At 44.8% G+C, this 60948-nt stretch overlaps 1 protein-coding gene across 1 annotated transcript; it reads right to left on the minus strand.

Annotated features, from left to right (window-relative positions):
* Positions 1-12692: 12692 nt before the first annotated feature.
* On the minus strand, positions 12693-60665 carry BMP7 (bone morphogenetic protein 7). Its single transcript, XM_055722766.1, has 7 exons — positions 59844-60665; positions 35492-35684; positions 24443-24591; positions 17327-17524; positions 15356-15432; positions 14597-14707; positions 12693-13282 (listed from the first exon to the last, which is right to left on the minus strand). Exons 1-7 carry the CDS (start codon positions 60358-60360, stop codon positions 13133-13135), a joined length of 1395 nt encoding a protein of 464 aa, XP_055578741.1. The 5' UTR covers positions 60361-60665; the 3' UTR covers positions 12693-13132.
* Positions 60666-60948: the final 283 nt, after the last annotated feature.

Here is a 60948-nt window from a genome sequence, read left to right on the forward strand (position 1 = left end):
GTGGCCAGAAGCGGGGTCTGGAGGAGCTCAGTCTTGGGCAGGGCTGCTGCTGTGTGGGACGCAGCAGAGGAACAGCATCTTCCATCACTATCTGTTGGTCTTCTGCCAGCCTGTTTATGAGTCTGGTAGCAGAGTTTTGGGATGTTGGGGCTGATCACTGAACAGATTGCAGCTTAAAATACAGCATGAGCCCTGTGAGAGGAGTTTCTGTGTAGTGTTTTGAGAGTAATGTTATTTGAATTATGATTTAAGTGCTTGATTTGCTCTAGCTTCACCTTCTTCTTGGCCACGGCCAGCCCTGTGCAAAAGCAAGTCAGGCAGTTGCCTTACTTGTTGTGGCAAGCAAAATCTGTCTGCTGGCTGTTTGATTTGTGCCTTGTTCTGCTGCTACCCTCTCTGCTCTACTCACCACCAGGGTTGAGTGCAATGCAGAGTAGGGAGAGGGTTCCTACAAGCTCTTCCCACCCTGCAGGCAAAATAATCCTGAATTTTGAATTATTTTTTTTTTTTAAATTTTGCTGCTGTAGAATGAGCTTATAATTCTGAGGAAGAACAAGTGTTGCTTTATCCATGTAGGGGACCAAAAGCATTGCTTGGAACACAGGGTGCAGAAACAAGAGTAGGAAGTGATGCTCTGTCTTTGAAAGCTGATTTGCTTTTGTCCTTGGGACAGCAGAGCTCAGCCTGTCTGGCTGCAGTGACACTGCTGGTTTGTGCCCCAGCCCTGGGCGGGATGTGGTGAGCTTTATCTCAGAGCAAGCTGATTCCAGCTTTCTGAGTAATGCTGGCTTATTGGAATAAGCTTTCCTTTGATCTTGCAGACAGAACTCCACAACAGCTGCTCTACAATAGATAAAGACAGCCCCTCTCCAGGCTGATCGCACTTGGAGATTAATTCTTGGGATGCACAACAAAGGCGGCAGCCCAGAAAGGCGAGACAGTCCTCTCGGTGTGCACACCTGCAACTGGGACAGCGGTGCTGGGGAAGGAAGTCGTCTGCTTGTGTATCAGGCCTGTAGCATACTAGGTGTGATATACGTGGATGAACTTCTGCTTTGTCTCTCTCTGCTATATACTCACAACTGTTTCCTCTTACGGAGACTGGAGAGAAATGCTGTTCTTGCCTGTTAAGCCTGGGACACGTACGGTGAATCTGGAAGCTGCTGTAAAGATTTCCCCACCCCGGCCCATTTTAATGGAAATTGCTTGATTACAAACTCTTAAAGTTTTTTACTAAAAAGTTCTTAAAATTTGTTATTCCCAAAGGACTCACTGAAATGCCTCTTTGTGCATTACTTAAATATTGCTTTGGTCTTGCAATAGAGAACGACAATGTTCACTTGAGATGGGTGTTTTCTGGCAATGTTGATTTTGGGCTTCCTGCAGGGATCACAAAAACCTGTTGGATGTATGTATTTTCAGTAGGAAAACAGCTCTGCGTTCTCCTCAGAGCTTTTGGAAAGGATGAAAAATATTCTGTATGGATGATGACTGTTGAGTGTGGGTCACCATGAGTCCAAGCACTGGTCCTTACCAGGAATCCACTATCTCTGAATGGGCTATCCAACAGCAAAGGGCGCCTATTTAATGCCTGGAGCAGGGCTGGTGTGACTCGTGTTGCTCCTTGGCCTTTGTATGTCACACCTTTCTTGGCACTCGGGGATGTTGTGAGCTGGGATTCCCCTAACAGCGACACCATCTCTCCCTGTGAGGAGCAGGAATTGGATTTGGAGGCTGCCAGAAGTGTGGGTGAGACTGTGGAAATAACCTTTGCCTGTAGCTGAAGGTAGTCAGGAGCAGTGGTGGACATGACTTCACTGTGCCCACTGCTCAGCATGAGTAACCCGTTCCATGCATTTCCATGCCAACCATTAATTTCCAGATGCAATGACTAGCACGGTATTTTCCATTTCCAGATCTTGTTTGTACTGGCATGATTTAAAATACTTTGTAATTACAGTGGTTCCTATAGTCAAACTGCTAGAGCGATGCACGGTGCTTAGAAGTTTCTTCTTTAACTAGCAATTTCAATAATGACAGTAATTCAGATAATCTATCTTTGTGGCCTTGTGGCTTTCAGAAGTATAGGGATTTTTTTTTACTTTTTTAGAGATGTAGCCTTATCTCTATATATAGCTCAGTGGATATCTGGTATTCTAGATGTGTTAAAATAAACTCGACTGAGAATTTCCAGTCCCATTGCCACAAACTTTCTGGTGTTGCTCTTCACATTAATGCAACCAAGTAAACGTGGGAGGAAATGGATGGGGAGAGGGGCAAGCTTGGCAGGCTGCTGTGGGCACTGGCTGCTTATATTGCCAGGCAGCTCTGGGGGGCGGGTGCACGCCAGCAGCATCCACTCTTTAAATTGTTAGGTGATTGTGAACGGGCTGGACTTCTCCCCTGAGCGAAGCAGGCTAGCTAGAGGTGAAAGAGGCCAGGGCACAGTGAGAAACCCAGGGTGTTGGCACTGAGGTGCACATCTCTGGGTGTGAGGGGTGGGCTGTCCCCAGAGGGACATGCTGGTGATGCCTGACCAAGCCCTGAGCTTGCTTGTGCCTGCTACCCACAAGTTAACAGTTGAGATGGGATGTGGCAGTGTCCTCTCAAAGATGAGGTGGCCTCGATGGGTACAACTTCAGGAGCAGTTGAGCTTCATTTTGGCCACAGCTCACAGCACAGTAGAGTGGGCAGCCAGATGTGACAACATCCTATTGAACAGGGGAAATCCTTCAGTTTTGGGAAGATGGCCGAATCCCAAAGCTGCTCTCATTTGCTGGTTATGTCTACTGCCAGCGAAGATGCTCCTAAATTACTTCTGGGAGAAACTGGTCAGGCAGATCAGAGGCAGACATCTCCCTCGGTGTGCAATTATGTGTGCTGCTTGCTTTGAGAAGAGGCCAAAGCAAATGGGAAGTAGCGATTAAGGTAGGCACCAGCAACAAAGACCTAAAGTATAGGGCATGGTGTTTATCGGTTGTCAGTGTACAGAAAAGGCCTCTCCTTAATTTGACTGAAGATAGAAGAGCTGTAGCCCAATATTTTTGTGTATTGATCGAGTAACTGTTATTTTTCTCAGAAGATCTTCATGTGTAGAGGAGGGTGGGAGGGGCAGGTGTTGATTAAATGTAAACTCTTCTGCAAATGTGTGTGTGACCTCTGGCAAGTTGCTCATTCTTGCCCTCCCTTCAGAGACAGGGAACAGAGGTGGAAAGGTTTGCCATGCTTCTGTCCAGTTAACCCATATATTTTCAGCTAAAGGCTTGACAGAACTGGGAGATCCCAAGCCTAGACCAAGCCTTAGGGTCGCTACTGTCATACTGACAATAAATCAACCAAATTCACTTTTTCAAAGTCTTCAGCAGTAGAAGCAGTAGGTGCAGTCTGTGATATTCTGTGACCACGTAGCACACTGAAGGTTGCAGGAAAGAGCTGTTGAACACGCAGCATGTGACATCCAGGATGTGCTTGTGTCCATAGTGTCTGTGGGAAGTCATGTGTTTCCTTTTAAAGCAATAAAACCTCACTGAAATCTAGCTGAATTAAAAATCCATATGTAAACAGGTATCAACAGTTTTCTTTGTGGTAACTTATGTATAGGGTTGTTTCTGCCACTTTCCAGAGATCTGAAAGCTAAAGCTAAATCAAATTAAATACTGTTATCGTCTGGCTCTGGAACCAGGGAGCCTTAACAGATGCATCAAAGCGCAGGTGGCAGCGGGACCAGTGAGGACCTAATTGCTTGTTTGTGGCACCTGTACATGCATGCAGGGAAGTGCTATGGAAGGTGTTTTGGAGATGTAACAAACGAGTTGTTGGGTATGTTCCACTTTTCTCCATGAGTGTGTAACTTGAGGTTAGCCCCATCAGCAGAAATAGTCTGATGAACAGAAATCTGTTGTCTGGCAAAAGGACAGTGTGCTTATATTTGGGGCGGGGGGGAGAGGGGAGAGGGAGGGGTGTTTTGGGTGTGTTTTCCCCTCCCCTCTGCTACTTTCTAGTCTTTGCTTGAAGCTGTTGTAGGTTTTGAAGCCTTCTTCCAACCCTAGGTGGGGGTTCAACTCAGTTCTTAGGGTAGTAATCGAGTTGGCTTGCTGTAATTAATTATATGTACATACGTGTTTGTATTAGAAACATGTAAACACATACGTATATGGCTGCAAGGGTACCCAAAGCACAGCAGTGGTGAAGACTTGCCAAAGCAGGCTAAGAGCTGGAAAAAAATCAGGCAGTTTGGGAAGATGGGTTGAAATTGGTACTGGAAAATAAACATCAGAAGGGTTGGAGCCAGCTTATTTGCAAGTGCTGAAAGAACTGCCTCTGCTTGCCTCTCCAGTGTTTGGTCCTCCTCCCTGCAACCATCAAGTACAGTCACTGGCTCCCCATCAACCTGTCTTGGATGTCTCCTTCCTTGCTTATGTCCAGTGGACCTCCATGCTGTCCGAAATCCCTTCTCTCCTAAACAACGTTGCAAGACTCATTCTCTAACAGTGTGATCCTTGATGCCATCAGTTTTATTAAGGGCCTTAGAGGCTTGGTAGCCTGTAGCCAAGTTTACTGTTTTCCCCACCAGTGAGAGCACTATACCTTGCTACAATCAAGAAGCAGTGGGAACAGCAAAGTTCATTAATGCTTGCTTTGTCAATGAGAAATAGGAAGTATTGCCTTCAGCCTCAGAGCCCTATTCAAAAAAATGTTGCCTTTGTAGTAAAGGGGGGCCACTCTGCCACTAGATGGGGGGCTCTATGCCTCTGTCTTTGTCTAGTAAGTGCTTCTGCTGTACGGACATCAGCATCCCAGATCTCTTCTTGAAAGCCTGTAGTTTAAACTGTTCTTTGGTAGTTTGCACTAAAGGTTTTTAATTTTCCCCAGTGTATCTGCAGAATAGGGATGTCATGTCTTGCTTGTGGTACGGTGAGGGGCCGTGGAATATCTGTGCTGTGCTCTTACAAACCTAATATTGATCCTGTGTTTGACTGATCAGCCAGGGACCGACCTAGATGATGACAATCCTTATGATCTGTTCCAGCTCTCCATTTGCTGAGTATCTTTCAAGAGGAGGTAGGTGAATCATGGACTTGATACTTTCCTAGTCTTCTATCCCTTTTTGTAAAGGGAAGGAGGACACATCTGAGGAGTTATCAGAGTATGTTTAATATATAGTCTGGAAATTAAGCAAAAGCAACTCCAGTATCTTGCAGTGTCAGTGGAGATGTTTTTCTTTTCATTTTCTGAGAGGTGCTGCAGTAGAAAACCAGATCTGCTTCCTCAAAGACTGTCACTCCCATCTGGAGAACATAATATTTGACCTGTGGGCTTAATTTGCTGTCAGTCTCCTACAAATCCCAGGAAGGAATCTCCATCTCTTAACTTGAGGCTGTTACCTCTTGCCCAAACAACAGGTTTCCCAAGGCTTATTCTTGAGCCAGATGAGAAATGTGAAATAAATGAATGCAAAATACAATCTTCTTCATTTTTAACTAATACCAATAAAAATGCTTTGGAGAGAGAGTGCTTTTCAAGTGCTGATTAATAGGATTGTCATTGCCACTCTGCATCGCCACTGTAGAGGAGGAATCAGGCTGCAAAGTGCAGTGTGCTGCTGAAGACATGTCTGTCTCTGGTTGTGATATTTTTTTAATCTAGCATCTTGTTTTCAGCTGCTAGTAGAAACAGGAAATCTCTGAAAGCTGGGAAGAGCTGATACAGTTTGTGCCTTGAATCGGTTATGCTTTTCCACCTACTCCTGTGAAGCTGGAGCTATTGCTTCTGAGCAAAAATCCCTCCAGCAGCTCTCAAGAGGGAGCTGGCTGCCATTCCTGACTAGACTGAAATGGTTGCAAGATCATGACTGAGTGACTGAGGTGGTGGGGGATATCTCAGCCTAGAGTTTAGACTTCATTCCCAGGCACACCAGCCTCATGGAAGTCCTATACTGCCTTGTCTCATCCTTTTCTGTGGACCCAGTTGCAGGACTCTGGGACCCCACTGTACTGTCTCTGTCGAGTGTGGTCTAAGAACATCCCCACTAGCATGGACTTTGTTTTTTTCCTGCAAACCAAAGATACCAACTTTTCAAAAATATCTGGAAATAAACAGTTACATGATCCACTGAAATTCTTAACAAAGGACAAATTGAATCCTTCATGCTGTGTAACAGCCATAAATAAAGGCTTTATGGCTGAGAAGTCGTAGGCAATGTGCCAGCAAAATCGGATTTATTCCCTCCCCACTGCCTGCAATATAAGTGTCTGAAAATGGGGGTTCCGAGGGCTGTTCTGACACAACGTTAACTGCAGCTTCTTAAACCAGACTCCCTGCCAGTATTTATAGTTCACATTCTGTGCGTGGTATGTGTGTATATAACTGCACCAGCTTTTACAGTTGATTTCTCAGTAGTCATGTGAAACCAAAACAACTGATGGGCTGAACTTGGAATCACTTGTGCACTTTTCTAATTTAAAAAAGAAAGGAAAAAAAAAAAAAAGTCTGCCTTGCTGTTAGGAAAGAGATTTCTTGATTAAAGTTGCTCCAAGTCGATGTTGGCCCAACCTCTGTAGAGTGTCATGTTCCTTCACCCCAAAACCACTGGCTGGGTTTCCAGGGGAACCCTGCAAGATGGATTTCAACACCTGGTTGTCAGTTGCAAAGTGTGTAGCTGCATGCTTTCTTTTCACAAATGGTTGGCCCTACCTCCACTTGCTGTCCACTCCTCAGGAGTGGTTTAGCCCTGAGGTTTCATGAAATATGTCCTTGGAGTAATTAACAAAGTCCTAAAACTGCAGTCCAGCCAGGTCATTCCCTGTTAAGGAAGAACAACTGAATTCAGTGGGTTTAAGAGGTAGATTCTAGCTACAGGAGCCAAGTATAGGTCAGTAGTGGCAGTAGATCACTAGAGAAATTAATAAACAAATTGAAAGCAAAACTCTTCATGTGTCAGTTTTGGATCAGCTGACTATGTTGGTTTGTGCTCCTTTCTTTTATGTGTACATATAGTCAAAGATAAAAGCTAAAGTGAGGAATTTTTCCTTATTAAACTATTGCCCAATTTTTTTTTTGTTTTTTGTTTTTTTTAAGAGGCTGACTAGTACTTCTGCCTGAGGCAGACAGATGTAGAGCCATCAACTTCTCTGCTCTTGTCTACAGCTTGTTATAAACGCTGAACAAAATGGCTTAAATTGTTGGGACCTGAGAAATGATATCTTTGAGCTCTGACCCTTTGTAACCAAATCCAGACACTGAATGTCTCTGCTTCCACATATTTTATATGAAGCACCTGACACAGCAGCAACAAATAACACAGGAATAAATCCAGCAGCCTGCAACAGTTTGCCTTCATTAGCCAAGCCAAAGGTCACCTCACTGGTGTCACCATTAGTGTCTGGTCATTGCCTGCTCTAGACCTTAGCAGAGAGATGATGCAAAGGAGGGGAAGGTAGGGACCCAGGTTGAAAGGGCTTCCAAAGCCTCTGCAAGACTTTTTGCACCCCACAGCCATGGTGACATCCCAAACCTCTATGTGCTGCTTCAGAAATATAGCATAAACCTGCAGTCCTGGGCTTCAGCTGCAGGTGCTGACATGCTAAAGCAAAACAGATCTGCTGAGTTGTTTTTTTTTCTTAAGAGCTGCTTAAAATAAGAATGTTCGGCCAAAGATACCCGCAGCTTGGAGCTGCTAACTCAGGAGTCACTTCAGTTTCCATTCAGGAAGGGAAGTTCATGTTTTTAATTACAGGCAAGCACATGGATATTGCAGTGAATACAGGCACTTGCCCCCTTCCAGTTCCAGACACAAATGCTCCATTCCCCACATTACGGCTGACTGGCCTGGGACTGGGTTTTATTGCAGACAAGCAAGCCAATTCTTTGAGAGTGAGGTTAATTCAAGCAGCCCCATGTAGAGCCTTATACTGCAAATGGTTAAAGGCTTAACCATGCCTGCAAACATTCGTCAAGTGCAAAGCTACCTTTCTAAGGGTTTGTGGGTCTGAGGCTGTAGCCTCCTCTTCTCCCCTAGTTTCCCAAGTACTTTTTCCTGATTGGAAAAAAAAAAAAAAAAAGTGAAGTTGATGAATGCGACTATAACTTGTCCTGTTTTCCTTTTAAATATAAACCCATACTCAAGCTGTCTAAAGATTGTGCTGTCTTCATTTATGGAATTAATTCAAACATCAGGATTCTATTAATTGGAGAAAACAGCAGATTTGTTCCAAAGTGGCAAACCTCACAATACCAAGTAACTCTCAAAACATTAAAAAGTCGGCTTCTACTGCCTGGTCAGCAAACAGACCCTCGGAAAACTAGCATGCATGCTAGGAAACAAATCGGTGCACTAAACGTGTGTTATTCAAAACTTTGGCTCTTTCCTAGCTGCTGGCTTAGGAATACAAATTCTACTGCATTAAGCAGAAAAAAGGAATAGATATTTTTCTTTAAAACAGAGTAACTCAAAGTGGCCATAATAACCCATTTGTGTTGCTTTTGTACTTGGGTAATGAATGACTGTAGTATAAAGTGTTCCTAGTTTTTGCCTCGAGGTCTTGTCAATCACTACCTGATAAATAAAACTTCAAACAGGCTCCTTTTAGCTTAATTGGGCAGAATTTCTCTCCAAATGAACAGCTGAATACAGAGAATAATGTGTGGCAGCAATGGAAGTCAGCAAGCAGGGTATTTGGATGGAAACCTACAGAGGATGCAAATTCTAAACTCAAAAGATGAGTCTCTTTGATTTTACTTACCCAGAAAATGCCTGTTGCCATTGCAGGCCGAGCTGGAAGGATGGAACAGAGCAGCAGAGGGAATCCCGTGGTCCTTGGCAATGCCGCTGAGCTGCGCTTGTGCGAGCTCTGCTCTCCCTCTCTGGTTTTAGGCTTTCCAGCTGACACTCCCATAAAAATCAGAAATCTTAAAATTACACTAAGGCTTATTTAAATCATTATCTTTTATTATATGAACGTTGGCAGCAACAGGCGCAGTTTCCTGCATAGGGACAAAAGGATCCTACTGTCAGTACTGGAACAGATCTGAAACGGCTCAATTAAGCAAACATAACATCCTCAAAGTTTGGCCTGAAAGGAAGTTAAAATAACTGTTCTATAAAATGTTTTAAATGTGCTTTAAAATGTCATTACTCGGATAAATCTAGCCATTTTGAAGTTGGTTCGCTAGACTTTTACGGCCCTGCCAGTTTATGGCAGCGTATGTATTCGCGTCAAGAATTCCTCTTCCAGAACAGTAGATGAGGAGACAAAGCCACAGTAGCGCTGCAGACTGAGGGGAGGCTGCAACCAGCTCGGGAGCGGAGTTTTGGCTCCCAGGCTGGGAAAGCTGCTCCCAAGCACATCCAGCAAGTTGTGTGTGTTTGTGGCAGAGCTGGGAACCGACCGATATTTCATGATATAAGGCTGTATGTGTTGAAGTTAGCGGTAAAGCTGCTGTTGGCTGCAGGACTGGCACTGTAAAGCAGGATGGGGGGAGGGTTGTTGTGGCTGTTGTTTTGTGTGCATATTTTAATATTATTTTTTTAAAAAATTCCTTCCTCCCCTTGCTGGAACCATCTCTGGCTTACACTGGGTCTAAATGCAGAGAATTAGGACCATACCGAGAAATACCAGAGGATTCTCCTAGATCTAGTCTAGGCATACAAAAGCCACGAGGGCATCAGTTTAGGTCAATAAAGGTCTTCCCACCGATGCATTGCTGGACTTCTGATCAGTGCAGAAAGCAAATTTACCTATGAATTTGTAATCACTCGTGAAGTAGTTTAACTCCAAAATGCTCATGATTTAAGCCTCTGGATCAGTAAATACTTCTACATAACCTGGAACAACTCTGTTCGCAGTTCAAAGTAAACGAGAACCCCAAAATTGCTGTTATGCCCTGAAGATATAATGTTTAGTTAATACAAGGATTTAGACCATTATTTTTTTCAGCTGCCTCCATAGCAATGCGGTGTGGTATCCACAGTAGGCAACCTCATGCCAGCAGCATCTCTGAAATATGCTAAAACAACCTAAATTAGAAAATGTCAGCTTCTTGGCTGATGTTCTTTTGGAGTTTCTTTCTTCCTTTCTTGTGCCTCTATAATTTTATTGGGATGACTAAATCTCTGAACTATGTTAGCAGTAAACAGAACTAATTTACCCCCTGCTTCTTTGAAACAGCTGCTGACAGCTGCACTATAATTCAATCATGGATCTTTGCAGTGCAGGCTGCAAAACATATTCATATTTTTTGTATTCTTCCCTCTGTTGTATTTGGACTGAAGGAGTCGCACCAAACAGCGACATGTGCTGCGTTTTCCTGTACAAAGAGATTGATCTACATGAAAACAGAGGCTTAAGATGAAATACTGCCCAGCCAAAAAGGTTTTTGAAAACGGAGAATAACCACACAGATACACAATCTTGTTGGGGTATCTTTTGTAAAGTTGCAATGATTTATTTTACTACTTTGTACAAAAGGCTTCTGACAACTGCTCTATGAAAAGAATCAGAAATGTGTATGCATTTTTGCCAACTGTTAATAAATATCTTCTTAAATAAGGAAACAAATGTGTTTAGGAACCGAGAATCATTTTTCTTGGATGTGATTGAAAAGGAATTCAAAGATGGAAATAAATAATTCTTCTTCCACTTGTGACAACTATTTACATAAAAATGTACAAACAGTGAAGCTGATCTTGAGCCTAGCATCAGAAATTCTGTTATTGTGGTTAAAAAAACCCAACAAACCACACACCAAAATAAACAAAAAAAAAAAAACCAAACAGAAACAATCCCCCACAGAATATTTAATATATGAATCCTATACAGCAAGATACTGTGGTCCAAGTTAAAAATGCAATACACCAACGCAGTGACCACCAACACTGAAACACCCGCAAGAAAAATTAATCCTTGACTACTAAATAGTGGAAGTTTAGGCATGATTGGCTTTTAACTTTCGAGGCAGCACCTTAACTTCCTTTAGGAGGTTTACAGAAGCACTGGTGTATATATGTATACAATGTCAAAAGACACTTGCCAACTGTGTGATTTCAATACCTCACTCTAAATGAGAGATGCGCTGAGGGCAGTTTTGGCTGTTTATTGCAGGTGGTCTTGTCTGCAGGCTCCAGGGAGAGAAGGTCTTTTGGCTTCAGCTGTCGTCCTGCCGTTTGTAACTACTGGCCAAGTCTCACCTTGGAGCAGTTAGGAAGTTTGCTGGAGTTGTGCCTGCAGAGCGTGCGTGCCATGGCCAGGCTGGTCCTGCAGGTGTTTGAATTGCCTGGGCTGGAAGCTGGGCACATCTGGCAACTGCTTCCCAAAGCCCTGGTCCAAAAACCTACTGATGTCAAGGGGAGATTTCCACCTTCCTATGAGTCTAATCCTGCTACCGAGAAAAATGCTGGGAAAACCCAAATTACTTAAATGAGATTAGAATTAGACCATCAGAAACAAGTTTCCAGTTTATTTCATAGATGGTAAATTTTTTCTTCCTTTGCTTATTCTTTGTAAAGTGAGGCATCTGGTCTGGATTTGATCTGTGACTTAAAGGAAGAAGAGCAGTAAGCAATTTCCAGAACTGGGCGGTTGCATTCATTTATCTTCTTTCTCTAACTCTCCTCTAAGGCAAGATATGGAGCCAAGTTCCCACTGCGGCTCATGGCTCTGTCCACTCACTGAGAAAAGAGAACCATCTCCAGGGATTTATTAAGTTCTGGACCCATCTGTTGGAGGTTTAGGTTTTTGAAGTTGGGAGATTTAGAGCTGGGTGTGCTGTGGACCCGGTGTTTTATTGGACAGAATTTTCTTTTTTATCTCTCTGGTGAAATTTATGCCAATCCTACTTTGTAATTGCAACGTATGCCAAAGTGTTGAATTAGTTTGTGATTGGTTACTGCTAGTTTGTATTCTTCTTCACAACTTTAATTGTATTTTAATTACAGAAGTGTGATGTTTGTATAACCTGTGACTTTAAAAGAAGGCAAAAGAAAAGCCTTGAGGGGACATTTTCTTGCTCCTGATTCCAGCTTGTTGGTGTGGCTCTTGAAAGGTTTTTTTTTTTTTTAAAAAAAAAAAAAAAGGTGAAACCAATTATAGAGCAGGGGGTTTACTGTAAACACTGACCACGGGAAGCAAGGTTTCCTAGCTTGTTTCTAGCTGAGTCTGTGTGGTGCTGGGTGTACATCCCAGCTTACAGCACCTTCTGCACTTCAGCCTCCACATTTTTGAAAAAGCATTGGAATTTGTTCTGTCAGTGAAGTCAATGGAAATTTTCCAAACAGGAGCAGGATCTTCAGCTGACTTGCACAACTTCGTAACTGCTTAGGATACCCCAGCTAAACCTTAAGTTTAATCCCACTTTCTTAACGTTTTGCTGCTTTCCTGTTTCAAGTTCACAGCAAATTCAAATTCCTTCCGGTTGCTAGAAGAAATTTCCTACCACTTTTGACAGAAAAAAGTATACCCAAAAAATCTTACTCTTTATTTTCTTCAGTTCTTTTGCTTGCCAATTAGAAAATTCTTCTTTTTCTTACACTGATCTGTCCTTTGAATTTGCATCAATCCAGACATAGCTTTTGCTACTATAGTTTAAAACTGGAAGTTGCATGTAATTAATCTTTTGGTTTTGCTTATGAAATTGAAGCAAAGAAGAGGAATGGAAGTAATAATTCTCTAACAAAATACCTGTTCACTCCAGGTATATTTTGTTCACTTATTTTATTGCAAACTGTATTACAGGAACTACACATGCTTATTAGTCACAGCACATTCTCACCTTGGATAGTTTTGGGTTTTTTTTAACTCACAATCACCACTGGTGAGTTTGCGATCTTCAGAAAGACTCATTTGCAAAAGTATGTTTTGTAGGAGCCAATTTTGTAGGCAGATTTGGTTTTGAATGGTTTCTCTGGCTTGTTTCAGTTTACAAGCTCATTGTCTGTAATAAACTAAAACAAAATGTGTTCAAATGCCACTTAGATCCAGAAACTGTTCCATTGTCTGAACTTTCAGAAGCCTGGTCCTAAAAACTGTTTGGGATTTTTTTAAGCCCATCTCTGGAGTGCTAACCTTTTTCCCCTCCCCCACATAGCCATACAAAACCACTCTTTACAAATAACTTTTTTTTCTTCTTTCCTACAAATCTAATGACAGCCACATGCTCGTACCACCATGTTCCTGTATTTTTTTAAGATAACATTGGAGCTGTCATCAAAATACAGCACTGAGATGGCATTGAGTTGTGTAGGAGCGCAGCAGGGTTTCGGCACAGTCTCTGGGTTTATAAAGTGAACCTGGGGGGGAATGAAAGTAGAGGCATGTTAAGATTTACTTTTCCCCCTCTCCCCCCTCATATTTTTCTTTCTCAGGCAACCTTCTGTCTGTCCCATGCACTCACTCAGACATGTTTTGAACACCTGGCTTTGTGTACAAATGTCTTTAGATGTCCCCTGCATGTAACGGAGGCTGACGCACACATCCAAGTCAGATCTAGTTGGAAATCTTTCAGTGAGGCAGGTTTTCATTAGAAAATTCCCATTTGTCAGAGCAGTCAGCGTTCTGCAGAAGTGTACCAGTTACGATAAACTCCGCAGGACGCACGGGTGAGGTCTTGTGCGAAATCCCCTCAGCCCTGGGCGGGGGCCCCTGTCCCTGCAGCTGGCAGCACCGAGACTCAGCTGGGGCCAAGGGCTCCGGGTCCCCTGTGCTCCCTGCTGTGGGACCTCCAGGGAGAGGAGGAAAAAGCAAATAAAAAGCAATCTACCAGGAGAAAAACATGCAAATATTTCTTCCCTTGGAAACGTAGATGCTTCTGCTTTCCCTAATACTTTTTGCAGTGTTGTTCTTGGATGCACACACGACATGGGGTGTAGAAAAGGTGCAGTGAGCCCCTTTGTGTGCAGGGGGCCTGGGCTGTTAAACTGGACCTGAGCTAGGTAGGAAACGACATCCTGGCACGTCAGCTCGGTGTGCTGTACAGCTAGGGTACTCGGGACCAGCACGTCCTCTGGCCCATGCCGAGAGCTGTGGTGCATTGGCTTTGGTGATGCAGGGGGGGCTGGGTGCCCAGCCAATGGTCCCCCTGAACACAGATGCCGTGTCATGAGGACATGCTAGCTCAGGGCTCCCATGTGGGCATCCTTGCACAATTTCATAAACCAAATACATCTACAGAGCAGCTGGGCTGTGTAATTTTGGGATTCGCTGACCGCATCCCCAGTCTCCCCCCAAAGCCACTTTTGGCAGCAGCATACAGTGGATTCTTACAGTTTTTCCAAGATGTGCTGATAGCGAGTCTCGTGTCCTGCTCTCTCCTTCCCATGCAGTGGGACTACTCCACTATTAATACATCTATCATTGGGCCCTTTTAAACTAGAAAGAGCATGTCAATGCTTGCAGCAAAGACAGGGTACTTCCCAGGAATTATTAATTCAGGCCACTTGGCTAGACATGTTGAGCCAGACGCTGCAGGCATCTTAATGAGCCAATGCAGACCTTCTTTCTCTTATTAGCTTAGAGATTTCTTTTTTTTTGGTTTTGTATATAAACTTATTTCTGAGTAGCATCTATCAGATGCAACTCTGTACTCGCAGCTACAGTGCACCTACCAGTGTCTGTACAATGGCATGATTTGTAGCATTCATGTATGAATTCAACGGGAAAGCACATTCTCCTTCACAGTAATAAGCAGCATAGCCCTCTGGAGCGATGATCCAGTCCTTGATTAAATTGAAAATGTTGGATTACAGAAAAAGACAGAAATATTGTGTAGTGAAACAAAAAGTAAGACAGCACATAAATCTACCAGTTCATACACCCACATACAATTACAGTGGCCTGCAAAATAAAAATTTGGTACGCTGGCCGTTCTAATGCTATCTTATACACCCCTAAAGCTGCTGCTTTTCCTGGAGGGATGTATCCCATTTTGCAAACGTGCCTACAGAGTAGCTGAATTTCAGGGTTTTAGTTGTTTATCGATTCAGCAGTGTCCTCCCAGCTGTCCACAAGGATCACTTCACCCATGACTGAAATGCAGGAACAAGCTTTCAGAAACAAAATGTCTTTGACCAGGTCTAAAAGAATTGGTAGATGAAGATGACGAGCTGTATATGCATTCAGCACTGCCAGAGGAAACTCAGGGCCACAGTTTCTCAAAAGGACTTAAGCGTGTGGCGTTTCTAGTCAGTCTCACGCTAAATATTTGCATACCCTAATTTTGCAGAAGCAGTTCTTAAGCATGCTGAGGGCAATATACGCTTTTTTTCTCTCGGATTAAAAAAAAAAAATCCAGCTATTGGCTTGACCTCACTACTGCAGCTTGCTAAGTGATGTGCAAAGGCACCCCGGTCGCGCACAGCCCTTACCTGCCACCCTAGGTCCCTGAAGCTGACGTAGAGCTCATGCTTCTTGCAGGCTTGTCGCTGGTCGCTGCTGCTGTTCTCTGCATGGGGAGAATGGGTGGCCATAAAGCTGGGCTGCCCCCATGCCTGCTGTACCCCTCAGCACCCACAGCCCTCGGCAACACCCCGATAGGGAGTGAGGTATCGCTGCTCATCTGTTGCACTTGTGATGGTTTTTTTTTTTTTTTCCTTAACATTTTCAAGCTTAGTCATAAATAATGGCTGGGTTCAATATATATGAAATGCCCCTCTGGCTTTTTGTGCAAAGCCATAACAGGCCTGGGAAAATAGCTGCTTCGGCCCCCCCCCCCCCCAAGATATTTTTTTTTGGCCTTCCTTTGAACTCATAGTAGCAAAAAGCAAGTTTCTCTGATTATCAAATAATATATGAAAGAAGACGCTATAAAAGGAGTGATCGGGAAAGGCACCTTTTATGTATTTTCTAAATTCCTGTCTTTGAATCACCTGCATTACTGGTGATAGTTGCACCTTCAGGCCTACAAAAGCAATGGATGACATTAAGGTAATGTGGAATCTGTCCATCTGTCCAGTGCAGCTGGATGCAGATTACCGACTTCTTGCAAGGGGTGACAAAGTTTGCTGAAGCCAAAGAAGAAAGCACAGGTCTGCATCGTGGATCGGAACAACCATGACTATCAGTGCAGTTTTAAAGTTGTGCCCACCCTGGACATACAGCCTGAGCTGGAGACCCAAGCAGAAGTACCAGAAAATAATTATTTCAGCTCTTGTTGTTGGAAGCTAACTCATTGTGGGGTCACCAAGCTGGAGGCAGGACACTGGTTACAGGGAGTTTTCCAGCCTACTCACAGAAGTATGAAATTCTTTTGTCCACTACCCATTCTTTAAAAAACGAATTGATATAGTAAATAGATGACAAAAAAGCACACGGACGCTGCAGACCATCTATGCTTGGGGAGCTGCATAACCCAGAGCTTGCACATACAAGCCACAGAAAACTATTTTAAGAGACTCTTTTGGGGTTTGGGTGAGAGGTACAGAATTACATCTCTGTGGGGAGATCAGAGAAGCCACACCTAGCACCAGGGTTGCAGAAAAACGCTGTTAATTCTAGGACAGGAATAACCTGATTAAATATAAGGAAGCTGCACCAAGGCCAATAGGAGAGAGTTCTCCTATAGCCTTGCAGGTAACCCCAAGCAACCCAAGGCAAAGATGAGTCGCATAAGATGATATTGTGCCCTTCGTTGTCCTTTTCCTTCTTCTTTTGCAACCTCTCCTTCCGTTCAGTGAAGCGCTCGCAGAAAGAGAGCTGGAAGTTGCCACTGCCCTCAGCAGAGCAAGCCCTGTGCTGTGGTTCCTGCTGGGAAGGTCACCAAGGGCCCATTATTCTGAGGTATCTCGTAATTAAGCCACGTTTCTATTTCAACTGCCTGACAGAGTTTTCTTCCATATTAGGAAGCACTGCTCCCCCAGAATAGCTGTGGTTATCCAAGCAACGAAGGGGCTTTCTTCTCCTGTGCAAAACTTTTGGGACTACTAGGCATTTTGGGAGCCAAACTTAAAATCACAAAACTCTGAAATTCAATCTACAGCATTTTGATTCAGATTCACTGAAATATATTGCCATTTTGATCACTTTCTCATTGTGAAATGTAAGACAATTACATTAAAGCAGTAAGTATTTATTTCATGTGGGAGAAAAGGAGATTTTCTGGTTAGGTGCTTTTTTTTGTTTGTTTGTTTAAATACATTGGATAAAGAAGTCCCTCAGTTTAATATTGTTTCAAAGAAACATTTTTCTTTTTTTGAATAATCCCTAATTCCAAGTAGTTTCAAACCAGCAACTGAACATTAGTGGTAGACCAAAGAGACAACAGACAGACTGAATGCGGGAGAAACCTTTCCCACATTATCCCATGCCCAGAAACAGGGACCCAGCAACCCGCACTGTACCTGCGATGTTCGACACCCGGAAAGCTTCCTGGTTCTTTGGTGTTTTTGATCGATTCTGGCTCCTTTGCTTCCCTCCTGTGGAGCGAATACTGCGGAGATGCACCTCGGTGGCTTTGAAGAAGGCTACCGTGAACGGCTGCTTGTTCTGTGGGCCGTGCCTTCCAATAAGACCCGCCAGTTTGGGATTGATGCTTTGCCCTTGATAACAGAATGGACCGGTAAGAGGGCCTGCAGTAGCAATAACTTTTCATTTTCAGCAGTCATAGTAAGGATAACAAGGAGGAGAGATGCTGCCTGGCTAGTAAGGGTGATTCCTAGGCACGTCTGTATGCGTTGATCCACCCAGGGCCTGGACTTAATCGGCAAAGCTGCTTCTGACAAGAGCAGCTCAGCACAGCTAACTTCATTTTATATCTGTGTGTAAAAGTTACATAAAATAGTCCTACATATAATTATTTTACCCTAAATCCGCTTAGTGTTAACTTTTCCTGCATTCTTTAGAGGGGTTTCTTTAAGTTCACCAACCTATAATTTGAAGTGATCCTATAAAAGGAACCATAAAACTCAGCCCATAGGAACACTAAATTCCCACTGGAAGGTTATTAACTTAAAATAAAAATGCCTTGTATGAAAAGTTGACAGAGTTCCAGATATACTGTAGCTGAGAGAAACAAATAGTTCAGATGTTTGGAGGCATTTTGCTTATTGCTGTATCTCAGCACTGCTGTACCTGACCTCTTCGTTGCAGAACGGCTGATTACCATTCATGCTTCCTTCATTCTCGCTTTTAACATAAATTGAGTTTTGGTAAAAGAAGAGTAGGTGGTTTCCCTGTAGAATTAAATCAATTACTTACAAAAAACACAAGGGAGGGGGTGGCAGTGGGAAATTCAGTATTTCTCCCTGTTGCCTCCAAAGGACGTCTGGGTGCTGTTGTGAAACGCAGGGGTGATACCCTGAATTACTTTGTTCCAAGTTACTGAGTTACTGCTGCTAAGTCACATTAATGGCTTTTGTGGTCCTTTTTGCTATGGACAGAGCTGGCCCTTGTCAGCCACAAAAAAAATATGCCAAAGGGGGGGAAGACCAGCCTGGCTGGACAGAGAGAGCTTTGGCTGGAACTGAGGGATAAAAGGACAGTTTACTACCTTTGGAAGAAGGGGCAGACACCTCTGGAGGACTATAAGGATGTCGTGAGGTTATGCTGTGTGAAGATTAGAGAGGTAAAAGCCCAGCTAGAACTCAGGCTGGCCGCTGCCATAAAAGATAACAAAAAATGATTTTATAAATACAATAGAAATAGAAGGAGGGCCAAGGAGCATCTCCATCCTTTACTGGATGTGGCAGGGAACATTGCCACAAAGGATGAGGAAAAGGCTGAGGTACCCAATGCTTTCTTCGCCTCTGTCTTTAATAGCAAGACCGGTTACCCCCAGGGTACCCAGCCCCCTGAGCTGGAAGACAGGGACAAGGAGCAGAATGAAATCCCCACGGTCCAGGAGGAAACGGTCAGTGACCTGCTGCTCCAGTTAGACACACACAAATCTACAGAGCCAGATGGGATCCACCCCAGGGTCCCGAGCGAGCTGGTGGAGGAGCTCGCCAAGCTGCTCTCCATCATTTACCAGCAGTCCTGGCTAACTGGGGAGGTCCCAGCAGACTGGAGGTTAGCCAGTGTGAGGCCCATCCACAAGAAGGGCGGGAAGGAGGATCCAGGGAATTACAGCCCTGTCAACCTGGCCTCGGTGCTGGGAAGGCCACGGAGCCGGGAAGGCCACGGAGCCGATCATCTGAGTGCCATCATGTGGCAGGTGCAGGGCAACCGGGGGGTCAGGCCCAGCCAGCGTGGGGTTATGACAGGCAGGTCCTGCCTGACGAACCTCATCTCCTTCTATGACAAGCTGCCCTGCCTAGTGGATGTTGTGGCTGGTGTCTGCCTGGACCTCAGTAAAGCCTTCGACACCGTCTCCCACAGCATCTCCTGGAGAACCCGGCTGCCCATGGCTGGGACTGGGGTCTCTGCGCTGGGTAAAGCCCTGGCTGGCGGCCGAGCCCAAAGAGCGGTGGGCAATGGAGTCACATCCCGCTGGCGCTGGGCACAGGGGTGTCCCCAGGGCTCTGCTGGGGCCGGTGCTGTTTCATGTCTTTACCAGCGACCCGGACGAGGGGATCGAGTGCACCCCCAGTCAGTGTGCAGGTGACACCGAGCTGGGCAGCAGTGTTGATGTGCTGGGGGGCAGGAGGCTCCGCGGGGGTCTGGGCAGGCCGGGCCCATGGGCCAAGGCCAACTGTACGGGGGCCAGCAGGGCCGCGTGCCGGGCCCTGCCCGTGGGCACCGCAGCCCCGCAGCGCCCAGGCCGGGGGCACAGCGGGGGGAACTGCCCGGCGGGACAGGGCCGGGGGGGGCTGGTCGCCGGCCGGCTGGGCAGGAGCCCCCAGTGTGCCCAGGTGGCCAAGGCGGCCAGCAGCAGCCCGGCTCGTGTCCCAGACGGTGTGGCCAGCAGGGCCAGGGCAGGGACTGTCCCCCAGCACTTGGCACTGGTGCGGCCGCACCATGAATCCTGTGTTCAGTGCCGGGCCCCTCACTGCCAGAGGGACACGGAGGGGCTGGAGCGTGTCCAGGGCCGGGAACGGGGCTGGGGAAGGGGCCGGGGCACAAGGCGGCTGGGGGAGCTGGGGGCTCAGCCTGGAGAGGAGGGGGCTAAGGAGAAACATTATCGCTCCCTACAGCTGCCCAGCAGGGGCTGTAGGCAGGGGGGGTCAGTCTCTGCTCCCAGATAACAACTGACGGGACAAGAGGAAACAGCCTCAAGTTGCACCAGGGAGGTTTAGGTTGGATATTGGGAAAAATGTCTTCACTGAAAGGGCTGTCAAGCGCTGGAACAGGCTGCCCAGGGAGGTGGTGGGGTCACCATCCCTGGAGGCGTTTAAAAAATGCATAGATGCGGCGCTCCGGGAAGTGGTTTAAGTGGTGGACTTGGCAGTGCTGGGTTAACGGTTGGGCTTCATGATCTCAAAAGTATTTTTGAACATAAATGATTCCGTGATTCTATGTCATGGTCCTGAGGAACCAATGCTAGGTAGATCTATTTAGCAGGGGGATTGGACCAGATGACTTCCAGCGGTCCCTTCCAACCCCAGCCATTCTGTGATTCTGTGACAGCTGACACTTTGCTAGAGAAGGCCTGAAGGCAGCCTGGCCAGGAGAGCAGATGACAGGTTACGTAGTCCGCTGACAAAAATGTCCTTATAAATGTCCTTATTTTACTAGTTTCTGACTACCGTGTGAAAAGAAGCTGGTAACCTGAAATACTTCTAGATAATATTCTGTAACTGCTGGTTTTAAGGTGAGCAAAACAAATGCCAAGGCTTATAAATTCTTGTCTTTATGGAATTGTTTCCACCTTTGCTCTTGCACATGGCCAACAGATTGGTAAAGGTGACAGACCCAGAAAAAGCGGGCTGTGGTCAAAGCTCGAGGCCAGGAAATGGACTGGCCTTGGCTGGAGGCAATTTCCTGTTTTTCTAACAGCGTGCATCCCTGCAAGCAAGTCCCAAGCTGCAATATAGAGGATCTGTGGAGAGGACTGGCTCAAGAGGTGTTTTAATGGGAGCCTGGCAGCAGGGCAACTGTCTAGCATGGCCAGGCCTTGCAAACTAGATAAAGCAAAACTAATTGTGCGACAGGGCACCAGGAGAGAGTGGGCAAAAATAGCAAATGCGAAAATTCACGTATGTAATTTATATGTGGACACACATAAACAACTTCTTCACCTCCTGTTTAAGCTACTTTCCAGATACTTGTCCAAACAGTTTTCATCTTAAGCATTTGAGGCTGAGCCCACAAAGTGCTTAAGCAAGTAGCTATGCTAAATATATAAGTAGTTCCATTTGTGCTCAGGCTTTGCCGGATCGAAGCCTTATTTCCTGAAAACAAGTGCAGCTGCAGAAGTTAGAGCTCACTGAATACTGCTCCTATGGCTTCTCCTGCCCCTTCAAAGAAGCCTTTCTGCTTCCCAAAGCTGTTTAAACTACCAAGTACATCTATGCCTGTGGTTTTTCCAGTGTAAATTATTTTACCTTTAACATGTCTCTAGAGTATGTAATGTGCAGTATGCAGTGAGGGCACACAACTTCACAGGGATATGTTTAATGGATTTGCATTAGTGCAGCAATAAGTAGCATCTGACCAATGAATTCCTCATGTAACACCATGTCACGTTCAAGACCAGTATGGTGGCAGTGTTGCCTTGGCGGGGGAAAAAGGCATGTAATGCTCTGTATGCAAAGTAACATATTTCTTTTTAGTAAAGAGGGAAAAATCCACTTTCTAACTTTACTATACATCCAGAAAGCAAGGTTAAACACAAGGACACGTGTAGTCACCATTAGACAATGATAAACTTCTCCCCAAAAGAACTAAAGCTGTGCTCTTGAACCAGAGGGCACGGCTTTATCTGCTTTTACTATGCTGCTTTTTGAATACTGTCAAAACCAGGATCTTAAGTAAACCTAAGTGGGCAGCTGCTGTTCCCATGTGCTGCTGCTGAGCAAGGCGTATCGGGTGCTGGGCTCAGAGCTTGCTGAAGGCTACTGAGTCACTCAAACATTTTTTTATTTTTTTTTTGCTTGCTGCTTGAGCTGATCCCCATTTTCTAAGAATAAACACCCTTTGATTCCACCCTAGTTATACATGTTGATAGACTTACTTGGCAAGATTATAAAGAAATACAAAGATCGGTTAAATTAATTTCTTTTGTATAATTTCATCTGGTCAGTGCTCATGATGTCAGATTTTTTTTTAATATAGATTGTATTGGCTTCATGATTACAGATCTCTAATGACAGATACAAAGAAAAGTTGGGGGAGGGGGATGTGGAGGGGCAGTTCTAATTCACTTAAAGCTTTGGGGATTGCCCAAGCATATAGTGTTGCATCAAAATCCTGCTGCGTTTGCAGCATATGATTTTCATATGAAGTCCAGGTGTAAAAGCAGCTTTCTTGCTAGCACACACAGTTGGTCTAAATCCAAAATGAAACCTGGGAAGCAAGGAAGGACATGTCCTTGCCATTCAAAATAGAAAGAAAAATTCACATGTATGGTGGAGAAATGTGAGTGCAAAGGTGTGCTGCCAGGGGACTTAGTTACAGAAGACAAGCAGACAATTGGGCCCTGTATCTCTGAATGTACTTTTTAAACACTGCAGTTGGCTTTTCTAACTTTAATGACAGGCTGATTGAAGTATTTTGTTAATCTATTTTGAGAAAGCCGCAAGTTACTTTGCAAAGGGTTGAAATCATATACAAACTCAACTAGATTTCTCAGGACTGGAAAAAGAAATCAGATTCTTAATTTTCATTGAGTCAACAGACGAGAAAGTACTTATCACTGAACCTGGGAATTTGTCTTTGAAAGCTCTCTCTGTGATAGATCTGGCTGTATGCTTTTAAGGGTCCACTTCTGATTGCTCCAGCAGAGCAGACAGAATTACTGTGTACGCAAAGTTGCAGCATTCCCTTGGATGCAGGATCCTGAAAAGTCTCTACTGAAATCTGTAACATACTCAGAAATCAGCTGCCTTCATCCTTAATGCTGAAAACCAGGACTGACTTTTGCTGTAAAATCACTAGGTGAGGATGGGGAAGACAGAGCGATAAGGAGACTATCAGTAGAAGAGTGTGAGTGTGATACTGTAGTATCTTTGGAGCTTAAAGGTATTAAGCTTACTTCCAGCTTTTCTGTGGACTCTGGGCTGGGTCTTGATGGTTTTCCTATGAACTACAATTGAACACACGTGCCATGATTATGGACACAACATCTCTACTTCCAAATATTTCATTTAGGAGGCAAACTGGAAACTAAAAACCAAGGACAAGTGTTTGAAAACAGGTTAAGCTTATCTTGGCTGATAATTTCCCTTACCATTTTAACTTTAAGAGTTAAGATTAACTTGCAAGTCAGGCTGAATTTGAATTTGTACAAAAAGATTTGCAAAAGGCATCTGTCATTGAGGTGGGGACTAGCAATTTCCATGGTGAAGCTCCTGCTTTGTATCTGTGTTTGGGTTTCTGTATTCACTGATGATTCAGAAACACAGGCTAAAACAAACCCTGTGCACCTCTCTGTGCGCAGGTCTCACGTGACTAAAATCACCCTTTCGTGTAAATGACTCTCCGTAGGTTGCCTGTTTCAAAAGAGCTTTGCGCAGTCTTTATGCAAAATACTACTTACCAGAAACATTCAGAGTGTTGCATAAAGCCCAATAGCAAGTGATATCATAGATGCAGATCTGGAGAATGAAAGTGTGTCCTTAGATAACTACATTCAGAGTATTTATAATAGTTTGGAGCTGGGTTTTGCTTAACCTCTCCTGTGGGGCCGCCAGGCACTTCCAGATACTCCCAGGTCCTGGGAACCCCCCAGAAGATCCAGGATACTTTGGTTTCCTTGCACAAGTCTCCAAGCAAGCATCAGGATTCTTAACATTAAGACAAAGCAGCATAACTTTTTAGTTAAGACCTGGTTAGGAAAATTCCCCACCTGATTCTAAATACATCCTTTCTGGAGGTGTTTCAGAACTAGGTCTTCCCACTCATTCCCAAACCTCACAGGTTTATACCATAAGCAGGCTGCAGACCTTGGAGTCCAGATTAGGCTTTAGTAGTAATTTCTACTGCCACAAAGGAAAATGGTTCCTAGCTGTCTTCTGAATTTGAAAGGACTTTTGTGCCAATTAACACCAGCCTTCTACATCACTCTGTTGTGTCTTTTCGCACTTCGTTGTGTTTTTCCTTCTTCTCTCCTTGAGTGGACAGCACTACCTGCAAATTAGCCAGCAGCATACACACACCTTGACAGGAATGTGTACACAGCTAATACTGAAATGCAGACAAGTTACCAATCTGTTCAAACATTTGAGTACATCCTTAACCTGAAATATGTCTACAGATAATTTTATTATTATTATTATTTACATCTTGGGCAACTTCAGGAAAAACATGCTTAAGAAATCCTATTCTAAGGAGGGAGTACTGAATGCTTAAGGCTTCCCCTGGCTGGGAATCATGTACCTGAAACAGAGACTCTCACAGATTGCTGTTTGTCTCACACTCACCATCGATGCCTTCCACGGATAGCTGCAGGCCAAGGTTGTGTTGAGGATTCACCACCCAGTGATTACTGGTTGCGGTAATGTCAAACACCAGCCACCCTTCTTCTGCAGCCCAGATTGTTCGAGAGTCGAGCAGGAACAAATCTGAATCCCTGAAAATAAGCAGCGTAATTCCCAGTTACCCAGGCTTTCCACTGGAGTCTCCATAGGCTTAAAGCATTTGAAGCAGCACGGTCAGCCTTTCAGCAATAGGCAGATTATGCCGGCGCTGGGCTGGCGTGCTTTCCTGTCTAATCACCTTCAGCTGAAGTGCTTTTCTTCCCTTCAAAAAAGGGAGGATGGGTTGAAGCAGAGTTGAGGTGGTTTTGGGTTACTTTGCTGTTACAGTTAACCTTAGAGCTGCTGATGCAACTTCAGAAAAAACCACTTGCCAGGCACAGAGTTGCAAAATTATTGTTTGCATATGCAAACTTGGTAATTGGGCAGACAATGCTGCTCATTATCCTTTCCACACATAATTTCCTGACTTTTATGCATAATTGTAGCATTGGTGTAAGCCAGCTGGAACACTGGTGTGCATATATTAACATATGTAATGTTTTTTTAAATTTGTTCATCTGAGGTTACAGATAATTGATCGACACAATAACCCTCTGCACAGTCACAGGTCTGCGTTACTTTGGGTGGCAATTTTCTTTCAATTCATTGCTTAATTTTTTTAAAGGCCACTACTGAATTATTCTAGTTGAAGAACTGATACCAGTGAATAAGAAAGATCCAAAATAGAGAGGATTTCATGCATTTGAAAAGGGTGACATCATTCTGGATTTACAAAACATTTCCCGGCAAATTTCTGTAAAATGAAAATTTGAGAAAACACAGGTTCTGTAAAGGAAAGAATCTTCACTTATCAGAAATTAAGAAAGAGATAAAACTTGGATGAAAAAATTGCATAGTGGTGCAGTTCCTTTATAAAAAAATAACTTTACAAGAAGAACAAAGAAACACAGTGGAAGTGTCTAGACAAGTCCCGTAAGAGCTGCTTTTGTACTTACAGTGCACAAACACGATAACTTGTTTAAGTGTAATTATATCCTTTTGAATGAAGAAATATCCTTGCAAAAACCCTTTAATCATGTCCTCAAAGCTTGAAGAAGGCCTTATTAATTTTGTCACTATTGATCTGTCAGTGCAAATACATACATTTAACTTAGTTTACACAGTGCTTCTTGTTCGCATGAAATATCAAGAGATCAAAAATGAATCTGAGAAGTGCTGTCAGCATAGAGCCTTTTGCCTCACAGATTTTAGTGATTCTTTTCCCTGTGAGATACCAAGAAATTAAAAGCTTTTGTCCCACACAGCTGACTCAAAACAGAAATAGAGCTTTATTGCAGTGTTTTCACTATACAGCTTTCCTTTCAGCCTTTGTGGACCAGAGCATATAAGGGATGATGGCTTTCCTCCGTGAGCTAATAGATGTCACTGCCTCTGGCTCTGTGCCGGCTTACATGAAATTAAACTTCTGAAATTAGTTCCTGCAGAGCACATGAGCACACCACCCAGGGTGCAAAAGAGGATTTCTGTTGCCTCCTCACTGATGCGTGATACCTTTAGGTACCACACAGCTGAACATGTAGATACAGCTGATGCTGCCGTGCTGCCAAGGGTGCAGTCAGTGCGGTGTGGAGCAGCCTGAGGGAAGCAGTGGCTTCCCGTGTTGGCTCCATCCAAAAAGAGGAGCCAAGCTCTGATACTTGCAAGAGATGTTTTGCAGGCACAGGATTACAATGATTGTAATGCTTCCCCTCGCCCAGCGTGTCCCTGCCACGGAGGAAGGCAGGAGAGGGTGTTTTGCTTCCTTCTAAGCAAAGTTTTGGGTTTTGGAAGAAGCCCTATATCTGAATTGAACTTGCTGCAATGCTTTCTTGCTAATGCACAGGGGATCCTGTGAGGATTATCTCAGCAGCTATTTGGGCAGCCAAAGTGGGTGGCTCAGGAGGAGCCGTGGTGCAGCAATGGGGAAGCTCGAGCTGCTCCCTGGAGCTGTCAGCCGGGTGCACCTAGGACAGCTGAAGATAAAGAGCATGGATAAGCCCCTCCCTCCACATACACATTGGTTACAGGAATGAAAGATACTTGCACTCTAACTGGGGGACAAATTTCCTGGGGTTTCATCCCCACCCAGAAGCAATGGCCCTGTTCCCACGGTGCATGACACAGCCACACGGACACCTCCCGCCCTTCCCTGTTTACAACACGCTGAACAAAACGCATCCCAGAGGAGCCAGGGACAAGGGAGTAGTACGGATTGGCCCGTTCCAATGGCTGAGTCCAATTTTCCAGAAGTAAAGGGTTTTTATATTCACATACTGCATCATTTAAGCATGGCCCCTGACTGGAACTCATGATTCACACAAGGTTTAGTTAATAGGGACTTGGCTTGCTTGGGTTTTCTCCCTTGTAGTTTGCAGGTTGAAGATAATAGCAATAATGATAACCTTTTTTTTGTTGTTTTTAGCTACTGCTCAACTGCAGTAGTATTACTCAGAAAAACCAGGCTTTAAGCTTCCCATGCTGACATGATGCAATCAGGGTAACCAGACAACATGAGGCATCAAGTACCAGGGTGAGTCAGTCTGGGAAATTGTATAATGCATTTGTTTTCCTGTAGTTACAGCAATGTGCAAACAATAGGCCTGGAGGGGAAGCCTGAAGTGAGAGAGATCAAAGGGACCCACTAAAGGGAACCGTCCTTCCCACACACGCTTGGAACATTTGGACCCAAAAAGGCCCCGTGTCAGATGCTCTCTGGAGAAGTTCAAGCACTCCTGGATTAGCACTTTCCACTCTGGCCCACCAGCAGCGGCCAGTGATGGGATGCAAAACTCGACTGGTGTTGCAAGCAGAGGCTCCTGACATTGTGGTGCCTGTTCCAATGAAAAGAAACCTCTTGTTCTTTTAAAAAGAATAGCCTCCCTTGAAGTGAAATGCCCTGCTCTCCAAAGACTTCTGGCAAACGGGGTTACGTCACTAGCTAATAGCAAGCCCTTTAGACATCATTGTTGGACAAGACATAATAAACATGGCAAAGAAATGTTATTCTGCTTAGACTTAAACAAAATTTGCTCTGCAGGCTGCCATCTAATGACTTGTCATATGAGATAGTGCTAGCTGTGCATAACTAATATGGCTGGTTTGGGTTTTAGCTTTAAGATAAAGATCTAGGCACAAAAGGAAAAGGTTTCTAGGGCACATCTCACTCTGGTACGTTACTACTACCAACACTATGCATATTTAGAGCATTGTTGAAGTGACATGAATAATGCCTCTGCAACCAGGAGGCAGAAAAGCACTTTGGTTCCTTGGCCCTGCATTAACTCCCTTCATTTGAGAACTTCAGAGCATAGCAGAAACTATACTGAACCTCTTACCCCAGCCCAAATGATAGGAAAAGGCACGCGATCTTCATTTTACAGAAAACTAAGCCGGGACATGGAAATGTTAATGTCTAGATTAGAGTTACATGAATTATGAAGTCTGGATCCAGACCACAAGTATGTTTTCTTGAGAACACATCAAAATGGCTCAGCGTTCAAAGCACTGACATCAGCAGGAGTGTCAAAGTTTTTAATAAACTCAGGGCTTTCAGCTCAGTTTTCTCAAGCACCGGGCTGTCAATGGAGCCTAAGATGAGGACAGGAGGTTGGCACCTGTCTGCTGACCACTTTGGTAGTGTCTGGTACTGCATGCCAGAAGGGAGAGTCACCTTCCATCAGAAAGCACTCCCAGAAGTTTGTCTACAGGTCATAAATGCTGTGTGGTCTACGAAATTTCCTTATGAACTTGTTGTTTTCTGGACTCAAGGGTGAATAACAAGTATTGCAAAGAGAGGGTGGCTGGGGAGGATGCATGTAAGATCGTGTCTGGAAAGCAGCTGGAGTTATGGAGCTGGAAGGGCTGAAGCTGCTGAAGGGCTGAAGCTGCCAAAGGCCTGTGGAGGGCTGGTAGCATGAGTGGGGTGAGAAAAGGAATCACAGGCGATGAGTGGAAGAGAAAAGGACTGGAAGAAGTGAGGTCTGCAGGGACATGTGGAGAAAGAAGGGGAGACAGAATGTAGAAAAGGCAAGCAAGAGCATCCTGAAAGGAAACAGCGAGGAAGAGTTACTATGTTACAATGCAGTAATTCTAAGATAAAAGACAACCATGAAGCTTCATTAAAATAGTACACGTGGGCTCTTTGCCTTTTGCTGGGGTATTTTTTTCAGCCTCTAGGATGCACTTTGGTTTGAAGCCATGCACACTAGAAACGTATCAAAAAATTAGACGGGCAGCATCTCCCCATGTCACCTGCCTTGATGAGCTGGGACACAAGGAAGGACATGGACTAGAGAGAGAGATTCAGTGAAAATACAAGTTGAGAATTCTGCAATAGCAAGAGAGAACAGGAGATGAAGCTCTGCATTTATAGACTATAATGCTGTAAAGTCTACACTAATCTAGGGTCGTTCTCTTACCAAACAGCCCTTGCTTTTGCATCTGTTTTCTTCGCTCACTTTCCCCACCCCCTTCATTAACTCTGTTATTTCAAGCTGCTGCTTGACAAGTGGTAGTAAATACTAATGAGCACTTCCAAGTGGGATAAAAATAAATGGGAAGAAGGACAGGCAGCAGCAGCAAAGGTGACTCTCGGCAACTTTCATTACATTACAAGACAAGTTGATTTCGGTGACGTGCTGGCACTCGGGGCTGGGAACAGGCTTGGAGCCCTGGCTCAGCTGGCTGTGTCCTTGGCAGCAGCCAGCCCAGAGCCACTGCCAGCAGGTCCTGCAGTCCCTTGCTTGTGTTTGGGTACCCTGCCAGCCCAAAGAGCACGCTGCAGCCACCCAGCCGCTCCAGTGCTCTAATCCCTACCTGCTACTTTCAGGAATGACAGATCTAACAGTGTTTTAAACAATAACCAGACTGTGACACCTTGCAAAAGACTTTGAATGACTTTACAAATATAGTTCAGCTCTCCCACTTCCATTTTAAAGTATTAAACACTTGAGGCACAGATGCATTACATGTCTTGTTGACTCGGCATGCAAACCACAGCCATTAAGCTAGGAGCATAATCCTATCATTCTGACTGGTATTCTAACCTTCGAGTGGCTGTTTGGGTCACAGGCATGGTGCAAGACAGCAAGTTTACTTACAGGCAGCCCAAGGACAGAGCTGGCATGGGGGGATAGGGGCAATTTACGTCTGGTTTTGAGCAGGTGGAGGGAGGAGAAGGCAGAAAGGGCATCTTGGGAGGGTGAGAGGAGATCTGGGGTTAGAAGACATCTGTTTGGATTAAAAAACTGCAGTATCCAGATTCCAGTTTGCTTGGTGTCATTGCTTAAAGTCAGCTGCAGCTGTCCAAAGACAAGCTTAGGAAAATATTTTTCAGACTTTCCTACTTTGAGAGGGCCCCAGGATCTCCCTGGGCCTCTCCCTGGCACGTCTGCAACACCCTCTGTACACAGACCTGATGCAGCCCTCCTCCCACACCTTCCCTTCCCTGCCTGCCTGGGATCCCCTGCTTATCCCTCCCTCGACCTCCCCACTGATAACAGCCCTCCCCGTGCCCCGGGGGGAGCTCCCAGCCAAACACACCCTGGGGTCTCCTCCAGGTGAAGCATGGCCACAGCAGGAATACAGTTTGCTGGAGGTGATTTGTTACGGACTGGTCTGAAAACTGGCTGTACTGGTAGTGAAACAGATCTGTGTAAATTTTGTTGAATCTTGGGAGAAATTAAATTCCCTTTAAAATTTCAGCAGACTTTTAATTCTATTTTGTGTTTCTAGTAGTTGTGTTCCCTTCCCTGTGCAGCATTTGAGATGGGTGTAAGATCTAGGTTTCCAAGACTGATTAGAAGTGGCAATGGGAGTTTGTTACAGAGAGATGCAACATGTTTCCTAAATACAAAGCCTCTTGTAAAAGCAGTGTTGAGAGAAATGAGGTTATATACATATCTCTGACACTTTATATACAGCTGTTTCTATTCAGCATTGAATAGTGCATCAGTCTAGCTGAGCAGGAGCCCACTGGGGTATGCAAAACGCCTCTTGCAGCTACTCAAGTGCTTGTGAACAGCCATGCCTTGCTAAGTGAGTTAAAGATTTGTCAGAGGTTTTGCAGGCTGCAGTGGCTTTTAGGAATGGTCTGAAAGAGATAACTAGATGCAGCTCTGATCTTGGAGAGCTATAGGGTTGCCATGCTAAAGTTCCCTTGCTACTTGCGAAGAAATAAGTATAGTTATCAACTGACTTGCAGGTAAGTAACCCCCCCCAAAAATCATAGCTATTGTCAGCTAAATTTCTAGATGCTGTCAGTACTTGCAGATACCGTCATGGTGCTGGGGCACAATGTTAAAACAAACCAAACCTTTCTTTGCTGCACCATCCCTGGAACGATCATGCTGGTACTTTAAAAAGCTCCAAAAAGAAGGCACATCTGCTTCGCGGGTTGGGTGGGCCTAAGCCTTTCTTAGTTACTGGAATTACATTTTTGCAACCCACAGTATGGAAACAGACTCCAATGAATGGGAGAAAGGGGTCTGGAGAGGGGCTCAGGTTTGATCTGGGTGCAGAAGTGGTGTAGTTTGAAGCACAAACTAAAGTGTTCCAGCTGCAAGTCAAACCCAGGAATGCATCATACAAGATCTTGTTCTTCTGTAGGGCCAGTAACATGAGCATTCAAATCATTCACTGCCTTTGAAGCCTGTGAAATCCATAATGGCCACAAAGTGAACACGAAGCAACTACATTTCAATTACCAAAGGCTGGTCAAGTACCTGGCTTTATTCTCTCCAGTAACAAAACTCCCATCGACTTCAAAGAGGTTGGGATTTACTCCACAGTGCAAGTTCTGGGTCCAATGAAATTGGAGATGTAACTCTGGGATGAGGTTTTTTAGCTTCTGAAGGTGCAGGCAGATGGGCAGGATCAAGCTCTGAGGCTGAGGGGAGCTATACAGTCCTCATTTTTTCTGCAGCCTCAGGTCAATAAATTGAAGATGTTGCCCCAACTGATAATCTGCCCCTTAATTGCATGGGTACTTTTTGAAAATACACAAGTTCCCATCAATTACAATAGGAGTTAGGTATCCAACCTGCTTAGCTGCTGTTAGAAATCCCACTGTGTATCTGCGTGTCTCTTCAGCACTTCAGTCCCTTTGATATTCTAGCTTTGGCCACTGCTTACAATAGTGGAGAGCCTGAGGGTAATGGATATTTCTTTTGCAAAGTAGTTCACAAACTACTTCATGATTACACTGTAAAAGTATCATTTTTCTCAGGCTCATATCCATAAGCTTTATTTTGACACATTCCCTGCCTAGGTGCCCAAGATAAATGACCTTCAACACCTTGTAGCAAGCCTTGTGCCCTGTGATGCGTGTGCCCTAGCACTGGAATCTGCTCTGCTTCCCCGCGGCATCCAGGAGGGAGGAGACGGAGGCTTGAGCAGCCCCTGGCTCCCCGAGAGCAGCCTTTAGTGCCCACTACCAGGGTGTGTGACCACAAACAGGGACTTGATGTCCTGCTGCTCGGCACCCTTCTCAAGCCAGTCACTGGCTTTATAAAACTCTTTCCCAGGCTTTTGGGTGAGTGAACCATGAAGACCAAACAGAAGTTGGACGTGAGTCACTGGACCAAGGAAAGCTTTGAGACATATTAGTCAAAACATTAACTGTTTTCACAGTGTTTGTGATATTAGGAACATTTTTGTTCATGAATGTACTTGTTTGCTTAAAGTGAATAACTGATGCTTTGTGCCTGAAGAATGCGGTACATGCCTTTTTATCAAGGAGATGTTGCCAGTTTGAAAAGCTTGCCTTGCAATGAATTCATAGATTTGGAAAGGCCAGAAAGGATATTTGATCATTTGGTCTGGTAATAATATCTTCAGTCTGACAGAGAGAGAATTTCTATTAAGCAAAGTCCAGAGTGGCATCCCATCTGCTACAAAGGACAGGGCCAGGCTCTTACTTTTACTGCCAGGGTTGTTAGGCATCTATCTGCCCACGACTGGGCAGGCGGATGGAGGACAGCTTCCACCCTGTGTTCAAGCGTTGGTACTGTTGAGGGGCAGGACTTCAGAAACAGTCTGCTGTGGGTGCAGCAGTTTGTCTGGAAAGACCTATGCCTGTATTTTTCACCAACAATAAATTGCAGACAAGAGATGTTGCTGGTTAGATACCTGCCAACCTGTCTGAACTTGTAAAGCAAGTCATTAATTGTTGAACTGTTCGTACTTATGGTTTATTTGAACTGAGGGCACACCATCACACCCTACAAACTGGAGGCTCATCTGAGGTTTAACTGAAAATCAAGCCTTCAGCATATCTGATGGTTTCTTTACCCTCAAAGTAAAAAAAAATCTCCAATCAGTCTCAGCTTGGGCTTTCCAGTTGCATCCCGGGCTGGTTTTGTGGCCCTAGAAACTGTCCTGATCTTTGCTGTGTGTTGCTGTGTTACAAAGGAGAGACGATGCTGCAGCTGCCTCTGGGGAGCCTGGCACTGAGCTCCTGTGCCGTGCTGCACCTAACCAGGACGTGCATGTAGTGGGGGAGGGGGGGGATCAGCCTGCAGAATACCTGGTGTTTCAGATCCTGAAGGGCAATTCCAGCAATCTCCTGGGAGATCCACTGCTCTTGTATCATCATAAGAGCACAGGGAGAGGGAAACCCTTTTGGGTTTTTGTTGGCCATTGTACCTGCCATGCTCTAGAGAGAGGAATCTACAAAGCCCAACTCGAGCAAAGGTTTTCGTGCCTGCGTGGGGGGGGAGGGTTTGGCTTTGTTTTGCTCTTGTTGCTAACAACGTCAGATGGGTCTGACTTTCCAGCCTGCTCAGGATGAGACAAACAGCCAAGGAAGCATCAAAGTGAATGGGTGTTTTTTGATCAACATTGGAGAGAGTTTGTTTTCTTTCTCCACTTGCCCAATGACACACTGACTTGGATGACTGGTCTGTGACAGAGCCGGATGGAAAATGTCAGTGGAAAAATGCAGAAAAAGACCAAATATTTTTACAAATGTTAGTGACAATATTTTTACCTTTGGTCAATCCAAACCAACAGGAATATTTTTTCAGGACAAACTGTTCAAAACTCACCATTGCCTGTGCCAAAATGTATGCAAAGGGTGAATATGCACGAACACTCATTAAAAATAGTGTTCCTGTGGTGAATATGATGCAGTAAAATTGCATCTAATCTTGTATGGAACATCTGTATAATTAGCAAGATTCCTCACCTCTTCCAGCCAGTGGTTCATGTGTATGTCTGCCCTTTGCATACAGTTTTTCCTTTAGGAATAAGAATTTGTGAAGGAGACAGTTTGCAGAAACACTTGCTGCTGCACACATAACTATCCCCAGTGGGTACCTTGCAACCCTCTCCAAACATAGTTGTAACAAACTTGTGGATGTATCATAAAATAATAAATGCCATCCTAACTTTCATCAGTAAGATTCCTAGTGGGCACCAACATCGCTCATCAGGATCTGAAGGAGAACTTCCCTGCAGGACGTTTACTCCAAGAACAGGTTTCTGGCAATTCCCTAATGCCCTGGCACACCGATTAGGGCCTCTTCATCTGCCAACACCTCTTCTTTCTGCTCTTCCCAAGAGTGAAAAGTCATCCCTGCAGGCTGGCACCTAAACAACCTACTCAAGGAATACAGCAAAGGGAGGCTTCTGTCTCTGGAAGGGCCCAAGATGGAATAAACTTAGGGTAAACCAGACATCCAATGGGTCCTATGCACATTTGTGGCTTGTTGCCTTCTCCTTTAAGAAAGCCTGGTTGAACTGTACAGTTTGAATTATCGTTGCTTGATTAAAATAGATTAATATTAGCATAGTCCCCAAACTCTGCAAATAATTGTGTCATTAGAAATGCCAAAAGACCCATGAGTTTTAGGCCATAAAATCAGAATTTCAGATGTGGAAGAAAACACACCAATGGTTAAATACTTTTACCATGCAGCAAAGCTGGTAGAAATTCTCACCATTTAAAAACGTTGATAAGGTTTCCTGTCATATTTCAATTTTTTTTCTGCATTTTTATTAGCTCTTATAAAAGTATAAAGCCAGAGTCCTGATTACAATATATTTTTTTCTTACCCTTTTGGACTTTCTCCTTTTTAAATCCCTAGTGTTTCTCTTTTCATAAACCTAAATTAGGGCTGTAGTTTTATTACCCCATATCCTAAATAATAACTTCTGACTAGCATGTGACTGTAAATACTTTTCATGTAAATAAATGCAGTCTCACTTTTGGTAGGGTTTGTATGTAGAAGAAATATGTGCAAATGAAACTAAGTGCCTTTGATAAATGGTTTGGGATCGCTGATTAATTGGAACTAAAAACAGATGAGAAAATTGAACATATGTTCTTATTCAAGTTCCCTGGAGGATTTGTCAGGGAGCTTGGCATACATTAATAATTGCTTGGAATGGATTTAATAGCTCATCTTGTAGTTTTGCACATGCAAAACAATCAGTCGATATAAAAAGCATGGTGTCATCTGTCTTTGTTAATTAGGGATCTTGAACGCCTTCAGTAATAAAGGCTAGTAATTAAGCTACAATTAGGAAGGAAGCATTCGGGTGTGGTTTTGCCACCTCAGGATCCATAAGCAGCAGGAGGAAGAGGGTAGGTCTTCCAGAAATCTTGAAATACTTTAGGTTTATGATCTTTTCCTGCACTAGCACACGGCCAGGCTTGTTGGCTCCTCAGCTACTGAGTGCTCACAGGGACAAGAGCAACAGCGCTGGGGATGTTCTCTGGGGCACACGGGGCTCGCGGGGCACCTTCTACCCCTGCCCTTGGTGGCTGACCGCCCACGGCAGCTGTGTGCCCCCTGCATTAGCATTGACAGAGATTTCCACCCTGATGCCCAAACCCAGCTCTAGAGACACTTCTGCTGATAGCACCAGTATTTCTAAAAGTAGTGGACATAACTCTCTGAACGAACATGCTGTGCTTGTGCTTTCATCAGGATCTCCCTGTGGGTCACTCACCTTCCCGGGTGCTCCTGGAGTACCTGGTAGACACTAATCTGGAACGTTTCATTATCGAAGCGTTCACGGATGTAATCCTTATATATTCTGAACTCAGCAGCCGTCACCGCTTCCCCCTCTGGGATTCGGGAGAGATCAAACCTGAACTCTCGGTAGTGGCAGCGCTGATGGTGAAACTCTCTGTCATGCTCCACTGAAACAGAAAAACAGCCCATTAGCCACCTGCTTTGTTCCCTTTCCCCTCGCCATCAAACAAGCTTGCAAGTTGCCACAACAGAAAAGGGCAAGAATATCTGATTGCAGCATCTCATGCTGTTGTTCGGTTCATTAAAGCACATAGGAAATACATTACTCTATCTGGCTATTATAAGCATATATGCGTTTATCAGACTGTCTTTGAAACAGTTTCACAGCTGGCTGGTACAGGGTGTGGGTGACCGTTGTGTTTTAATGATTTTTGGCAGCTTCATGCTTGATAAGTGACTCTGGACATTTGCCACCGATAACGACCAAGCTGCTGTGGGAAGGAGCAGAACGGAACAGATGGGGCTTTTCAGGAGTGCTGGTTCTTGGCCTGACTCTGCTTCTGAAAATTGCACATGCACACGCATACCCGCACACATATATACACACATTCCAGTCCTTGAGGCTTTTCATGCCAGTGACCCACATCCAGTGCCAGCTGAATTCATCACAAGCTCACAGCCCCACTGCACAGGGTCAAAGCTTTCATTTTAAAGCATCTTTAGCGATCAGGCTGTGAAGCAAATGTACAAAGCAAAGACCTTCTTCCACTCCCAACCCTGACCATGAAATAACAAGTGCCAGAGTCCTCTCAAGACAGTGCTAGGATGGTGCGTTATCCTGCCAAGTGACAGGTCTGCCTGTCATCTGATGGACAGCTGATGGTCTCGTGTAACACTGCTTGTGGATCTTGGAGCTGAGGGTCGGTGTTGTGAGGAAACAGAGACTTCAAGACCGTTCTCCAGCAAGGGGGAGGCGAGGTGTCAGTGCCCCATCCTGACACACGAAGCAAAGCACCCTTCTTGGAACAAATTCCAAATTAAATAGACAAGTCAGACAAAGGAAAATGGGGAAACCGAGGTATAAGGGGATGAACTGACTCGCCAGAGGTCACACCACATGACATTTTAAGAGCTGAGGTTTGAACCAGGGACTTCCCGTATGTCCTAGTCCCGTTGTCTGTCCACTTGACCTCCCTGCAGCTCGACTGCACAATTCAAGTAGTTAGCTCTGAGATTTTCTTGGCAAAGAATGTGTGTCTTTCTACAGGCCTGATTCTCTTCTGGCAGCAGTAAATCCATTGTGTAAATCCATTGACTTAAATGGAATTACTCCTGAAAAAAGAGGAGTTTCAAGCCCGAGCCTGGAAAGTGCTATTTAAATTTACAGCGCTGTGTGGTATGAATACATATCAGCGCTTGCGAGGGCCTCCCCGGTGGCAGGGATGGGGCATGGGGAGCCTCTGGGAACCGGGCCGTGTCCAAGCGCTCACCCAGAGCAGGTTCAGCGCTGCTTTGCTGGCCGGGATTCAGTGGCTGGCCACGGGCTCTTCCTCCGCTCACACGCTGCTGCTGCAAGGAGGCCAGGGCTCGCAGTTTGCCACTGTGTGATTGCTGTTTTGGGAAATACTGCAGCGCTCTTACTAATAGCTGGGATTAATCTTAGAGGAGTTTTTTAGATGTGAAACCCCTAAACTTTCCAAGACAAAGGCAACTGAGTTCAGCAAATGGTTTTATAGGTTGAGCAGTCTCAGCGTGCACTGAATGAACGACATCGTTACACCTCTAGCTGTAACGTCTCGTCCAGCCTGAGTGAGGAAGATCACTCAGTCTCTCACACCCTGAAGGGAGGGAATATTGTGAATATTCACCAGTGTCTGTAAAACACCTGGCAGGCTAAACCTGCCCTCTAAGTGCTAGCAACACTATTAAATGTGCCTCAATGCCTTTCCTCCAAAGTATTCTCAGCAGAGTAAGATACAAAGAGTATGATTTCAGCCTCAAAGGAATCTGTCTACACCTAAATTATAGAGAGGAGGAAAAAATATTTTAATATGGAATAGCTCCTTTAACCACAACTATAGAAGAATGAATATAATGTTGTGTGGGTTTAGTTATATTATGGATAACATTGCCAGCAGGGTGTATTGTAGAGAGGTCTAGCGGTAGGATGTACCAATGTGATTTGCTTCCAATGACACAGGAAGGCTGAATTTGCAAAGGAAGGTGGGTGCACCTTGTTAGTGTAAATATGTGATGACAACTACATCGGCCAACACCAGCGTTTAGTTCATACACAAAGCCTGACAACAAACACATGAAGATGAAACTTTTCCGGGTGCTGCTAGAGTTCATGGTGATTCCCATTGCACAGCCCTAGAAAAAATGTGTCATATTAGTATGAAAAATTAACGGCCAGGGTCATAAAACAAAGAGCCCTGAAGTTTGAACTTTCCCATGCTTTGCAGATGTTTGGATATAGGGTTTTGGCCTGAGCCATCTTTAGTGTTAAAGCAAACATTCCTGTGGCTATAGTCATTAAGATCATGAAAATATGTGGATATGTAACAGAAGAAAGAATCCCAAGAAACCCTTCAACTCAGTGTTTATTGTTTTTCCCCTTTTTCTTTGCACTCTGGACCTATCTGCTGACCCAGAAGTAACAAATCCTTTCAGAACTAATTTATGAGAAACACTGACCCTGAATCAACATCTGTTAGATGACTGCAGTAAATCTTATTACATAATTAAACACCAAAATCTATGTTAAAATAACGTTAAGGGTCTGACTTGAACTCATAAAAGCAAGACTCTTCATTACGAAGGCTGAAATCTTGCTGCCGTGTGTTGGTACTTGGGAACAGTATAAAAGATCATGCACTTTTTGTAGACCCCAGTAATACCTTAAGCACAAGAGCACGAGGTAAGCAGGGGAGCGCTCAAGAAGTCTGAGTTTTCTGTGTTGGATGGGTGTTGGTCAGACCTTTGACAGCTCTGCAACTGAGTCATTTCCAATTAATTACCTGAGCAGTTTGAGGGGGTGTGTGTCATGTGTTAATAAAAAAAAAAAGGGGGTATTATAAGTGTTCACCAAAACAGTCAGGAGAATTGCTGCAGCTCTTCGAATACAACTGTAGTTTCTCTATTAGAGCTGTGAAATCTGTGATCCCTATTGATACCACAATGAGAAGCTTTTGGTCATTCTTGAAGGACTTAATCTCACCTGTTTGTCAGCCGTTCTGTGTTAAATGCTCCCTTAAAAGTCATCAAGCAATATGAATATTTGCTGGGCACGCTTTAATAGCCCTTCTGCCCAAAGAACTTGAACTCTTATTTGTCCCAGGTTCACAGCTCTTACAAATCACTACTATCCATAGGCTTTGGTGAATGGTTTTAGCTCAGTTCCTAATTTCAAACATTGGAAATTCCAGCTCAGAAACTGCCACAATTCAAATGCCTTGGCAAGGCAGCTGTTTGGAGAGAAAGCCAAAGCTCTGGATGTGCAATCAAAGGTTGTAAAATATGAAAAGGAAGAACACCCTTGAAAAATAATTCTGCTATGAAACAGACTGTGTGCCTCAGCTGTGGGAAAACAGTGGATTTTCTCTCCTAAAGAAACAATCCAAAGTCACTCACAGGTGATGCATGTGTAAATGCGCGCCCCTCCTCATTTCTAGAACTGATACTGCATTTTGGAGGCACAACCACTGTAGACAAATTGTGATCTAATTTAACACGTGGCTCAAAATCTGCTGATGCAAAATAACTCTTGGGCATGGTGAGAGTGGCAGTTAATCATAGCTATGGTACATGGGGATCATCAGGCACTCCCTTTGGCACAGTCCTTTGGAAAAGGAAAGGTCCAGACAATGGGACTTGGGAGCTGTAGGATGGAGGCAGACAGCAGATTCATGGGAAAATAAACAAGACACCAAAACGTGTGCAGGACAATTAAGGCGATCCAACCAAAACAAGCACGTATCTCAGGTTAGTGGTTATCAGTAAATTTGCCACACCTCTGTTGCAAATATGCAAGTAAGCTTAGCATCTTTGAAAGTCTGGCCTCGACTATCTGTCCACAATCTGAATGCTGCACAGACTGCACTCATCTATCTGATACAGATAGGGCTCTGATCTCTCTGAAGTCTTTTGTCTCTCCAAACCGACTCTGTTGTGGCATTATGGTGATGCAAGAGGAGGCAGGACTGCATAGTTTTGCAACAAGAGGGATTGTTAAAAGAAAACAGGAGGGATACATGTACAGGTGTGAAGTAGCCAAGTATCAGATCCAAAAATATGGGAAAGCTGTAGATAAAATGTCAACAAATACCTGGTACTTGTTTTGACATGTCCTAAAGTGTACTCTTCTAATACAAAACTAGAAAACATTAAGATGCAGGGATGAAAAAGTGTAGTTGTCGACATCTAGAACTCAGAGCAATACAGTTGAAGCCAGTACTAAGAAAGTCATGTTGGACAGAAAAGCTTGTGATCCTGGTTTAAAACCCCAGGATGCCCAAACTTCTAAAGCAAACGACACATCAGCACAAAGCTGGGAAACTTGAACTGATCCCATGTTTGGTCATTTTCACAGCAACGTGTGTTGAGACCAGAAATAAGAACCCCTGACTATTTCCAGCTTCTTTGTAAATCCCTACTGGTAAGCAAAAAGCCAACCTGAGCTAATTCTGTGAACAGTTTGGACCACTGGTTCTGTAATACGGAATGATGGTGGGCAAGGCATGACAGCAAAGATTATGTTGAGACATAGCTGGCAGCAGTTATTATTTCTCTGTACACATACCAAAGAAACCATTTTAGCCTTAGTACCCAGCCCAGTAGCACGATGTCAATCCCTAACTCCATGTGTCAAGCAAAGAACCAATGAATCACAGCAATAATTTTCCAAGAATGACTGTGTTAAAAACTAATTATTACAGAAGCATTAAAGAGCTAATCCAAGCCCCAGGGAAGTCAATAGAAATATTTCCACTAATTTCAATGGGTTTCACGGGAGGCTTTACTTTTGCCAGTCTACCTGCCTAAGTATTTTTAGGCTCTTGTTTTCTGAAGACGTAAAAAATCTCTTTTTCACAAGCAAAGTAAACACCAGATGAATAGATTTTGTGCTCAGGCTGCCAAACTGGGAAAGCTTCGGTAATTCCATACCTCCTCCTCCCTGGCACGTTTGGGTGATGCAGTTGGAATATATTTTGAGTATTTAAACAAGTAAAAACTTACATTTTCCAGTTAACGCTTTCGCCTGATAATATGTTAATTGTTTTTATAAGGCACTTTAAAAGTAGTTGTCTCATTTATTGCAGTGCTCACAACAATTAGAGTGCTACTTGTTTCTCATTTACAATGAAAAAAAGCACCAAAAGGAATGTGCAGTAGGGTGTCTGTAACTTCTTTACTCCCAAAAAAGGCCAGAAGGGATTTGTAAAGGACTTTAATCTCAAATAGATTAAAGGTCCTGAATTCCTGAGACTGAAAGATAAGTCAAAGGAAAATAGATTCCAAAAGACAACACCCCCTCGCCTCAGCCTCTCAGCCAGGCAGGAGACTGGGCTGCAGAGCCATCAGGGTTGCCTAAGAAACCCCTCAGAGATCTGGATGCCAAAAAAAACCCTGCCACGCTCCAGCACTGAGGTCCAACAAGTTTTCAGAGTCTACCTGTGCCCGCCTGGCCCCAAGGACTGAAGAAGTCATGTAGGTGAGTTTAGTGGGTAGGAAAGTCTTTATCTGCTTTCCCTCTGATGGCCACAGTGCTACAGAAAACGAGTGCCATTTCTTCAGAGATGGCTGAGGGCTAGCTGGCTTGGCCAGTGAGCCAGTGGATTGCTTTTGGCCTGAAGTGTTTTATTGAATGGGCTAACTAGGCTTTGAGCTCTGCCATTTGCATCCAGCAGTGCAAAATCTTGTTTGATATTTCCAAGAAAATCTACCTTTAATTCCCTCCATCACCATCCCTTGAGACTGAAGCCAAAACTTCAGAAACTCTCCTGTATCATCTCAGTGTAGAGCGTGAAATTCCAAGAACGGGGCTGCCCTGGGACCACCAGCTCCACCAGCATTGTCAGCCCGTGTACCTGACTGCTCTCAAAGGGAAGGTCCGCTCCTACCTACTGCTTCACCCTGCTGTCTGCCTTGGGAAATGTACTCAGGTGGAAAACAATTTTCCCTTCCCCAGATGAGTTTTCAGGTGGGCCCCATCCTCACTCGGCTCACCGTGGAGCCGCAGGAGCGGCGGTGGCAGGAGGAGGAGCGGGGACCTCCCAGCACGGCGGGAGGGAGGGCAGGGCCACCCTTGGACTCTGGGCTCGTGGTGGTTGTGAAACTGCGCTGTAAATCTTCAGGATGCCAAATCTGAGACCTCTTGATGGGATTCTAATTAACAGGCATTAAATGTTCCCTCTATAAATTGCACTTCTTTGTCTCTAAATTGGTGGATAAAACCATGTCACTTATGAAATATAGGCCTTTTCTCCTTATGGTAGTGAGGTTCAAGAAGGAGGAAACCAATTAGGGGAAGGATCCAGCAGTCTCCGCAGCTGAAAGAGCACACTGGGCTCAGCGGAATTCCCGATTGAGCAAGAAGTGCAAGGTCAGTCCTTATATTTTTCCGAGGAAAAGGGGGAGTATAATAAAGATTGCAATAATGTCATGCCAGGCCACAGTCTGCTAAGGCACATGTTTCCCTCCTCATTGTGTTTGACAGCAAGAGTTACAGGGGCAGTGGCAGTAAATTTATAATGGCAAGAATTTGGGAATGTGAAGCTCTGTGATTGGTTTTCATTTGCTTCATCTTCTCGGCTACAAGATTTACATGCTGATATTAGGCAGCTGAAGCAGAAGTTAAACATTTGAAGAAACAGTTAAAGAATATAAATTGGGAGTCCTGCAAACGGAGTAGAGCAAATGTCCTGGGTTGTGTGATGGGATTCTTTTCTATTTTTAAAAAAGTGATAAAAACAGTATTTGGAGGGGGTTTTACATTGGATAGTTGCAGCTCTCCAACTCATCTAAAAGCTACTGCAGGTTTTTGGAGAAACCTAAGGAAAAACAAATGCACACTTGATTTTGGTCTGCGAGATAAGCTTACTAGAAAAATAGTCTGTGGTTTCTCTATAACTCATTAACGTATCCCATTGCCAGGGACTGCCGCCATCCTGCCACTTCTAAAAGCACAGTCTGTCCTTCAACCACAGGCCCAGGAACCCCAGGCACTTGGGGAGGTCTGGGCTCATCTGCCCAAGCCCTGTCCAGATGCTCTTGTCCCCGCCTGCCCTCTGCAGAAAGAATGGGCTGCTCTGAGCCAAGGCAGCGCTCAGCAAAAGGGAACCTGCCCCCAGACGCTCGGTGCTCATGTACCCATCTTACAGCTGGGTGAAGGGAGTGAAGCTATTTCAGTGTGTGGCAGGGCAAAGTCCTGCCCCGTCCACGGGTGGAAAGCAGGACTAATGCATTAATTTCAAATGAGATTAAAAACAGGCTCCATAAATCCTTATCCCCAACCCCAGAAGTTAGAAACAGAGAGGTTCAAAATTCTTTAGTGCTCCCTCTGCAAAGTGATCTGGGATAAGCATTTTTGCTTTGAAAGAGGGGAAAAGAAAAAAAAAAAAGCCCTCTGGAGTTAATATTCTTCCTTTAGACATCACTTCATTTTTTCAGCTTTCAGCATGAAGGTGGTGTTGCCAGCAAGACCACCTAGCCACAAACCCAGCAGGGAGCTTCCAAAATTCTTCTAAACACTGACTCCTTGTTATAAATTGAGAAGTGGTAATAGCAACAGTGCGTATCACATCTGTGCCAGGCTTCGGGCCTGGGAAGGAGCACTCTCTCTACTGCTGAACACAACTTGGAAAGATCCTTTCAGTCCACACATGTATCAGCATTAGCCATTTCTTTGTCAACAAATCCCTTAATACGTACCCTTTCTATCATGTACAGATGTCCAAAAAATAATGGAATACTGTACTACAAGATTAAACACTTTAATGTCAGCATATGTGTTGCATGACTCTGAACAATGGTATCATTGTGCGTGTACAAACAGCGGGTTGAGGGAAGATGGGTTTAATTATCTCCGAAGCAGCAGCAAGTTCTTCCTGACTAAGTTAAAACTTCAGCTAGCAAGGACTGCTCAGGGCAGAAACGGGTATTTCTCTGACAAAATGCCTGGGCCTTTCCTGACGTTCTTCCAGGGGCAGGGTTAGTGCGGTACCCGCTTCAGGCAGGGCTTCGGCGAGCGGTGCGGAGCCACCTGCTTCCCCGGGAGCCCTGCTGCCGAGGAACGCGGCGGGGAGGAGAGGATGCTGTGAGTCGCCGCATCCTCTTGCCCCACGTGTCCCCAGGAGACTTTTAAGTTAAATTTACTTAGGATGGCAGATGGCAAAGGGGAAACAGTCACCGGGCGGGAAAGGACGGAGAGAAGCCTGCATGCTGCTTTCTGCATTTGGAGACATTCCCTTACCGGGATTTCTTTGCAGGCGCTTTAAGGCAATGCCAGATAGTAAAACTATTCCTCCTTAAAGAACATCCATGAAAATCTGTGCAGGTTGTGCACAGGTAATCCATTTTCTTTTCCGAGTGTGCCCTGATCGGTACCCATTTATGCTGTGGTTTCTCTGCTGAAATCGGAGCCAGACTAGACGAAAGGTATTCTGAAAAATTTACACGTGGGACTGCTCTGTGAACATGAAACTCTCCTAATAGTAAACAGACTGATCGTGGTGTGAATCCTGATGCCGAGTTTGCAGTGTCTGAATGTGTATCTGGGGAAAGCAAAGTTAAATAAGCAGGGAGGAGTTGTGTTTCTTCAGAATACCTTATTCACAGCTTGAGCATGTGAAACACGGCAGCACATAGTGCTGCAATCCATCTACAGCTGCTGCAGCGCACTTAGGATTGCAAGGGGATTTGGGATGTGTGAGAGAATGGAGAAATGGGGGGGGTGATGGGGGGAAGAAAGAAATGGGAGTTTATGAAGCTGTTCCTACAGACAGACTCCCTCCATTTCTACCTTCATCCTCCAGGGTTCCAATATAAGGAAGTCTCCCTCATCAGCCTCTCAAATCTTGTTTTTCTTCCCCCTTTCACTGGGATGGGGGGGCACCCAGGACAGTGCTGACCTGGGGATTTGCCCCCAGCAGCTCTCCCTTCCCCAGTACCTTGGGGATGGCATTTTTCCAGAGAGACAGAAGGGCAAGCTGGGGACTCTGGTGATGCCACAAAACGTGGCCATCACGAAATGTCTCAAGCTCTCGTGCTGTCACCAGGAGCAGGGTTAACCAAGGCTGACATTTACCCTCAACAGACTGCACCACCAAGAGATTGGGGCTGTTTCATCTTTCTGTATATTTGACAGAAGGGGAAGCACCTGGACAGCAGCTCTGAGCCAGGGCCCCCTGCAGCTCCCTGCAGGGACTGTGGGCTGCACAGGGCAGGCTAAGGCAGCTGCAAAGCTCCCTGCCCACCAAAGGCAATCCTAGTTCTTCTTACACCCTACCCTAGAAATGTCCCTGTAGCCAAACTGAGCAGTGAGCAAAATGACAGGCAGAAGCTCATCATTACTCCTGCTTTCTTTTCTCTGTCTGCACCATAATGCATAGCATGCCATAACACAGCTTAAGAGCAGAGGTGCACTGCTGTCTAATACACCCCCTAAACCCTCTGGATGCAGCTGTGGGAGGTATGTGAAGATGCAGGAATAAATTTTTCTTTTCCCTCTTTGAACAGAGATGGCTGCTACATTACACTGCTTGCTCTTTTTGTAATTTGGGGACTAGCAAGGCTGCTTTCCTGATGCTGTGAAGTCTTGTGAGGCCAACCTCATGGGGAAGCTGTGCCAGCATTAGATGTGAACTCCAAGTCAAACATTTCACCAGTGCATCCAAGGGTCAAGGAAACAGTGGCAGCATCCTGGGGAGGAGGGGGTGGAATCACGGATGAGGGTCAGGGCAGCAGAGACCAAGGTGGCAGCCACAGCACCAAAGAGGTTAGTACTGGTCTAGAGGAGAAAGCAAGATGTCAGTGTCTCAAGGGGGAGAAGACTGCAGAGCACAAAGAGGGAGAAAAGTTAGTGACAATATGGTTCATTTGAGAAAAATAATCCTGTCCAGCCAGCAGACAAATGGGGCCCAAGGTGCTTCCTGCAACCTGCTCTGAGGCTGGACGCCTCTCAAAAAATCACTGATGCAAAAACCATCAGTCTGCCCTGTCTGCTTGTTCACACAGCCTTGAGCAAATGGAAACACATCCCTAGGCTCAAGGAAGGAGAGACAAGTGGCTGAACACATCTGGTCAGAAATAACATGTATTCAGCCAGGGAAGATAAGAGGCAGTGCAAGAGACTGCTTATAGGGAAACCTAAAATGGGCTGTTTGGGATGAAAGGCAAATTTAGAATAAAAAGATCCAGGTCATTCTTGAAAGCTTCCAAGTGTGAAACAGTTCTTCACCTTGGACCAAATTTCAGATCGGGGGAAGGCAAGAAAGTTTCCATGAAGTGTTTTTAGCCAGTTCTAACCTAACCTCAAGTAAAGGAAGACAGCCCACTTGTGTGACTGGTAGTCTGGAAGGGCGCTCATCCTCAGTGGCGAGGGCAGCAGCACTGCAAGCTTCCCTGCTCTGCTGAGGGCATCTGCTCGTACCCCAATGTCTGCACAAGGGAAGAACTAAGCATCTCTGCAGGGAGCTGGGAGCCTGCAGCACAGGCACCTTGATCTGCAAGAAGGCATGTGCAGAGGACATGCAAAGAAAAAACAAATTGTGCTATAGTAACTCTTCAATGCAATGTTTGATCACACAGAGATGGGACAGCATCAAGTTATGCTCTTGCATTCCAGTAACTATGCTAGGGCAAACTAAGAAGGCTTCAAATGTATTTGATAAATTAGATACTGTTCATAATAAACAGCCTGAGTCAGTAATCTCGGGAAGGTCACTGCCCAAGCGTCTCTGATGTGTTTATACAAAACAGACAGGAATGGCTGAACGCACTGCTAACGCCCCGCAGAGCGTTCATCGGCGCTTGCAGGGCCAGGCTCCTCCGCCTTACGCCGGGCCAGGGAGAGGGGACGCTGCCTGCCAGCCGAGTTTCACCTTTCCAAATCTTGCTTCCAGAGCATGAAGAACTTTATAAAAGTTGTGCTCATAAACTGATGGTTTTCAAGCTTATATGCCACTCATTATCTTCCACTACATGGTTTTTTCAAGTTGCCTTCTGTTCCTTATTACTAGTAGGGTATTATTATATAGCATAAAGTTACTTAACAGAGCAAAAGATTCAACAGCATTTGCAAAACTGATATAGAAAGAAGGACTGGATTCTGGACTGGTACAGCTGGTTTAAGGTATTTTGGAAGTAAATGAAATCAAATGAGAATTTATAATCCTTCCTGAGGTCTGGATTCCATCAGACTAAACTCATTAGGCATTAAGGTGCAGGTGCAGCTAAATAAAGGATTGTTCTGCTTTCCTTAATACCATAGATTCACATCTTGAGTTCAAAATAAAAGTCTTTTAAAAGCACATGTATATATTGTGCATCTACTGGCAGCACTTGAAAGAGAAAGTTCAGCTGATGGAATCTTCAAATGCCTCGTTTTTGTCAAAGGAACGGGCCTGTTTCTGCCCCAGCGGTGCTAAGGGACACAAGTGGAGAAGTGACTGCACATCAGCCGCTTAAGGCTTAGTCATTTCATTTGCATTAGAATTTCTTTCATCTACTGAACAGCTGCCCAAATAAATAACACAGATCTAATTAATCCTCCTTTAACATTGTATTGCCACAACGATACCAGCATCCCCCCGAAATATTCCAGAGTGTGGGTCTACACACGCAGCCGCTCTCTGGGAGGAGCGTGGCGGGAGTCGCAGGCATGGGGAATCAGGCCTTTTTTGTGGTTCCGTGTGGTAAAAGGAAAACAAGAACCAGTTTTCCAGGTTTGAAACCATATGACTTGCTGGATTTCCCAGCTGAAATCCCAGATTTTGGTTGTGTTGAGAAAGTAGTTTGTGGGATATTACAAAATAACCAGTCGATATCAGACATGCAGCCAGCAGGTAAGAATCTCAGCCTTGATTGTAATCAGCAAAATCTCAACTTGGAATGTATACACACTCCGAGCTGTGCCACAAGACCACAGCCGGCTGGACCTTTTGAGCTTGTCTGTGCAATAACCAACATCTGTGCCGTGCTCCGTCAGGCAAGTGCTGGGAGACCATGCTGGGAGACCAGGGGGCAACAAACTATCCGGAGGAAAGGTCCGTCCGCCCCAGAGGGGGAATCCCTGTGAGGGCAGAGCTCCTCTTGCATCCACACTGTTACACCTATTGCACACTTTGCAGGTGTTGCGTATGTGGGAGGTCCAGCGACATTAACACAGTTTATAAACCAGGATTATTAGATAGAAATACAGCGTTTGGAAGGATGGGAGGAAAAAAATGATTAGAGACTTAAATTACTGCTTGAAAAGATACTCCAGAGCGTGGCTTCATGACCTAGCTCACATTCTTCTTTGAGTTCATCGTGTTTCCTCCATGCTGCCAAGACAGCTGAGACCAGGTAGGGCACTGAGCGCAGCCTCCTGGGTTTGAGGCACGGAACCGGAGAGGAGGTCACTGCCCACGGATGATCCTTGTGCCAGCCGCCCCACATCCACTCGCCGCCCCTTTGCCTGCAATGGGACTTGCAGCTTATGCGTAGGATCTTTTTGCTTTCTAGGAATGTTTGCTGTGCAACACATTTATTTTTATTGAGAAACAGGCACAGACTGTTTATTCTTTTAATAACTTGGTATATGGGCCTAAGAACCATGAATATTAAAGACCTGGAAGTTGATGACATCCACATCTATTTCTGTTGGTAGATGTAAAATGCAAGTGTCTTAGACTAATGGCAAGTTTAAACTATTATTTCAGAAACGTCCTTAAGAAGACACACACAGATATAGACATATATATATATATAGAGAGAGAGAGAGAGAGAGATATTTCTGCATATATAGAGTGTTGCATGTGTCTGTCCCCTTTACACTTTAAATGTTGGTGGCCAGTGCCCCAGGCATTAACAGTACCTGAAGGTAAGGAGATTTATCTTTGGCTTAATTCCCACCTGCAATCCCTATTATATGAGAGGATTTTTTTTTTGGTACAAGATAAGCCCATCGGTGACATCAGCAGCACCTAGCCCTGCATACCACACTGCAGATCGCAGGGCTGGATTCCTGACACTGAGCCTCTCACTAGGGTTGGGCCATCCAGGCCTCCTGACTCAGCCCCTAACAACAGCATTTTCTGTTTTGTTTTGGGGTTTGTGTGTCTTCAAACACAATTTTGCAATTGCCGTTCTGGGGTGAAAGATCAGCTGTTGTAATACACCCTTGTGTCCTCGCATCGGTTTGGTATGAATGGAGGGAACGCAGTTCACCTCCTCTTGCGTGCAACTGTTAAAAATAGCATAGAAATGGGAGTATGGCATTTATGAAAATGTCTGAAGGAGCAGGAACACAGACCATTCTTCTCCAGCTCGGTTCCTTGCCTACCAGTCACTACTCTTTGTTGGACTGCAACTGCTAATACAGGGAGGAAAAACTTTCAGAGCATTAGACACACCGACTTAGATTTTCCCCCTCATCTGTAATACTTTCAGTGAAACTCTCATCTCATAGTTGTGGACTCAAGAGCAAAATGACAGTTACTATTTTCTAAAAAGATATTTGGGGTTTGCTGGAACGCGTTTCTGCATCATTCTGCATTCTTTCATCTATTTCTGTATTCCCTGTGTCAGGTTTAATGTAATGTAGCAGTCAGAGGTTTCTGTGGATATAGAGTCTAATATTCTTGTAATTTGATTAAAATGCATGCCACTGAGTTGCAGGAACTATTGTATTCAGAGGTCAAAGTTGTGTTCACACCAATGAGAGAAGTTTTACACCACATGTCTGATTTGCTTCTCCTTTTCACCTGTCTCGGGAGACAAATGATTCATCACATAGTGCTGAAATATCTTCATCTTCTGATTTGGGCCAAGATTTAGAAGTGTGGTTACTCAAAAGCTGCTTTTTGAGTTCAAGAGAAAGGTCTGTGCTGCATGATTCTTTTTCAGCTCTTCTCCTCTGCAGTTTATTACAAGTATATTTGTGTAATTAGGGGGCCCAGTAGTAATGTTGTTAAAATACAAGCAGGCACATTTATTGTTTCCTCCAAAAGGAAACAACCAATCTCTAGCAGTTCTGGTTTTTCCCTGCCTCAACTGAACATTTACTGCTTTATGTAGCTAGCAGATTGTGAGGCTAAAGTTACTTCTTTTTTTATTTTCTTTCTACTTCTTTTTGTTAAAAATAATAAAAAAACAACCGACCCTCCTTTCTCTTAACAATTGCTGGATTTTTTAAGGATACGGTCAGAAAGGGGAACTTAAACTCAGCATGATGTTTATAGTGCCACACAAGCTTCAGGGAAAGTGATGTGCAGTCCTCTTTATTAACATCTAAAAAGTCCCTGCGGGATTATAATGACTGCACAGTAATAAACAAATAAAAGTAGCAAGATTAAAATGTTCAGAATATTTTTAGTGATAGAAGCAGTAAGTTTTAACCTTGAGAACCAGGGGAGGAGCAGCTTGCTAGCACTGAGCATGTGGGTAGAACAGATATGATTAGGAATTGATTCCCATTAGTGGTGAATGATTATCATTGGTGCCATTATAGATATTCGGCGGATGGAAATAACTTGTTAAAATATTGATGAAGTATTTGAACACTACTAACTTGTAAGCACCACAATTCAGAATTTCTAAATTACAGTAATGTTTATTCTTCCACTTCAATGATAAACCTGAACTTGCTTTCCCCTGGGGTGCCCAAGGACTCCCTAAAGTCAGCGGCCGTTTCAGGTACACAAGCAGTGCAATACTACCAGCCCTGTTCCTAACCCTTACTCAGTAAGAAACTTGTCTCTCCATCGCAATTGTAACTCCCAACTACTGATGTTGTATTATTTTATGAGCATTTTTTAGTAGTTCTCCCAGGGTTCTTCTGGTCTTTTTAAAAGTTTTACTGCCACTGTGCTGTGGGAAGAACAATTGGTCGAATCAGAGGACTGAGGCAGCCCCAGTGGTGCCAGCGAAATGAGGTGGCTTGAGGGCAGGATTTGGCCCAGCGGCTCTAGTAAGAGACTCAAAGCTCGACCTGATTTACAGCCCCCAGACTCAGTACGGACCCTGTGCCAGCTCCTCAGACGGTGTCAGCTGTGGTGACTTCACTGCCGGGGTGGCCGGGTGCCAGGTTGCTCCAGCTGAGGATATTGCCTGGTGACATCAGTGGGTTTGCGTGGAGGTGTAACTCAGACCAGCATCGAGCTGGGAGGCTGCAGCCTAACGAGAGGAAACTCTGTGCTCATTTGAAAGGCGGTCCTGCACACCAGGCAGAACTTTAAAAAAGGATGCACTGCGAGATTGTCAGCGTGAGCAGCGCGGTAGCGTTTCCTCATCATAAAGAGCCTCAGAAGGCACTTGCTCGTTTAAAGTATTATTTAGAGGGAAGAGATACTTTCCCTCTCCCCCTCCCCCCTGCCCCCCCCCCTTTTTTTTTTTTTTTAAAAGGGAGGTAGCTTTTAAGAGCTTGCTATGAAGATGTAAGTTAAAAGATTTTCTCTCCTACAAAGCCTGCATAGTTTCCCAGGCCAGGTGGACCCGACAGCACTGACTGCATGCTGAAAAATCTCATCCCCACCCTTCAGGCACTTTAATTGTAAGCCTTTCCAGATACACTGGATAAACACTGTCAAAATGAACCTGAAAGGGTTGTTGTTGGTTTAGCCTTTAAATAATTATGAGTTTGTCTGTCTAATTACAGCATAATCTTGTTTAAACTTGGATGGCTATTTGCAGTATCTTTTTAAATGAGGTGGAATCAGAAACAGTGAAAACCTGAAAATTTACCATTCTTCTACTTTAGGGCAAGGAGAAAAGAATTTTTAGTCCTGTAAAACTTAATTCAACCTGACAACAAAAGAGTCTAACTTGGAAGCTGCAGCAGTAGGATAAAGATGATAAAGAATAGCGTGGGACCGCCAAGATGCAACCGAAACTTAATACTCTGCGGATAAAATTTTTCAAACAGTTTCAAAATAGTTTAAGGTAATTTACTGGAAGACTTGAGTGACAAAGCACATTACTTGAAGTGCCTTTCCTTCACTAGGCACTTTCTAAATTCTTTCTCTTTCATTTCTTTACTCTCAGGAGACTTTTAAATCCAGTGAACCAAAACACCACTTTGTTTGTTGGTATAGCGCAGGGCTGGCACAGATGGCAGACACTGCACCTGTTCCAATAAAACGGGAAAAATGAGAGATAAACCATAGCGCTCATTAAGGGGAATCTACTGAAACATGAACATTTTCTATTTTGAATATCCTCCAGGAATGAAAGGAGAAATACACAAACAGACCTTGTTTTCACCACCATCAGTTCAAACTAAATTTGTTTAAAGGGTATTTGGCATTTGTTTCAGGTACAAAGACAGTATATACCACTAAAGAAAGTGTGATTATGCTTGAATTTCTTTAATAAAGCAAACAGTTTTATCTAGTGACTCCCATTCCTTTACAGAAAAATTATCTGTTGTCAGTTTACTCAAAATCAGTTAATTCCCCTTTTGCTTAGTTGTGGCAGCTTTTTTTACTTTGACATTTTCTCATGCTGAGTAATATCACATTCTTAAAGTCTACTCCATAATGATCAGAGTAACAATATAAACAAAAGTCCTTCTTCTCATCTGTTAATAAATAACTACAATTATTAGGTGGGGGGAACTGTTTGGATAGTTAGCAACAAAATTCACTGCAATATTTTTTTTCTAGGCACAAGGAATATGCTGTTTAATATCTGATAGATTATTAAAAAATTCTTAAATGAGAAGAAACATTAAGTAACAGCTACTCAAAGGATAAATTTCTTCAAACATTTGCCTTGATCATCGGTGGCTGTGCTGTTCAACATCCCATATATCTCCCTCTATTTCTCTCACACATATACACACAAGCATTAAATACAAAATGTCATGAAAATTCCTAAGTATCATTTAATGTTGGCAGCCCTGCACTGTAAAGCCATTTATATAAAACTGTGGTTGGCAGCTCTCACTCTTCCATGGGAACAAATTAACATTGGCATTCCAAACACAGGAAAGTAAGGAAATTAGAAACACAGTTTATATTTGGCCAGTGCTTTGAAATACTGTACCATGCTACTGATGTCAATTAATGAAAAGCAGAATTTTGTGGAGAGCGTCTGGTTTTGAAACACATTAACACACGTTAAACATGTTTGCACAGGAACTGGATTGTAAGCATCTTGGTTCCAAAACAATAAAGCAATTACACTAAAACTTGTAGTCTTGAAGTTGCCATTAATTCAATCCACTCAATCTGGATCACTACAGGTTTTTCACTGACTTCAAGACACACACCACACAAATGTTTAAAAGAACGTGCAAGGAACAGTATTGCAGGGCTTGCACATATGAGCTCACACCCAAGATGGCCCTTATGTTACCTGCTGTAAATCAGGTAAAAAAATGTATAGGTAATGGAGTTTTAGAATGTATACCCAAATAAAGGGGAGCTCAGCAAACGTTGTGGTTTTCATCAACAAAATAAGGATTTCCGAAAGAGAATTTGAATTAGAATCAGTTCAAACTTTGCTACCTGCAACCTTTTGTAGCGAAGATGTTTACCGGCAAAATTTTAAAGACTTCTGGTTTTCACATGTACACGAAAAAAAATCGAGATGGCAGTTTATCTCCTGGCACAACTCCACTGACTTCAGTGGACTTGCTCCAGCATGGAATTTGGCCCTGCAGTCTTTACAACACACTGTTTATTTGTACTGTGATTCAGATATTTTGATACCAGGAATCTTTCATCACTGGAGTTTCTCCATATGAAATATGTCTTGTATTAAGAAATATCAGTTTCACATTTTTGTCAAACATTATTTGTTAAATTCTGTTTGTTACAAAGATGGGAATTCAGCTGTAGTTCAACAACATGGATTGGGCTAATAATGATAAGCAGTGACTAATAGGAGCTAGTCTATGTTTTGATTATTTGCAGCAAAGGAAGCTTCCCTCAAAAACAGTTTCAAGATTAGGAGAGAAAACTGTGTGAAGCTCTAGCAGAAACTACTGCATGCTCATTATTTCAACACAGGGGCATTTCTTTGGCCCAATTCTGTTCTCAATTGTGTCAGCGTAAATCAAGAGGGAGTTTATGGGAATTACTTTGGACGTACAGTTGTATAAATGAGCCCATAGGGCCAGCTTCAGTAGAAATTTGACAATTTACACCAATGAAGACCTAGCCAATAATTTTCTCTTGGGTTTCCATTATCCAAACATACGCGTGTGCAGAACTTTATCCATGTGATTAGTCCTCATCAGTAGTCCCATTTACTTCAAACAGTTGTAGAACAAAAATCTTCATCCTAAAACTAATTTTAGCAGCTCGCTCATTTCTTTAGAAGTTCCTTCCCTTTAGAGAAGAAATATATACGTATAATAACGTATTTTATTTTATATATATATTTAAAAGTGTGTGTATATATATACACACATATATATATATAGGTAATTCATGTGAGTATTTTGATGCAGGCCCCAGAGAGGAGGACTGTACCACTGGAAAGGGCTTAAAATATTGTGGTCTCTTAATGCTGTGTATCAACAGGCAGTCTCTTTATCTGATGTGCTATCAAAATTTGCTTACTGGTGTTCTTGCTCAGATGACTTCATCCATCATTGCAACTTCTCACTGGTATTCATCCAGTTAGAACAATTTAGAGGCATAAAACTAAATGTGTTATCATTTTAACCACAAATTAACAGTTTCCATATAAATATTAGCATTTCCTCACTTGGTTCAAGGATAAAAACCATAATGGCACTAACAGTATATTTGATTTAAACTAATTAAAAACAGAGGCTCTTGCAATTTAATATATTGATTTTACCAGTGGGACTTAAATCTTTTATAATAAGTGTACACAGCTGCACCACTCACCCACCACCACTTTTAAACCTAATCCCTGCATTCCTCCTGACAATAACATGACAGGATCCACACATCCCAGTATTAGCCTTAACCCCGGTGACACTGCCAGAATGTATTAAACTAAAACATCGCAGTGTCCTATTTAAAAGGAGCCTGTCAACAGCTCTGACTAGGCTTTAATAGTTATAATCTTTTTTTTAATTAATGTTTCCAACCACTTGTGTAACCTTCTCTCACACATCTCTTCCCCCCGACCTGAAAATGTGTTTCAAGCTTATTTACAGATGGAAACATAACGCCTGGTTTCGTGCTGCCTGCCCAGAGGCCGTTAACCCTCCTTTGCAGGAGGAGTGATGGGGATGCACACACGCACACAGGAAAACCAAGGGCGAGCAGAGCGTGGGTGGGAGCAGGTCCCGTACGCTTCACTTGTGCCCGACTCCTGTTACAAGCATCACAAGATCTGGCCATCAAGGCTTGTCTCCTTCAAAGCACTTTACAAGCCGCAGTGTTTTGGCTTTTAAACTGCAGTTCCCGGAGGGGGCTTTGCCTCCCCAGGGCAGCCTGTGTGGGAAGAGAAGAAAGACCCCGCTGCTGGGATAAATCCGCCACAGAAGCGTGCGAGCGGGTGGGGACAATTGCCACGTCCCTTTTCCTGGCGCAAGGACATCTGTCCTCAGCTGCTCCGTTCTCTCCTACCACTGCACCCCTACGGCAGAGGTAAATAGTTCCTGTTCTGTTCTGCCATTTTGCGCCTGAAAAGTAGAAAATGAATTAATTTCTCTCTAGAATGGGGCTGTGCATTCACAGAATACCTGCCAGGAACTTGCTGCGTGGTCACTGTACCTCCTACCTTCAGTTTGCTGCCAGCTTCCTACCTTAGCTCATCTTGTACCACCGAGTGTTGCATATATACATACTATCCAAAACAATTACAGGATGTACCTGTTCGGGCTTGAGAGCTTATAACAGCGCTAGGTGGAGGAGGGCAAAAAAAAAAAAAAAAAAAAAAAGCCGAGGGCTTGGCCTAATGTATGGACAAACCATGTGATCATGACCAGGCATCCAGGGCTAACATTTAATCTGCTTTGTTTCAAGTGGGAAATATGTGAAGATCAAATAAGTTCAAATCCAGGTCAAATATCCTTGAAAATCTTTGATTTATATAAGCAGGAAAATGAGGTTTAAAAGAAGTGATTATGAAAGGGTTACTAAAAACACAGCTGTACGCGTACTCTTATATCTGAGGCTCTCCAAAGAAAAACTGTGTGACATCTATATTAACCTTTGGCTGTACACCAATGAAGGCCTGTAGTGAGCTGGAATGCAAGGCAGCCCCTTCCAAATTTTAACACAAGCCAGGTTACAGCTGCAAATGCCTGCAGCCCGTGCTCACTTTATAAAGTATTCCCCGAAGGAAATTTTTTAACTGTTATAGAATCTTTTTCTAATACCCTACAGTGTTAAAGCCTGTTATTAAAGGGCAAAGAGATGGTTCTCCATGCCAAACACTTGTCAACAAAAAGGATAGCCAGATGGTATGAAATAAAAGGAAACTTGGGGGCTCTTCAGCTTCTTGATTTACATTAAGAAAAGCCACTTTCATGTGCTCCTTCCAAGAATGACTAATTCCCCCCCTCCTCTTATTTTTTTGCCAGGATTAAACAAGGTTGTTCATTTTATAATCAACCACGAGGCAAATTAACAAATTGCGTATCACTTGTGCCGACTCTTTTAAAAAATATTCTAAGTGAATCTGTTTACCAAGGCGAGATTACCTGCATAAGGACAACTCACTTATTTTTAGAAGAGAGGATCTAAGTAATCTAGAAGATGTTTACTCCTTAGTTGCTGTTTGTAAACTTGAAATTAAAACTTGTGCAAAAAATGCTTCAAGTTTTTTCAGTTCCTAAACCGGATCAGTTTGTAAACTGTACTTGGACAAGATCTGAAATGAAATCCCAAATACTGGAATTATAGTAATAAATTTTATAAAATTAGCCAGTAATTAACTGACTAGCTTAGTCAGACCACTGTGGCTAACTTCTCTTTTAATTTACATGTAACTTCATTCTTGACACAAATCCATTCCCCATTCATCTTAACACAGGTGTAAGCTAAGACAAAATGTTGCCTGTGAATTAACTGGTTATAAATCTAAATCTAATTAATTGTCAAGATTTTACAGTAACATTACACGCCTAGTACAAAGCTCCCTGCAACATAACCATGAAATGGAGCACCTGTATTCTGGTTCCTCCCTACCAATACCTAGGATAAATTCTCTGGAATAAATATACACCGTACCTCCATAGAAATCTGGGGGGGTGTGGTGTGTGTGTGGGGGGTGTTCTTGGGTTTTTTTACTATGTAGTCCAGTAAATCTTGCAATGTAGATTTTTTTTTTCACACACAGATATATATATATATATATATACACAAAATTCCCCCCCCAAGTTGTATGACTAGGTAGATGAAGACTATAAATAAAGCAGAGAAGTGCTTCTGTAAATTAGCTTTTGGAAGCCTGGAGTAACATGTTTTATTTATTGAAATTCAGAAGTATTTTCTTTACTCACTTTTACTTCCTCCATTCTAAGATGAAACTTTATTATGCTGTGACACTTCCTCATTGTGATGGCTCTGGTATAGTAATAAAAGCCTACCTGTGAAATGCAATGCTCACAGAGTATCTCTTACAAAACTAGGACACAGTTTACTACAGTCTGCATTTAGGAATTCAGCTCTGCTTTAAAAGGGATCATTGTAGAAAGTTTCCAAAAAAAATCAGTTCTACAATAGATCTTCTAATTTTCCCTGGATGTCATAGAAAACTGTACATATCAAAGCAGGTGTTGTATTTGACTATATACGGGAGCGAGTGGCTGGTCTAATTCATTAAAACATCCATAAACAAGCCTGTCTTTGTCCTATAAAGATGAAAGACCGATGACTATAATGGGATGAAAGGTGTGCACAGTGATGAAGAAAGCTGTTATAGATCTGTGTCCTTTTTAAACTCGTCCTGGCACGCACTGTTGACAAGGGAACAAAACAGTACAGACAAACCTCCAAAATGTGCCTTGCTGGTAATAATTCCACCTGTCCTTAAAACTATTGGATTTTGCCTGCACTCTTACTACTCGCCAACTATGCTGACAGCAATTAAGTAAAATGATAGTTAAGAATTTTGCATCAAGAACACTTTCGGATTACTAAGCCGACTACAAAAGCCAGCAGGGTCGAAATGAATGAATATATCCACTACAGTCACCACGTCGCATCGGGATGCCAATTATTATTTCTGTACAGTTTATACAGGTAAAACCTGCTGTGTAAAAAGTTCTCACACAAAACCAGACATAGCCAAAATGTAATTTTTATTTCACAGTTTATGGATCGATTCCTCTCCTATGTATCCAAATAACTGGGGACATCAATGCCTTTCAGGAAAAACTTCCACAGGCTGCAAAAGTGACTTTTCCTTACATTGGATGCACAGGACGGGAGCGCTGCAGTTTCGCTGATGAAAGTTACTAGTAAACAACTACACCCGAGGAGCGGTGCTGCTGCCCCAGAGCTAAACTCCCTTCCATTAGGTACTTACATGTTTCATAAAGGTTCTCTCCTCTTTACAGACATGGAAACAGACGTGTGAATTTCACTATCGTTATTTCAACATCCTTTGTCTTCTCTTCAGGACTCTCCCTGCACTCTGGTCGTACTTGGTGTAGGACCCAAGAACCACAACATTAGCAAGATCACTCTTATCTCTAAAGTCAAATATTTGACCGCCATTGGTACTGTTGGCTGCTCAAATATTTGATTTTACATGTATCATTGCTGATCAGCTTAAGTATCTAGCAGCATTTAGACAAACACTGGAAATCCAAATGGAAAGCACGGGCACTCTCAAAGAGCACAGCCCCCAGGCCAGATGTAACTCAGAGCTTCCCACCGTGAAGCCGGTGGTGGTTAATAAGGAGGTGCAGCTCCTGCAAACCAGAGATCTCCCACAGTGTCTCCCTATCATGCAAGAATTGTGCCGGGGATGGCTACCGTGTCTAATAATTATTAACGTGTGTCACAGAGCTTTTACAGCTACTGATCTTTTCAAGTTAGTTAAAGCGCTGGGATTAGAGAGGCGGTGATTTAATCTTTGTTGCCTCTGAAGTTCCAGACAGTGGAAGTGTCCAGAACAGTGACATCCATAAAGGTGTTAATGGATTTATTGGCGATGGGGGTGTCTGTAATCCCTAGCGGGTGACGTGCTAGAGGTGGGCTCCTCTTGCTCTTTGCGTATCCCTTTGTTTGGGACAAAGTTCGAGTTGATCTTGTTTTGGAAATACTGTTCAGGTTGTCTTGAACTTGCAGGCACCCGCGCTGTGCGTGGCCGTGGTTGGAGAGCTGCACATGATGAGGGCTAAATACGGGTAGAGTGAAGCAGGTCTATAATTATATATTTAAAATAGAATGCTCATCCCGACAATGTTTTTTTACTCAAATCCGGCCAAGTCAGTCCACACGGGTGTGCAATCTACAGCAAGCAAATGGAAATCAGATTGGGCCGTGGCATCCAATTAGGGAGGCCTCGCAAGCGGCGCACACAGCATGCCAACTTGCGTATCATTTGCATAAAGCCATCCACATGTGCTCGGGAAAGGAGGCGGGTTAGCTGCACAAACCGGGATCAACACAAAAAGCTGCAGGAGTGAAGCGGGATTTGCTGTGGAATCCCTCTCAAGCCATTAGGGAAGCGTGTGCGGGCGGCTCGGCCCCCCGCGGGAGCGCGGGGCTCGGTCCGTGGGGGCGGCCCGGGGGGTTCTGCCACCCGCCGCCACCGGGAGCCCGGCGAGGGGGCTGTGCCCGCCTTGGGGGTGCGGGGCGCGGAGCTGAGCCCCTGCGTGCCCCCGTCCCGTACCTGCACACCCCGCTTCTGGGCAGCGGCAAGCGGCTGCCGAGGGGGAAGCCGACAGACCCGAGCGCTCGGCGTGCGGGGGCGGCGTGGCGAGGGGCCGGGGCTACCCGGGCGGCCACTCAGAGCCCCCTCCTCGTCGCCGCCGTTTAACGACGGCCACGCCGCAGGCCGCCACCTGCCCTTGCTCGCCCCCGCGGGCTGCCACTCGCCCGGCCCCCGCCGGGGCCACCTGCGCGCCGGCCCCAGCCCTCCCGCTGGCGGCCGGGGCCCTGCTCCAGCCCACCCTCCCACCCCTCCCGGACCCGGTCCCCCTGCCCGGGCACCCCGCGGCCTCGCCCGGGGCCGGCACTCACCCAAGTTGACGAAGCTCATGACCATGTCAGCCTCGGTGAGGAAGTTGCTGTCCTGCAGGCTGGCCAGGGGCGGCCCCTGGGTGCTGAAGATGGGCTTGTAGGGGTAGGAGAAACCCTCGCCCTCCTCGGCCGCGGCCCCCGCCGCCCCCTCTTCCACGGACATGGCATTGTAGAGGTCCAGCATGAACATGGGGGCCGAGTTGTGCTTGCCGTGGAGGTGGGGCCGCGGGCGGTGCGGCAGGCCGAGGATGGAGAGGATCTCCCGCTGCATCTCGCGGCGCTCGGGGCCGCGCAGCCGCCGGTGGATGAAGCTGGAGTGCACCTCGTTGTCCACCGTGAAGTCGGCGAGGACGCAGCGCAGCCAGAGGGCGGGGGCGGCGGCGCCCAGCACCAGGAGCCAGGAGGCGGGCTGCCCGCGCCCCGCCGCCGGCATCGCGGCGCGGCGGCGGCGGCGGCTGCGGAGGGGCGGCGCGGGGGGCGCGGGGCTGCCCCGCCGCGGGACGCGCCCCACCAGCATGCGCGGCGCGGAGCGGCGCGGAGGGACGGCGCGGCCCCGCGCTCACTGCGGCGGCCGGCAGCCCCCGCGGAGGTGCCGCAGCCCGCTCATGGCCCGCCGGCGGCGGCGGGGGCTGCCTAGCGGCCCCGGCCCATGGACGGGGCGGCGGCGGCGGCCCGGGGCGCTTCCCCCGGCGGTGGCGGCGGCGGCGCTGTGCCCGCGTCCCGCACGCCGCGGCGGAGCCGTGTGTGCAGTGCTGCTCGGCGGAGCGGCAGCGGGAGGTTGTCTCTGGTGGGAGGAGCAGGCTGGAAAGCCCAAGCGCTCTCGCTCGCCCGCTCCAAACCGCTTGGGAGAGAAAATCCCTGTAACTGCCTAGAGGAGGAACATCTGATCAGGTTGCTTTTCAGGATGTTTGTGGAGGCTGCTGGCGTGGGGGCGCGGGGGAGCCGGTCCCGAGTGCTTAAATTAGCGCGAACGTAATTAAGGAGAAGACACCCCGGGAGGGAGGGTGGCTTAGGTGTAAGGAAGGGGCCCAAACTCCCAGAGGCTTTACAGATGCAAGTACAGTACATCGGCCGTCTGCACAAACACGCACACGCAGGCATGCTT

Source organism: Falco cherrug, chromosome 10 (assembly GCF_023634085.1).
Source record: "Falco cherrug isolate bFalChe1 chromosome 10, bFalChe1.pri, whole genome shotgun sequence".
Classification (NCBI taxonomy): domain Eukaryota; kingdom Metazoa; phylum Chordata; class Aves; order Falconiformes; family Falconidae; genus Falco; species Falco cherrug.

Bases quoted from the DNA above. Each gene is read 5' to 3' on its own strand.
- BMP7 (XM_055722766.1), bottom strand. From the start codon at position 60,360: ATGCTGGTGGGGCGCGTCCCGCGGCGGGGCAGCCCCGCGCCCCCCGCG. The intron at 15,433-17,326 runs GTACAGTGCGGG...CTCCCCATGCAG, and splicing joins CCGGGTGTCGAACATCGCAG to AGAACAGCAGCAGCGACCAG. The intron at 14,708-15,355 runs GTAAGGGCTGTG...AATTTAATCAAG, and splicing joins TCAGGGACCTAGGGTGGCAG to GACTGGATCATCGCTCCAGA.